At 45.1% G+C, this 71,920-nt stretch overlaps 3 protein-coding genes and 1 non-coding gene across 5 annotated transcripts in view; all 4 read right to left on the reverse strand.

The window, feature by feature from the left end:
• Positions 1–3,677: 3,677 nt before the first annotated feature.
• On the reverse strand, positions 3,678–16,373 carry LOC135903605 (salivary anticoagulant protein P23-like). Its single transcript, XM_065433919.1, has 6 exons — positions 16,283–16,373; positions 13,543–13,623; positions 12,268–12,357; positions 9,013–9,140; positions 6,119–6,298; positions 3,678–4,256 (listed from the first exon to the last, which is right to left on the reverse strand). Exons 2-6 carry the CDS (start codon positions 13,583–13,585, stop codon positions 3,948–3,950), a joined length of 750 nt encoding a protein of 249 aa, XP_065289991.1. The 5' UTR covers positions 13,586–13,623; positions 16,283–16,373; the 3' UTR covers positions 3,678–3,947.
• A 3,800-nt stretch (positions 16,374–20,173) lies between these two features.
• TRNAL-CAA (transfer RNA leucine (anticodon CAA)) lies at positions 20,174–20,246 on the reverse strand. The gene has a single exon. It is a non-coding gene; the product is annotated as a tRNA-Leu (tRNA).
• A 9,266-nt stretch (positions 20,247–29,512) lies between these two features.
• LOC135903604 (salivary anticoagulant protein P23-like) lies at positions 29,513–46,327 on the reverse strand. The gene is made up of 5 exons (XM_065433918.1): positions 46,262–46,327; positions 43,143–43,205; positions 38,204–38,322; positions 33,332–33,514; positions 29,513–30,058 (listed from the first exon to the last, which is right to left on the reverse strand). Exons 2-5 carry the CDS (start codon positions 43,183–43,185, stop codon positions 29,750–29,752), a joined length of 654 nt encoding a protein of 217 aa, XP_065289990.1. The 5' UTR covers positions 43,186–43,205; positions 46,262–46,327; the 3' UTR covers positions 29,513–29,749.
• A 19,175-nt stretch (positions 46,328–65,502) lies between these two features.
• The window catches only part of LOC135903602 (salivary anticoagulant protein P23-like), a 7,570-nt gene continuing 1,152 nt past the window's right edge, over positions 65,503–71,920 (reverse strand). The window contains exons 3-5 of one of the 2 annotated variants that reach the window (XM_070536696.1): positions 70,784–70,910; positions 69,776–69,958; positions 65,503–66,148 (exon numbers count right to left, since the gene is read on the reverse strand). In XM_070536696.1, coding sequence (XP_070392797.1) covers positions 65,840–66,148; positions 69,776–69,916 — 450 coding nt within the window. In that variant the 5' untranslated portion in view covers positions 69,917–69,958; positions 70,784–70,910 and the 3' untranslated portion in view covers positions 65,503–65,839. The remainder of the gene's footprint in view (positions 66,149–69,775; positions 69,959–70,783; positions 70,911–71,920) is intronic. The other variant, XM_070536702.1, reaches the window with a different exon arrangement.

The following is a 71,920-nucleotide window of genomic DNA, read 5'->3' on the forward strand; positions in this document are numbered from 1 at the left end:
GAAGACATGAAGACTGTTGCCCAGCTGTGTGTTTTGATTGATATTTTCATCGAGCCTTAGCAGTTGAAGCAGTTTTCCACGACGATTCAGTCAATTGGTGGATGATGCGTGTGAAGCTTTTCAGCTTTTTGGAAGCCAGCCACTCTGGGTCTTGACTGAAGCAAAGTATGAGTAACTAATCATAGTAAAGTACAATCTGTCGCCAGGTTTCAGAACGAAGACACCAAGCCACAATTTCAAGAAGGTCGCGAACAGTTATGGGGTGCCTGTAGTGTTTTCGACCTCAAACAAACTGGCTGGCCTGTGCCCCCGAGTCACGGTGTGTGGTGTGCAAACGTGCAAAGTCAAGCATGCAAAACGCTACGTGTAAAAGTGTTCCACTGTTGTGGTTTACGAGATACCGCTAAGTTGCGGGAAAACCTACGTCAGGTAGACTGGCCGTTGTGTGAACGACCGTATGAGGGAATACGCAAACAATTCATAAAAGGGTATGAGCGCCCATCTTTCTGCGCATTGCAGATCATGCTGTTGTTAGCCAGGTTTTTGTGAGGTGAGAATCCTAGGTAGGAGTAAAGATAAAACCACGCTGGAACTTCTAGAGGCATATCACATTCATACCAGGGGTCAAGCATGTGTTAGTCAAACATTTGTTTCGTTATATGATGCAGATATGAATTTTTTGGGTTTGACGCAAGCATGATGACCTGTCACTGCTGTTGAGCGTGTGCCCGGTATATATGTAGCAAGCTTTGTGCCTAATAAATTGTTGTGAGTGTAGCACCGTCATGATACAGTAGCCGCTTTATTTGACCGTTTGTCTCTCTTCTGTCCCTTAGAATCTTGCTTTTACGGTTTTTGCGCTTTCATGTTGTTCAGCAAACACCAACTCGCCCATTAAAAAGCTATTGTCCAGGAATATCAGAGGTGAAGTGCAGTACACTAGGTGGCCGAAGAGCCGAATTCCAAAAGCGTCTTCGGGAAATTAGGTAAAACTGACAGAGCGTACGTTGCGAACATCCGACTACTCACGTGTGCGCTCGCAGCGCTCTGTAATTGAAAGTGTGAATAGTCAACCAGCAGTCATAAGAAAACGTGAGAGAGACAGAGGCGGATTTAACAGATTTAACAGAAAAACAGATTTAATGGAAAGGATGGAAACAAGAAAAAAAGACGGAGAGCGAGAAAGGGCGATAAATAAATCAAGAGGGCAAATATGTCTGATATAACACAAAGGGGTGCCTATTTGAGGCTATTTGAGGTCTATTTTTGCCTGACGACAAAAACGTACAGGAGCAAATATGCGCCACAGGATGAGGCACGCGGGTGCAGCAAAAAAAATTAATAAAAATAAAAAACACCGGGATCGACTTGGCATATCGTAATGGAATGCCGAGATGTTGACCCAGCGAGACCCGTAGGGAGTGTCCATCTTCCAGAGGCGTTGCGATTCAAACAAGACAGGAGGATTAACTGGTCAGCAGTCGAGATAACTAAGACAAACTTAGAGTACTGGCAGAAGAAAAAGCAAAGAAGAGATTGATAGAACTGGAGGCGTTGCCAGGTGTAGGTAATCGTGCAGTATTATGATCGATAGAGGGTTTAAATGTTAAAGTTAAGATCTCTATCAGATAGGCAACGCGCTATATATACTGATAGATATAGTGAAACCTGCATAAATCAAGCAGGCTAGTCGACTGTTCATTCCCGCTCCGTTTCAAGCAGGACGCCAGTAAACGTCATCACCGTTTTCACGCGTTTGCTCACCTTCGAACACAAGGGCAGAAGACGACAAAGTGGCATGGGGTGAGCCCACCGAGTGCTTCAAAGAGATGGCTTTGGAACGCAAGGAGCGTGTGTGCGAGCGTGGTACAGAGAGCTGTAATAACTGTACTTTGAAGTGTTTGCTTTTTGCTTGCAGACGTGGTTGTGGCTGCTTTGGTCGCCATGTAAATAACTTTCGCACGTGTGTTTTATATTCATAATCAATACGAAAAAGATTACTCGCCATCCCGGCCCTGTAAAAGTGGATGTCCAGCGAAGCTGTTGCAAAGCAACCACTGCAACTGATGAGGGAGTTATGCAATGCTTTATTAAAGCGGTAGCCTTAGATGGCTCCTGGGTCGAAAATTTAACCGTCAGAAAATTCAGTGGCCACAAAATTCAATACAGCAAAAATTGGGTGTCGAACCCTTGATTTCAATGAATGTATGCGCTGTTCGCTTCACTTTGCTGAGCGCTTGTAGCCTCTGCCTTACGGGGGTATGAGCCATTGCATTTTTTTGTTTGCTTACAGAGGTACGAGCCCTTTTGTTTTTGCTTGCTTGCGGAGCTATGAGCCATTGCTGATGATAAGAGATGCACCTTTTTAGCTTGTTATTTACTGTTTTTACTGTTTTACTGTTTGTTATTTAGCTGTTATTTACTGAAGCATATGCTGTTGTGTACGTTGTTTGCGTGATTCTAATGAATGTCTGCACTGTTCACTACCCTTCGCTGAGTGCTTGTAGCACGTGCATTTCGAGTATGATGAGCCATCGCATTTTTTGCTTGCTTAGGGGGCTGTGAGCCATTGCTGCTGATGATAATTTTTGTTCACTAATGGACACGAAAAATGTCGAGTACCGAGAGGCTAACTGCTTCACTATAAAAAAAACTTAGTTAGCTTCGTTTAAGGCTTCACAACGTGTACGTCAAAGCTGCCATCACGACTAAAACCACCAGGAAACAAAAAAGTAAAAGGTGAAGGTGTCAGTGCGAAAAGTGCGACAATTGAAAAATATTTACCTCTCCGATTAACCATAAATGGTAGCGCGCTTATAATTAGAGGAGATATGTGGGCGGGGGATGAATCTGTCGTGTAGCCAGAGTTAGAAATGTGAAGTTAGGTGCGTTGTGATAAATGATCAAATTTTGGTGAAGTGATTGCTCGGGCTTCTACCCAGCGTTTAACGCCTCTCAGGAGAAGGTTCGGAAGAGATGGTGTGATAATTCTTTAGCAGGGTCGCATTTATACTCAAGTTTTTCAAGGTGCACTGCCTAATTTCGTGTTTTCAGCACAAGCATGGTAATATTCACTCGTAGCATTACTACCAGAGCCCGTGCTTAAGAGAGAAGAAGAAATGAAAGAAAGGAAGGAAAGGCAGTGATATTAATCAGGAGAAAAATCCACTTTGCTGCCATATCCTGTTTGGTGAACAACAGTGATTGTATGCATGTGTTCTGTTCTTCTCTCTCTATTTCCTTCTTATCATTCAAGGCCTCCCTCGCGAACCCCTACTAAAATGATGTATTGTGCTTTACGGCTGTTTATTATACTGTATCTGTCCCGGGCGACACATCATGTCAGATAAAACAACCTTTCACTGGTTTCCAACTTTCCACATCGAACACCGAAATTCCTCTCATTCTTTTCTTAATTTACACGCAATAAAAGAAGGCAGGCTCTTTTATGGCCAGCTATATATCCTGAGACATGATATGTATTACGTAAGAGAAATCAATAAAAAAATCTCAACAGGCTCTAGACACAAATACAAATCACAAACACTAAATAATGTCACATATAGCGCAAGAAAAACTATGAATGTCACTATACTGGCATAAGCACCAGCATCATTGTCCTGCCTCTGAGACAATCACACATCGCACAGACGGTGGGAATTCTCAATCTAGAGAGATTGTAGTTGCACCGGCTTTATTTCTGTTTATTTCATTTCACGTGCAAGCTCAGCAAAGATACATGTGGCACACAATAACAATGCGTTCATTGCACTCTACAATTTTTTTCTTCTTTTGCATTAACTGTATTTGTGCTCTCGCTTCGTAGCAAAATTCTGCATCCCCAACCATGTGAAGAAAATTTTGTACGCTCGCTCCTACGTAGCGTTCAAAAAGCCTCGTGTAGCGTCGCCAGGTCACTCTTCTTCTCCACCGTGTGCGGACCGCCACTAGGACAGAACAAAGTTCATGCGGGCGACCGCGTGGTTAAGGAGCGTCTGATAATTGCCGTATATGTTCATGTACAACTCTTCTCTGAGAAAGTTAGCGATGTACGACTTGAAGTTGCTCATCCGGACTTCGTTCAAATCGAGGTTCGATCCGGGCCTGACGTCGAAGTTGACGCTTTCCACGAACAGAGTGCGCACGAATCCCGGTCGGTTCGGAGCCGCGGTGACCTCGAGCCGGCCGGTCGTGTTGTAGACGAGGGCTTCGACGTCCACGGATTTCACTATGCCCAGCAGGTTGTCTCCCTTGGTCTGCAAACGTGCGATAAGAAAAAAACTGATTAACTTGCTGATCAAATTATTGATTTCTTCAACGGACACATTCGGAGTATTAGGATGCCTATCAACCAGTTTTTTTTTTGTTTTCTTGAGATTTCTCAGTTGTTCGGGTTTAGTTTTTGCGTATGGGATAGCCAGCCCTTCGGTGATCTCAATTTTAAAGACTACCATTGAGACGGTCATAGACTTATAATGAAATGTGCCACCTATGCCTTGGCTGGCAACAGGGTGACTGGCTGAAAGAACGACAGTGACAACGACGATAGGACCTTACTAATTTGAGCGCAGGACTGACGACCACGAAGGAAGGGACGCATGAGCAAGAGGTCATGTTAACAACTGCATTTTCTAAATGGAGAAAATAGACGTATTTATATTTGCGCTCAAACGCAGCACAACATGTACTTTGAACATTCCTTGTTATATACAGTATCCGCGAAGAGATGCTTAGGATTGTCAATTTACGCACTGACCAACCTGACAACTATAGGTGACGGCGCACTGCCAATTTTTAGATATCTCTCCAACAGTATTAGGGCTCATGAAACGGACCTATTCGCTTTTATTCAACGTCTTCCTTTTATTGTTAGCTGTGTTGGCAACCCGTACGAAACAAGTAAAGAAAAAAAACAGTCTGCTGAGTTTATTCCTTGATCCCATTTTTCTTTTTCGGTTCTCGCATTTGTTTATGACCACGAAGTATCATTATCATGGATAGCATCATTATCACCATTACCAGCACCCTTTTTATGAGTAGTACGAGGCGAATGGAGAGGTATCCAGTTATACCTGAGTGGCGCCAGCCGACACCATCTTTGGTTTCTTAATTTCGTCATGCCGCTTCACTGTTGGCCTCAGCAAAATACTCACTAGTAAAGTGCCAACTTGAATTTTTCCACACATTTCCTTTCAAGTACAGACCCCCCCTTCCCCCGCACCCCCGAACCCGACAGCCGAATGCACGTAGTTTGCTTTCGTAGACGACGGCGACGTGTTGAAGGCCCTTAACGTTGTGAAATAACAGCTATAAATCACGAATAAGCTCGAGGGCAAAAACATCGCTGAAACAGCAACATGTTACCTATGTCGTCGGACAGGGGCCATAGGAATGGAAGTTGATGCGACCGAATAGCTAGCACCGGGACATGAGTTCCGATAACGAAGTCTTCAGCGCCTTTACAAACGTCATAATGATGTGAGTATTGAGGACGTATTGTCACAAAAAGAGAACGCCACGTGAATGTTAATTGTGCATAATTATAGCAAATGACATCACGTGCATAGTCATTGAAGCCAATACGTAAGAAAAGTGAAAAAAAAATGAGTTGAGCTCTCATAGCACAAAATAAAGTAAAAGTTTCATGCTTATGAGTAATTACTTACACGTGGTCGGCATCCTGTTTTGTTTAGTCATTTCATTTCCTGACCTAGCTACTCCTAGTTATCCTGCTATTACGCATATGCGCGAAGTGCTTTGCAAGAAGAAATAATTTTGGCAGGATGTATCACCACTGTTTCCCTTCACTTTTTTGCAATATTGCTGTAAAGAACATGGACTACCGTACTTTGGACCATTGCCACGGATATGAAGTTGGCATTACGAGAGTCGTATTGTTCCTTAAAACTGTGATAATACGCAAGGTAACACAACTTGAGTCATAAGAAAAAGAAAAAAACGACTGATGACGACGCTTTACTCGATTTAGAAGTACAAGAAAAGTAAAAAAGAAACGAATATGCAAATTTTTACTATACGTCACCAGATCATTTCTTGCAATATTGGCATTCATTCTCGACATAAAATAAAGAGAATAAATTCGACATTCATATCATACCACTGTGACAAGTTCAGCGAGGATCCCATCGAAGCTGAGTGTGCAGCTGACGCTCGTGTTCCCGGCCACCAGAGTGGGGATGCAGTCGCCGACGCGGATTACAGCCGTGTCGAAGTTCCTGAGCCCACCTCGCGTCACGTTCACTTTCAGGTCACGATTAGTGATGGACGTCTTGTACACCTGAAAGCGCATTAACAGTTGCTTTATTACTGATTCCCGCGTACGTCTTCCGTAGAAGTGCCACTTTATAAATACTTGTTAAGTGGTTACGGGTTGTTTTGAGCGACAGTCACCTGTCTTTCTATTTCATGTTGGGACTATGATTACCTTCTCTACCAAGTTAAATGTCAATTTCAGAAACACTAAAACCATACTCTGTCCAACACGTTAACTCAATGGCAGCTCGGAATTCTCCAACTTCGTTACTCCATATCCCCTTCTGCTGTCCTCTTCGCTATCTTCTTTCTGTTGAAAACCTTTCTTTCATTCTTACAAACCTGATCATCTCTAATGCACAATACGTGCGGCCAGCTGACATGCCGGTGTCATGCTCAATGCGCCAATATTCGTCAATTAACCCCACATAACCAGTGTTAGATTCTGTCCATTCTTAAGAGAGAGACCACCTGAAAGAGTGGGGCGTTCCCGGCTTCTACTCTGACGTGTAGCAGTTTTAAGAGGAAGCTTTAGCTCGGGCCCAACTCCGACGCAGCCTATTCAAATACATGGAAAATGCAAAAACGTTTTTCTGAGATAACCCCTGGACCGATTTGAACGAAATTCGTTGTATTTGAGAGAGAAAGTTAAATTTTAGTGACTTTTGGAAGCGGAATTTAGAATTAGGGTTTGACTTTTATGAAAAGGATATTCAAAAACTTGAAAGTTAAAAAGCAATAGATGCACGAAGTTTATACATTAATAGCTCTGCATCAAGAACAGATATCGCGGTTCAGTAAACGGCATCCATTAGATCATTCGAAGCGGACAAATTCGATTTGTCAATTTATATCTTACATGAATTTGTTGCGTCGTGTACAAGGGTTCTGCAAAAGCTGGATTTCCATATCACTCCATCTTTTTAGGTTGTTAGATGTTATGTTATGTTACATGTTATGTTACATTACATGTTACGTTATGTTACAGATATTTTACATGTAACATAACAATTTTGTCCGCTTTAGATGTACTATCAGATGCAATTCGCAGAATTGTGATATCATTTTCGCTTGCTGAGTTAGACAGTTGTAAACTTGATAGTTTCGTTGTGTGAAAATTTTCAATTTTCGCCAATTTTTAATAAAACATTAATGACCTAAATCAAAAATCCAAAAGAAACAGTCAGTAGATTTTAAGCTTTTTTTTTTAAATGCAACAAACCTCGTCAAATTTGGCGCAGTGGTTGCCGAGAAAAACGAATTCTCCTTATACATGTATTTAGATAGGAGCACCCGAGCTAAAGCTTTATGCGCGGCATCCCATCCTGAACCCCTCCGGCAACACCTATAACACGCGTTCTAGCCAAGGCCACTCTCTTTATGTCAAGTAAAGTGACTTCACCTAGATTGCACTCTAACCCACGCTGCCTTCTATTTCTCAAAAGGCATTTAACTAGGCTTGGGTGCTGCAAATAGACAAGCGCAGGGCGTTGATCGTGCGGATACGATTCTGTCTCGATATTCGGCGAGAAAACCGCTGAAGGTCCGCGCGTTCTTCCTCTTTGAGAGCAGCAACTCGCTCCGACAGCCAGATGGCGTCACACGTGCGGTGCTTCCGCGCCACAGGCATGCCGGCGGAGGTGTACGAATTGCCAGAACAAGAACTCGAGGAACAGCAACTGGGCCGCAATGACTTGAAGACAGAGTATATTCGTGGTGCAGAAGGTTAGCGGAGTAAAAAAGAAATGGAGAGAACGAAAACCAACTCGCCACTAACTTTATTTAGTGGAAAAGTGCGCACATATTGAATGATTCGATGCGCAGATACAACGAGAGCAAAGTAAAATAAACCTATTTCTAAAAAATTCTATTTCTATTTCTATTTCTAAAAATAAAAATTAGTTGTGAGTTGGCGCACTTTCTCTTCGTGTATTCTTTTGTCCGCTAACTTTTTCATCGACAGCTATGAACCAACCAGCCCAAAACCTTACTTTGCTAAACGCGATGATTCCAGTGAAACGCGAAGCACACCAGAAATACTCTAGAAATTCGCCGCATGGTAAAAAAAGAAGAAAAAAATGATATGGGTCGAGGCCTTAGGGGGCGGAGCTCGTTACGGAAGAGGAGTAGCTGGGCCCTTGACTCCGACGTGGGAGAAGGCAAGAGAAGGCATGTCGCTTACGGGCGGTGCTCATCATAGCGCCTGTTGCATGCATATAGGGCAGCTGACCCCCTGCACAGTTTCTTTCCGACATTTCATGAGCTTCCGTCTCGGATACAAGTAGACGCGTTGAAAAAATTATCTGGCAGAACAATCTGTGAATGGCCATTACACTTTCTATAATGTATAACTAAAACTTCCGACGGGCCTCATGAATGTTCCCTTTTTGATTTTCATTTCTTCCGCTGTCTCCTTCAACGTTGAAATTTCAGTTCGAGATTTTTTATTAGCACCCAAGTAAAGGATTTTTTTTCAACTACTGGCCAGCTTAGCTGTTGTCGCGCCAAATCGATTTCGAGCAATGCTTTCCCCCTGTTAATAATCTGTTTCATTTTCCCGGACATGGACTTTAATAGATTGCGGATATTTCGGGAGCTGTTTTAGCAACAAGACTGAGTCGCATTTCAATCGGGCCCATCCGTGCGTTTAGTGGAGTTGACATCATCGGCTATAAACGAGCGCATTGCGTACAGATGGGCAGCTGAGAGTGCACGTATATACAGACGCTTATAACATGCCTTGAAATCGTAGGGAGGCAACGGAGCTGCCGGAAACAAGCCAGGCGTTTCCCTGATGAGTACAGGCATCCTCTGCAGCAGGACAACGTCGATGAAATCATTTGCTTGGCTGGCACTGCTTGAACCTCCTGGGCGAAAAAAAAATGGACGCGTAACATTTGAGATGGTAAAGTTTGCGATTCGTGATGGATAATCGTCTGAATAAGAACTAGAGCGACGGGGCGTGTAACGCTAAATTTGTCCTCACTCACGTAAGTCTATACTCTGTCACTTGCCTGAATTTTTCGTATTCATACAACAATAACTACAGAGTGAGTGATTCGGGTAAACTTGTACAGAGATGCGCCTAAACGTGTAGAAGAAGGCAACGCATTTTATCTCTTGTGCGTGACATCTGACTGCATGCGGCATACGCGTTTCACTTGGCTTTTTCACTGCGGCAGAGGTTAAACACTCCGAACTCGGTTTGCTGAGACCGCACGGGGCTTTCAAATGCACAATCATCGTTAGGCCATTTACTAATGATTACTTTCACCCACACTAGATTAAAGAAAAAACACTTTGTACACCATCTACCACTACCGGGATTCGACCGCGCACCAGAGGAACAATGCGCAGTACGGAGATAACAGCTCTTAACACCGAGCAACTGCGCATACTTATTTTTATTTCACAATAGTTATTACAGGCCACAAAAACTTTTTTGTAGGCAGCATCCACAGAGAAACGGGCTAATGTGTTTCTTCCACTTGCAAGGCCAACACAAGCACAATACAAAGAGTTCCAGGTAAGTTTTGATTCATCCCACAGGGATACCCTGCTCATGCAAAAGTCAGGCTTTGCGTAACATACTGAAATGGTGGTGAAGATAAACACCTTCCAAATATAAAAATAACACTGTGGACTAAGCTCAGTTTGATCATATAGATCATTTAGCTGCACCATCTCTTGACTGAAGTAAGTCACTGAGCAAGTTACTGGTTAGGCAGCATAACATGCGCGTATTCCCCAGTGAGGTATCGCACATGATTCGCGCTATGTTATCTGTGCAGAGTTTTACGCGCCACACCGACTGGCAGAGTGGCAGCATCCGTGCTTCTAAAAAATTACTTCGCAAGAATAAAAATCCAGCGCGGACAGTTCTGAACATTGAACCGTCCGCCATGCGCTAGGCTCAGCGTTACAGTTGTTGACTTTTGATTTATATATATTTATTCATGTATTTATATATTTATTACTGGACAGTATTTCCGTAGCTTCCACAGATCAGAGGCTGCAGCAGGGAATACTGTAGCTCACGAAGACATCGTGCGCTTTTCAAAGAGCAAGTAGCTCCTGGTACAAGTGCAGCGTCGGCTGTGATAGCTTGCTGCTTTTGCGCTAAGGCCGATAAATCTCAGAAGTCGCCTAATACTGTTCAATCGCCGTGTGTAAGGCACGTTTAAAGAAACTGGTTGATCCCTAATTCAGAAGGCATTGTCATAGCTACGGTTGAGCGTTTCCGTTTTCTTTTTTTATCATAAAAGCACCCTCTCTTTTCTGTTTTTCATCTTAATTTTAAAGAGTATACTCTCTCAGCGTTTACACTTCAAACAGGCAACCTAAGGTGGTGAAATGTGGTGGTACTTAATATTGGCCAATCAATGAAATGCGGCTACCAAGAGAGAACAAGCAACCAAACTTTCAAAGAGAGCGCACGGGAGGTATTCACGAAGCTTTTGCTGCAGGGCTTGAGTCGTGTCAGCCCCAATAACAGCGACCTTGCCGATCCTCTTGTAGATCAAAAAGCCACGGGACATTTCCAACTTCATGTTTGGGTCAATGATACGTACGTTAAACCAGAGTGTTGTGAGTGCAAGTACCCCATGTTGCCTGAAACGTTCCTTGCGACACTGTCGCTCCACTTTTGTGTCACAACATTACAGTACGACTGAAATGTCATGGCGAGTTCGGACCATCTTTTTTTTTTCTCCACAAGGTCTATCTAGCATGTTGGCAATCTCATTGTGGTAGCCTCCATCCTCCTGAGCCCACAGCTACGAAATCTGTCCTAGCAGCGTCATGAGCAAGGAGCAGAGAGAGCAAATGATAAATAAAACTTAGGGAGTTTAACCAGGACTAAGCCCGGTTGGCTACCCTTCACTGGGGAAAGGGAAAAGGGCAGCAAGGAGCAAACATCGCACACACGTGTGTCCTCCGACTCTAGCTTTCTCAAGATTGTCCTAACCGAGTCCTACATTTCCCTCACAAATTTCGTCTTAATAAGAGGGTCATGCTTTACTCTACTGCCTCCAATCAGAGCCTAAAGCCTCTTGCATTGCTCGCCTTTCGCGACACCAATTTTTACGAAGATACGAATGGGGCGCCAGTAGTCAAGAACATCCCACAGCGACTCGCAGAAAGAATAACCATCTGGTCAGGCAAACAGCGGTCGAGAATATTCAACTTAGCTTCTCGTGTACCAGGTCGTTGAAGAATCTGAACTTTTTCGGTTAAAACAGAGTTGGGCGAATTAAATTGGGCAGAATTCTATCGGCTTCTTTTCGGTTTAAACGGAAAACTGCTGAACCCTAGTCATAGCGTGAAAGTGAACCGCGTATTCTAGAAAGCAGTGGCAGCTTCGTTGCGTATACACGAGTCCATAAATGCGCACAGTCTTTTATTAACTACAGTTTCGCTTGGAGGGTAGACAATAGCAGCGATAACAAGTGCGTCAGGCCTGTGTTGCTACGCAGTGTAACCAGCACCCCGGAGGCTACCGGGTGCCATTGGCACAGGCGTCACATGTTCAAAGGTGAGCAGAAGCTCGCAAACAGCTTGAGCCGGCTCGGCGCCTTCCAAGCACTGTTGCCTACAGGCGTCGACTAAGACCCCAAGACTCTCATAAGCACTAACATCCTTACTATCCTTATGTGTGTCCAGGCTGCCGGCCATGTTGTATACGAAATTATTCCGCGATAGAGAAAATGATACGTGAATATCCTTATTGCAACAAATGTGCATCTTCAAGAACACAATTCTTAAATAGAGCGAACATTTCTGTGCCTATTGTTTCTAATCATTAGGCAGGCGCAAAAAAGGCAAAGTATCGCCATCTCGCCGATGTAAGTGATAACGATTGTGTGACGTACACACATGGGACAGATTTTCGGTGGAGTCTGGAATAAGGCACTTCCGAGTTCAAAAGGAGTGAAGGTGGTGCTGCCAAAGACTGTGGGCCTAATAATCCGTATGCATTTGTATGCGATAACTTGCCTTTAGGGGGTGATGTGTCTCTCTCCAACAGTCCTAGGAAATCTTGCACAGTTTCTTGGTATCTGTTCCTGTCGTCAGCCTCTGCGTGACCTATACATGTCCATGTGGTTGGTCAGCCAGTATGAGCTTTTAAATATTCCTAATCTGCAGCACATTTTCAGTGCACCAAATTGCAAGGCCACCGACATACAAGTTTGGAGCAAAAGAAAACTACAGCTTCAATAAACCGTTGTGGTTGCTTCTCTTTATTGTAGACATAAACATTTCAGGTACAAATAAAAAAAACATTAAATGTACCTGCATGCTTGTTTGGAAAAATATATTCTTCTGTATACCTATATGAGTTAAAATGTTCAGCGGCTCTCTAACTTTGACCCATAGCGGATTCTTGGCATGTTTTCTTGTGTTTCATTAAAAACACGCGTTGAAGGCCGGGCGCTGCGTTCAATGTCTACAAATAAGGGCGAACTGCAACGATATTACGCTATGATGCAACAGATGAAGGCAGTCGAAGTCTGGTCGAAGTCTGGCATTTGATATGTCTGGTTGTGCATGAGAAGTTGTTGTCGTTTTTGTTACAATCTCAGGTCACGCACAGAACGCTATAGTTCCACCGAGAGCCCATGGACCGCAAATGCCTTGGCAGAGGTCTTTCTTGCCCTTGCGATAGAATATTCTCGTGAGCAGCAAACCTATAAAGCGATTCGCGCGGACCTTAAGTTTCAGAAGCCTCACACGAATTGAATCAAATTTACCGTTACTCACAAAAAATTATGAAGGAAGCAGCCCTAATGGCGCTCATGAAACACGTACTAACTTCTAGTATACGTCACTTAGAATTCAGTCGTGGGCTTTACTGTTGGGAACCATCAATTTAACGAAAGCATTCGCGTTCGTACATGATCATCTTTGAGTACATCGGTTGTCGATGCGCTAAGTGTTCTACACATTTAACGAGACAAACAGAAAGCGTCCTAGTATTTTCTTCTGCACAAAATGTTTGCTCCATACAAATGGGTACATCGATGTTTCTCTTTTTTTTGTGAGCGCAGGTTGAACTTCTTTTTCTTTACGTGCGTCAAATAGTCGTGATAAAACGAGAGTTCCCATTTCTACAGCCACTTGCCCCGAATAAAACCATTCATTAGCCGTCAAAGAGAGCAAATATAGGTTTTGTGCAGAAGCGCATCGCACTGAGGAATGGGCCCAAGAAGGCCTGCAGCGGGCAAAACAGTTTTACGCCGATAAGAAAAAAAAAAGATTTCTAACACTCACCGAAGTACGCAATGACACACAGCAGCGCAAGAAAATGCTTCATTATTTTGTCGTTGTTTTTATTTTTTTCGTAGTCCTTTACTGAAAAGAGAGGAAAATAAATACATAGTTTTCAGATGAAGAGTCGTTAGCACTACAGTGTATGAGCGCAAAAGTTCTGGTTTCCCGCTGTGTTTTCTGATTCCTATATTAAAATGGTAATTCATGGCAGGAAAAGGAACAAACATGCCAAGCGACTTCGCATGAGCGCTTCCTTACCTTCTAGTGGTTCACTAAAATCAAAGAATTTGACCCGCAAAGAGCTACCTCAAGGCCCAGATATGAGTCCTTACGGATTTAAAAAATCACGCGGATTCTTTTGCTCACTGCTGTTTTCTTGCCGTTTTCCACGATTATGTATATTTAGGATATCATAGAATCTAACAAGAGTTCGCTCGTTCTTTTTTTTTTCAATTACGACACTTAATTACGTCTTCCCAGATTACCATGCTTCAATAGAACAAATTTATCGCTATTCTGAGAGAGAACAGACTGAAACTGAGGCAACCTTGACCGAGACTTTTTGTTTGCTACAAGGGGTAGCAGATTTGGTAACGCGCCACATCTCTTGGCAGAAAACATCTCCTAAGCGTCCATTGAACATGACTCCTTTAGATGTACTTTCCACTCGACGTTTCCGCTTTCAGATAGCTCCTTTATTCTTTGTTTTATGACACAACCGGTATAATCTTCTTTCTTTAGAACGAAGAAAGTCACTGATAAACGGGCAAGACCGAGTAACGTGACGAAACTGCTTATGTCGGATAACATTCGCCGTAAGGTTTTGACATCGCTACAGCGCAATTTCATTAATGCTATTGAAAAAAAATATCTGTCACGGAAAACGCTATTGCTAACGTGAGGGAGATGCAGCGCATATACTATATTTATGCACCTGCTGGCACAAGTTTTTTTGGAATGCGGGCGCTGTAAACATGTTCAAATATTACGCGGCACAGGCACGTCACTTGCAATCAGAAGCAGGCACTGCGGTTACGTGTGGCCATCGGCCATGTCATGCTCAACACGCCTGCTGTCGTCTTGTCATCGACGCTGGCAGCATTGGGCTCGGTCACACCTTGAAAGCGAGACTTTCGAATACTCTGATTACAGATAGGTTTTCCATAATAGAGTACAGCGTATAATTCACTTATCCGCCTTGTGCGAGATAGTTAAGGTGTGCGTTGCCTGACAGTTTATGACCCATTCCTTCACGCTGGGCAAGTTGCAAGAGAACAGAATGATTTAGCGTAGTGGAATTCTGCCAATGTACTGTCGTCAGGTGCCGTGTGCAATGAAGCAATTGCTCACGTGGAAGGGAATGGTAGCAACTATGGCGTGTCGCAGATTGGTCCGGTAAGTTCGCAGTCATCTAATCGTTTTGTTTAGCAAAGGCACTCGTCTCCGCAAGCGCATCTAACTGTTCAGCAACCTTGCCCGCTTTTGGTGGTTGTAGCGTATGCGCATTGGGCTGACTTGTAACGCCTGGATATCGCCCGGACAAGAAAGCAGCTATCAAACGCTCACGACCACATGCCTGCCAGCAACATGTATCATCGAATGATCACACAGCAGCTACTTCGTTGCGGTAATAGAGCGAACTGTGTGTCCAGGGTATGTGACAGGTCCTTATGACGCATCGATCTATGTTCCAGCTTTCATTATAGCCCACGTTCCGCAAAAACCTTGGCATGTACCACTCATTTTTCCAAATGACAAGAACGAAGCGGGTTTCAGAAAGTTGGTTCTTGGCTATCGACTATAAGTGAATGCTTAATATTACACTAAAACAAGAATTCGGCCGCAGAACTCGCAGACAAAGGCGAGGGCTCGCTCGATCGTGATACCATAGTGATGCAGCCACGGCTTCCCGCGGCGAGCTTACTCTCTACTAGCAACAGCTTGTGAACACTAGAACTTCTAGCCCTATTCAACCTCTTCCGCTGCATAGCCGTCACCACCATGTTAGTTCTCCGCGTTATTCGTGCGAGATAAGGCCAGCCATCTAGTGGTCGCTATTCGGCGCTTCACGTCTGGTCAATCTTAGCGAGGTTAGTGGCGAAGTACCTCTAGTTTCGTCGGCTTTGGCAATTACACGCTGCGGCACTGCCAGCCGAACACCACTATAATTGACACCATTTCTCCTGCTTTGAACATATTGTAGCGCATGAGAAACGAACACATAAAAAAACCAAGGAACATACCAATGCATTTGTAAGGATTGTGGTGAAAATTGACGAAGGTCGTGACATTGCGTACTAGGCCTCATGCACTTTTCTTTGAACCTACAGATGCTAAAGGACGCATCAGCGCAAGGACACTAGAGAGTTATAATACGCATATATATATATATATATATATATATATATATATATATATATATATATATATATATATATATATATATATATATATATATATATATATATATATATATATATATATAATGTTTCTAGCACGCGCATGAAGTTGTAACACTCAATCATGATCTGTAACTTGTCAAGCCGTGAATCCCAGTCAATAATTGAACTTCGGGTCTCCTACTCAGCGGCCATAGGGCCCGCTTGTCTTATCCGCCCCAGCGGATGTTTGCCGAACTCTAATTGATTCTCGACACGCACGCACTCTCACCCATGGATACAACGCGAGCGGGACATGAGTACGCAAAACATGCAAGACATGAAGGGGCAAACGAACTCACGCAACCAAACCAAGGCCTCTGCCGACTCTTGCAGTCTGTCGCTGATATAGTACTGACGGACCGAGAGACAGACGTGTGCAACTCCGTGACGTCACCCGCTTTTCTCTCCTTTTTTCGCTTTCAGAGCCTTTATCTCGATCGCGCGTTTTCCCGCCTGGAGCGTCGGGTTTCTTCCAAAGAGCCTGGTGAAGAAGACCAAGGCCACGACGCTGCGATCTAAGCGTCGCACACTTTATTTTTCTACAACCACACTTAAATGAGCCACTGTTTAGCTCGTCGCTTACTTTCAATTCATGCAACGTCCCCGGTCCATGCAAGAGACAAATACACCGCGCTGAAGTAAGTATGCATAAGGGGCGCTCTCTGTGACTCCTGCAACAAATCACCGTTGGCTGCTTCTCTTTAGGTTTGGGAAAGTGAGTCTGAAAAGTATTCTACGGCGTTATAAATGTGCATGCTGACGAAGCATTTTTTTTCTCAACTGCGTTATAAACATGGAGGTATCAAAACTGACTACCGAAGCGCTTTGGAGCGCTTCTATAGTCGCACAAATAGCTTCGCTGTAGAAAGATTATGCTGTGTAACGAGAACTCCAGTTAAGGAGTGTGCAGCTCACGCGGTAATAGTGCAATAGTAGTGCAACGACAACTTCATGCAATGCAACGAAAATAGCAAAGATAGCGAGCGGAAAAATAAGTGTCAGCGCAGAAGCAAAACTAACACGTAATACGCGACTTGTGCAAGAGTGTTAGCTTTGTGAGCTATAAGCGCAATCTGTGCTTGTAAAAACCTGTTCATCTGCCATCTTTACTCGCTTTTCGTATTTAACTTTGTTCACTGCGTTAGTTTATTAGGTCATTTCTTACGAACTTAAAGCGTCGGACTTTCTTCTTCTTAAGCATTCCAATCTGTCATCACACACCCCCTATTTGTTGTCACTGCAGCCAGCCGCCATGGTTGAGCAAAACAAAGATAATCTCGGTAGAACTGGACCGAGAAAGCAATACTGTCCGATAGCCAGATTCCTCACTCCATTCATATTTGTTCAGCCTTTCGCAGCTTTTTCTTAAACTTGTGAATTTGCGAAACGTGACAGAGGAAGATGGCTGTAGTTGGTACAAAGATACATAATTGAATACAAAGATCTGTAGTATAACGTAAATCGAGATGTGTGGCATAGCGCGGACAACGTGTTTTGTAACACTACCTCATTGGCTATTTCGAGAACATGAAAGAAAACATTGCAAGGATACGACAGAAAGGCTGATTCCTTGAGTCAACGAAATACGATTTCCATTTCCAGACTCAATTGAAAAAGTCGAGATAACAAGCTGACGCTTTGAAAATTTTCTAATGAAGGTTCAAAATTAGACAGCAAATAAATATCCGTCTAGCGTACAGTCAGACACACTGCAGAAGGTTTGAAAACTGAGTGGCGACTTGGGCGAACTGGTTACGCATTCAGAACTAGTTTTTTTCGCTGTGTCCGTGTCAGAAATTGGTATTTGTAACAGAACAGCGCGGTTTTCACGGGGACAAGCAGGGAGAAGCGACACGACGAGTGCCAACTCGCCCTAACATCTGTTTTAACGAGAAATAGGTAGGCAGGGGTAATTGGAGATCGCTGGGCAAGGCCTTTGTCCTGCAGTGATGATGATGATGATGATGATGATGATGACCGTATCTGTCAGCTCAAAAAGACATTCCGCATTGAAATCGTATGGAGTTCGTATATTACGAGAATACCTCGTCGCTCGGTTGTGCGCTGTTCTGGGGCCGAGTCGATAACCCTGCGAAATTGGTCGCTAATTCAAAAAAGTCTCAAAAATTTCTCGTCCTATGCACACCATGCGCCAAAGAACAAAATTACGGAAGGCCGTTCAAATGAACGTTTTAGGGAAAATATTAGGCCCTGCTTTGTTGTTGTTGTGGTTATTATTATTATTATTATTATTATTATTATTATTATTATTATTATTATTATTATTATTATTATTATTATTATTATTATTATTATTATTATTATTATTATTATTATTATTATTATTATAGAATTTTGATCCTCGAACGCTCAAGTTATAGATGTCTCTCCTTCTGGCATCTACCTTGTGCTCCCTGATAAGTGTAACTTTATAACTAATTGTAATTGTATGTTTTTTGACCGCAATTGTACGCAACTGTTTTTTATACAGGCTCGGTATTGAATGAAACAAGTTTAAATCTTTAGAAACGAACACACTGTGGTATAGGGCTGCTAATGCGTTGTTTTAGATCATTTTTATTTTTGTTGCTCTTTTCGGGTTTTTTATTTGCAAGCCATAGCGAGGAGCCTTACGTCCATGCTTGCGCGAGCGAATGCTGTTGGTGCGTAGCGAAGCATGAACGGAACATGCTGAGTGATAACTTTTCTTTACCGAACTTCTTGCGTAGGTTCCACAGCGCTGACTGCTATGTATGGAACGGAATAAAAGATAACTGCCTCTGTGTCCGCTTTGAGGCAGAACTCCTCCAGTGGCATTAATGAATCCTCTCGCTTTGCTATCAAGCGTGGTGAACAAGTTGATTTATATGATTTCTTGTCCACCACCGATTGGTCACAGCTCACAGAAAACAGCAGTGTCGATGACCAAGTAGATCAATTTACGAACATTGTGTTGAGGAGTATGTGCCAATACAATCGCCAGTACAGTCCTAAGCGCTCTAAATATCCCCAATGGTTTTCATCTCATTTTATAAGTGCCCTAACGCAGAAAGGTCGCGCTCACCGTACATCCAGAAGTCCTGTGCCTAGTGAGCAGAGAGAAGAAGGCCGCTTTTTCAATCTCTCTGCAAACGCCTATATGTTCCTTAGTGCCTCAAACTCAATTGAAAGTCAAGGCAACACGATGGCGTGTTACAAATTTTCTACTGAGGGTTCAAAATTACAAAGCAAAAAAATATCCGTCTACTGTACAGTCAGACATACTGCAGAAGGTTTGAAAATTGAGCGGCGATTTGAGCGAGCTAGTTGTGCATTGCGAAATAGCTTTTTTGCATTTGCATTCTCGCATATTGCATTCTTGAACAGGAACGCCTCCGATGGGCCGGCGGAATTTTGGAATAAATCCGCAAGCGCTCTAGTAAACGTGGCGAGTGCGTTCGCCTGCTTGACTATAGAGGAGTAGAAGTCCAGGCAGTCACAGATTGCTTTGCTGCCCATTTCTCGTTCTTATACAAAGCTGCAGGTCTCAACGCTGGAATCAGTTGGCAGCACGCGACGGTTCCTACATATAATGCTGTGTTGTTTGATGAAAAGCTCATCAGCAAATGCCTTAAGCGCTTGAAGCCTTCCCTATCCTGCGTCTCTGATGGAATATCCTCCGCAATTCTAAAGGCTTACGGTAGTATATTTTCCGCAGTATTGACATACATATTTAGTAACTCTCTGAATGCTTCCACTTTCGCTCACGTGTGAAAAACTTCAAATTTGTTTCCTCTATTTAAATCTGGCTGTAAAACCGATGTCCCAAATAATCGTCCGATTTCTCTTCTCTGTGCCCCATCTAAGATTTTTGAGCTTGCTCTTCACAAGATATTGTTACAGTGAAGATCACTCATTCCGAATCAGCATGGATTTTTCACCGGCCGCTCCACTAGCGGAAATCTCGCAAGTTTCATGACACAGATCTCCGAGCCGGTACTTCAAAGGAAAAGGGGCAAGTTGGCACTGTTTACTGATGTAATAAACGAGAGGAAAGGGGGTTAACCGAGGGGCCCAATTTTTATTAGTCATATCATAAGAAGCCAATAAACACTGACACCGAGGACAACATAGGGGAAATTATTTGTGCTTAATAAATGAAATAAAGAAAGGATAAATGAATGGAAATGAAAGTGGATGAAAAAACAACTTGCCGCAGGTGGGGAACGATCCCACAACCTTCGCATTTTGCGTGCGATGCTCTACCACTTGAGCTACCGCGGCGCCGTTTTCCCATCCACTTGCGTGGGTGTTTATTTTTCCTAGTAGAATTCTGGGAGTGCTAGCTATCGCCACCACTCACTGACCTTGGCGGCGGACGTGGAACATCCTTTCTGCCATGGGCGTCGCGAGAACGTGATCTTTTTGGGTGAAGACAATCGGTAAATAAACCCACACTTGCTACCTGAAGGCATCAATGTTGCGGGATTTGAGACCCTCGTTATTTAATAAACGAGAAGAAAGGGGGTTAACCGAGGAGCCCGATTTTTTATTAGTCATATCGTAAGAAGCCAACAAACACTGACACCGGGGACCACATAGGGGAAATTATTTGTGCTTAATAAATGCAGTAAAAAACGATAAATTAATGGAAATGAAACGAGATGAAAAAACAACTTGCCGCAGGTTCGCGTGCGATACTCTACCACTTGCTGTGGGATCGTTCCCCACCTGCGGCGAGTTGTTTTTTCATCCACTTTCATTTCCATTAACTTATCGTTTCTTTATTTGCCCCTATCTCGGCGGGGTCTCCGCCCACGAGAGCGGGGCATCGGATCTGCTGGATCGGGACCCTACAACAGAAATGCAGCAACAGGAATCCCAATGGGCGTAGGGTGATCGCCTGACCACGTTCAGAGACCTCACCCAACACTACAAACTCAAAAGACGCACATTCCCGCCACCACACGATAAATTAACAGGAATGAGGCCGTAACCTTAAGCTTGATCCAGACACACACCGCTGTCATATATCACTGCTACCCGGGCTTATATCCAACAGATGCCTGTAAAGCTTGCGGACCGAGAGCAACGCTGCGACACATGCTGTGGGAATGCGCCGGCAACCAAGGTAATGAAAACAACTCCGTTTGCGACGCGTCCGTGATCGCGGCCGTTGCCACAGTACGGGAATTCTCGAGCTCGCTTCTTCCCGACGCTGCCCCGGCTGCGGGAGCCACCGGGGACCTCCTCCATCGGCGTCGTCGCCGCTGGGAGGCGGCTCACAAAAGTTCAAAGTTGGCAGACCAGCTCTGGGATGACCGGCAAGCCGAAGATAGGACCGTTCCGTTATATAAACAAGAATTCGGCTGAAACGTTCATTTCGTTATTCGGAACTCTTCTTTCCTTCTATAGGCCGATGGCATCAAAATTTTAAAGAAAATTGAGACTGTTGATGACTGTCGCACCCTGCAGTCGGACCTGCGTTCCTTTTCTAAGGGGTGAAAAAAAAACCTCTTCTTGAATGCAGCTAGGACCAAACTGGCGACTTTCACACGCAAAACAGTAAGCATTTCTTTTTCTTCTTCTGGAGATTTTATACCGTCGTACAAGGTACAAATCATTGATCTCGGTGTACTTTTCGATGCAACCACACACTTTTCTGCTCACACTAAACGCGTTGCTATGCGGGGTATGCGCTTTCTTGACTCTGTTTGCAGACTATCGAGGGAGTTCGTCTCCTACACAATTCCACAAGTCGTGCACAACGGTCTTCCTCAACTTCAATATGCGTCGGTCGTCTGGAATGACTTTTCCAGATCCAACAGGGACATTATAGATCGGGTCCAGAAAACGCTTCAACGCATATATCACCACCACTTTGCAAACAGTGAAATTGGACCTTGTTATGACACTGTTCGATTATTGTCATTGCCCTTCGCTCCTGACGTAATCGCGCTGACCTTCTGTTTCTCTTCAAACTCCTTCAGGATATCCTCACCTGTCCCGACCACCTCAGTTGTATCATTTTAGATTACCTTTAAATACACTTCCTTACAACATTTTCTAAACTCCATTTTTGTGCAAGCTATTGTTTAAGCTGACGGTGATGGAGCAGTTTCTTAACTTGCTTCCCAGGCTTCATCAGTCGTATTGCTTTAACAGCGGGCATTTAGCGGCCGTAAATCGTGTGAGCTACTACGTAAAAACTATGTATCATTACCGATGCGATGTCATTGTTGGAATCGACGTAGTCATTGGTTTAAACGTTCAATTCCCGAACCGCCTGAATGACGGCCTATTCCCTATTTTAGGTATGACCAATGTTTGATGCTGAGTATCATTCTTGGCATGTACGCCTCCTTTGTGCCGCTCACGCGGTTTTTTACGAGCTTGCCAATGAAGAATTGCACGCAAACACACCGCCATCGTGTGAAGAACCGTCTATTTGCGGTGCCACATAGCGTAATCCTCGTCCAGTTCGTTCTGGCCTCTGCGATAAGTATATCCACAGAAGCCACAGCTCTCAGAGTCTCTGTGTAGTGCAATACCTTACAGTATTTCCCCAGTGCTGCTATCGTGCGACAGCTCAGGCCTGTGGTTTATATCACACAGTCGGCGATCGTCGAAAATCTGATCCGCGGGTCAAGCGCGTCGGCTTTTATAGAGCAGTCGTCGAATGTTCCAGACTAATCGTTCGGACCCGCGTGCCTTCCACGAAGTTCTACGCCATTCGCGTTACGCGATGAAATCAGATAACACAAGGTTCGGCGACAACAGACAGCCGGGTAGAAGCATTGATAACTTTCCAGAAACGTCGCATACATGCAGGCGCGTCCCTCGCTGTGCGATTACAATTGTTAAGCGGCGAAACGTGGTCGCGCGATAAACATAAGCACACGTGTCAATATCATGGGCCATCACACCATCCCATTAGGCTGGCATCGAATGGTCTTGCGTTCCACCTAAATATATAGGTGTTCCGCTGCATGCCTACAGATTAAGTGTACCTTACTGGAGACATGCAGCGTGTTCCAGCCCTTGATCGCTACATGCATAGCTTTGTCCAGCACTGCCTTTCAATATTGGGCAGAGAAGAAGCCAACAACGTGTTTCTAGCGAACACAATTTCCTATTTCTCTAAGGTTCTTCATCACGCGAGGTTTCACATTCAATGTTTCACAGAATTTCTTTCAAAATTTATGTGGGTTCCCGATTTTTAACCTACAAGACGCGGAGATATTTTGAAGCGTAGCATTATGTATTTGGTCAGTCCAAAAATTGCATGTGAAGCCAGAAAACCCCTTTCTCGACACAAAGCGAGAATGGGCACTTTAGGCCCATTGTGTGAGCGGTTGATAGCTGCCATCCGGAATACAGTGACGAACGACCTACTCTCCGCGATAACAAAAGGCGCACCGGCGCAAAACATTGTACGAGTCCTTCCGCCTTTCGACGTTCCCCATGGGCAATGTGTACGAAGTAGGCGTCAGACCTAGGACGGAAATGCGTCAGCCTATGCTATAAAAGGGCTACGGCACGCAGTATACGATGCCCTGGTAAACACCCGACTAGCGAGGATGGAAGGTGTCTAAAGGGGACCCAAAGCGAGAGAACGCGCGACTCGGGCATTAATCACGCATGCACGCGCTGCCACCCCCCTCCGCTGCTTATGAGGTCATTAACGCTTTGGTTACGCCAAGCCGGCCATCGCGCAAACAAATTAAGTGAAACCTCCATGCATGAATAGGAACTGCCGAAGGTTATGCGTATCATTATATGGTGCCAGGCGTGGTGCGGAGTGCACATATTCGGCAGTGTGAATATGTGCATCTCTCTAATCGTACTCCTCACGCATGTATAACGCATAGTACATCACCAAAGCCCCCACACATATCGTTTTCACGCATAACACATTCTGCACCACGCCGACCGCGATATACAGCTACGCTCATCTTACACAGTTCCCGTTGAGGGAGGTTTCACTTCTTTTCGACTAGTTATTTGTTGGAGGCTAGGTTTGCTTCATTTTTATGTGCAATTAATGACGCGGTTCCTTATTTTTTAAACATTTGTAATATTTGTTCTGTCTTAAAAATTTTTTTACGAGAAATCGACATTGGCACTGTTCCCACCGATATTTTGTTGATCGATATATGTCATTAAAACACAACATGGTGGCTTGCAAAATTCAAGATGAACTCTCAGCAATACCATTTTTTTACAAAGTACACACTGAATCGTTACCAGTTACAACACTGCTTCGGAAAAGGATAGTTTAGTATGGGTCATTGACCGTCGCTTTTGTAACTATGCAATGGGCCTGAAACTTTTGAGCACTGCTGTATTGTCTGTAAATATTAGATTTTGTTTTGAATGTTCTCCATAAAGGTCTCAAAAAAGAGTTGTTTCTAAGGTTTCACAGTATCCGCTATCTTGTATCTTGCCGAGGACTTACTAATTCATAGTTCTCGCTTATAGGCGCGCAGACTATGAGAAACTCGTATGTCAGACCGAAATGCAGAAAGAATTGTTTCTTCAAAACCACATTTCACTCAAATGATAAAGCACCTGAATGGCTTTTACAATAAAAATGAATGTCAGCCGGAGTTGTATACTTTTTATTTGGTGTTTAGCCTGCGCTTTCTAGTTTTTAGCATGACGTTTCTATAACGTTTCCTTCCTATGTACTGCTTGTTTTCCTGTCATTGGTTATGACCATCTCGCACTCAAAATACTGTAAATAGTAGCTGTACATACACCGTTTTATTCAGTGTAATAAATAATTTGAAAAAAAAAATCACACGATAGCGCAATGGGAAGTCCACCTACGCTGAAATGAACATTGCTGCGCTGACATGGGTTTGAATTCACGTGGTGGCCGTCGTAGACAAGGTGTTTTTCTTTTTTCCTTCGTGAGTAAGCGCTGGTGAAGCGCGGGGAGATGAGGCGCCCTGACGACGAAAATTTGCTTCGAGTACGCCAACGGTCCTCATTGGCACGACGGTATGAACGAAAGGACCGACGAGCAGGCAAGACAAGCCTAGTTTCAAGAACTTAGCTGCTGCCGCTGCGGTAAAATCTAGGCACCGAAAAGCATCTGAGTTTACCGGCCTCCTCAATGAGATTAAACATTGTTGATATCGCTTTCACGTAGCAAGTCTTCACACCGGAGGTCGATTGCCGCTGTTACACTCAAATCGCAAGTTCTTTTTTACTACGCAGTGTGTGGCCATTTGATTGTTTCAAGAGCACTATAGCCACCACAGACCTCAAGTCGTGTCATTGGAGCGGTCTCAGGGGCCGTGACCTTCAAGAAAGAGAAAGGCTTGGCATTATCTGACGGCAAAACACAGTCTCTGCCATCCACACTCTCATTACGCTGGGCCTATCGGTATAGATTGAGCTGGATGTCTCGGGGGAGTATGTGCCCGGCATGTATGGTAGCTGCGTGTGCGTGACGGAAGTAATTATAGCATATGCGGAGTTCCTGTTTCCTTTTGTTGTCGCGACTCGTAAACCCTCCTTTTGGCTCAGAGCTCTTGTTTTTCTTTTTCTTGCATGAAGTGTTTTTTCTCCTTCGTGCCTGCAATCTTTTGCCGCAAGTCTGGTGTGTTCGTAGCGAGGAATCGATTTCTTTTTCATTTTTATTATCGAGTGGGTGCGTTGATAGCTTGCTTTACACTAAGTGACACATTTGCTCACTGCAGAGAGAGCGAACAAGTTTAGGTTTAACGAGTCGCATACAGTACGCCAGCTAAATGTGGTTTCACATGTCAAGCGATTGGTAAAAAGATGTGAAGGCTCGCGCGCCTCTCTTGCAGATTATTTTTACATATAGATAGCAGTGATCTCTGGCTTCAATATGTAACTTATTATTGCAGCCACTGGTGCACCACGGTCACGTGGGCATGTATTTCAGACACATTAGAGCATTTCTAGCTTTTTCTCGATTCTTTCGATGCAAGAGCAGTCCTTGCAAACCACTTTCGTGAAAAGCTTCTCTCGTGAAACGAAGGGAATATGTGACCCGGGCCTCGAACCGGTATTGAACCGAAAACCGGGATACACATATTGTCTTGATTGAAACGGAACTGAACCAGAACGTTATGATTTGTTAAACTCCGAAGCTCAACTATGCTGCCGCAGTTGTAAACACAAACGAACTTCGCGCGATTTCAAAAGGGTGCCGGTAGAGGACGATTTTCAGTGTGTCGCGTCGTAAGAAAAGCGCCGTAATATTAAACTCGTGGAAGCTTGAATTTGATCACCGCCATATAGTTTCCCGTTAAGAAGCGCCTTCAAGCTGTGCAGTGGCTTTTGGTCACACTGGTATTTAAGCTTAAGTAGGTGAGATGGAAAAGACCTAATGCTTTTAAGCTGCGTTTCATCAACGTCTATTTGAAAAGGAAGGCTTCTTTGCCTGTTATGCCTGCTATCTGGAATTGGTGTTGAAAATTTTTCCGTTATAATAAGATGGTTGACATAAAAACTGTTACAGCACAAACACATGCAACCACAAAGTATGAAGGACAGGACACAACGCATGTGTTTGCGCTGTAACAGTTTTTATGTCAAGTATGCACCAACTCGCCCAGAAAGAAGTTTTAATAAAATGGTGTGACCTCCATGATTGGTACATGGACATCGTTCGGAAGAAATGGGAGAATGAAAGGAAAATTTGACAGGGCAAGGTAAAATTGTGCGAAAAAAAGGCTTCGCTCAGGAGTACTCTAGGAGAGTGTCCTGGAGTGAGGGAAGCGGCAGCTCCCCTCGAGGCCTTGCCCATTGCTGAAAACTTGTAAGGCGAATCGGTGCAGACAGCTTGATTATATTCTTGAATATGTGCTAGGTAAACACCGCTCATGTCCACGCAAGATGGACGACGTCGACTTGCTTTCCGGTGCTGTCCCTGAAGAGCGATTTCGCGATGTATCTAATCATACGATAACTAAAAATCTTTTTAAAAGGGTGCCAGCCTCGTAGGTATCACAGCCAAGCCCGTTCTGGATCTTCGTCAGCACATTTTGGCCACTTGTACATATTTTCGTTAAACATGATCCGGATCTTCTGGCAGATTGTTTTCCAGTGACTCCTTGATTAAGCTACCATTGTGTTTTTACAATTTGTTAATATTGCTGCTGTAGCCATATCATAAAATTATTCGTAATCTTATTGCTCGATTTCATTTGCAAAGAACCCTGGTGCTGACATGCGTGTCAGTATGATGCTTTTTTATAGGCTTTCGTGCTGAAGTATACGAAAACTGAACATCGACAAAAAAAGGAAAGCTCCATGTGTGAACATCCATCCTTTGCCTAATGAAACAAGAAATGGCGACAAAAATCTGCTTGATGTTATGTTGGCTTCTATGAATTTTCAAAGCACACTGATATTTCAGTGGAAGAAGAAGAACGCGTGATAATCAATTTCTTTGACCTCTTATCGACATTTAACCTATGCCTTTCTTGAGCAGCTATGTGCCACGAGATGCTATGGCTTATAATTAAGAAATTCGGATGGATTAATTAGTGCCAATGAGCGCACCTTTGTTCTGCGTAATAAAAAATAAATCATGACATAAAACCCTAAACTACAATGGGGGCTCTTAGCGCACATGCCTCTTAACATTGGTAACGGCTTATTTCAGTTGCTTAAACTTGCTATATTTGTACTACCTATTCTTGGCCCTTTGTGTATGTGCCCACTCTCAGCCACGCCTTCAAAAATGGGCATGCGTCTGTGACACAGTAGGTATAAATGCTTAACTATATTTGCGTGGTACTACTCTGTGCCCACACGCCTCTCTTCCCCGCACTTTCCTTGGCGAACATTTTACATAGCCTTACTCCTCGCGACAACGCTTGTACCACGTTTAAAAAAAAACTGTGCACATCAAATTTAGTTGTAAAGTCCCTATCGAGCAGCTTCTTTGGTCTTTCGCTTCAAAGAGATTCCAATATAACTTTTTCTAGATCCACCGCAGCCTTAAAAAGCACGCATACCTTTCTTTTTTGTATTCTTATGCAGCTCAGGAGCACGGTTGAATTCATCTACAAAATTAGTTTACGCTATTTTCATGTAAATATTTTTCGGTTATACAAGCGAACATGGACTGGTTAGAATTGTCAAACCGTCTTAAACAGTTATTTTTTTTTCCGCTCCGGAGTTGAACAAAAAAAAAACCCTGAAAGCCAAAAATTGGAGCTTGACACTCTGTGTATGATTGCCTGCGTTTCGGCTTACTTTTCTTAGGTACCCACGATATATATCATAAACACAGAATAAACGTCCAAAAAACTAACTGAATTTGTCATTGACACTTAGGTCACATTTGCATGTGCCATGTGAGCACATTTTGCCTTTGTACATTTCGTTTCATCCGTTGATTTGTCGTCACTGACTTTCACGCAAGGAGAAAGCTTGTAGCCGGCGTTGAATAAGATACGAAAAGCTCCTTTAATACAAAACACACCACTCAAATCCATTCTATGCGGCAGAAGTACTTTTTCTTTGCTGTGAAGTGAAAACACTGTTGTTCATGCATCATTTCTGTCAGTACATAACACCTGGTCAGTTGCAGCAACCACGGCCACAAGAGCTCCTTCCGAGTTCCTTGTTTGGTCGTTGGGAACAAGCATATTAATGTTCTGGAACTATTTATAGCTTGCAGCAATGTTCGCTTCCACATGCTGCATGAACAAGCATGTGTTTAACGCGATCCTGTACGGTGCACTGAGCGAAATTACTTCCTGCTAAAATTCAGTACTTCAACAATCTTCCCCCAACATGCAATGTCCCATAAGCCATAAATAACATAATTTATACATATGCGGCCACTTCTTGCCTCACAGTGCTTCTACCAACGATGCGTCCTGCTCAGGTATAAAGGCACTCTTGGACTGTGCCGCATACTTGGACCAAAAGGGAACAGCACTATAGCATGTTTTGTAAAATTAAGACATTTCTAACATTGTTTTTTATTCCAAGATACGTAATGACCGTGTTAACAGACTTGGGCGTGCACGTCTAAAGGTACTTTTGCTTAACTGTTCTGATACTAGCATTACAGGCCTGTGACAGGCATCGGTGACAGGCCTGCCACTTGGCTTCCACGTAAAGCTTGTGATTTCGCGATTGGTGGCGTTCTTCGTAACACATATCCACTCACGGCATCTGCTCTCATTTCAGCCAAACGCACGGCCTATATAATCTCACAGAACAATATAATTTGACCAATATATGAGACTGCCTACATTTCTCGTTGAAAACAAGTGCACAGATTTTCTACGCACTGCATGCATCAAAGTCAGCGCTTTAGCATTTCATGCCACGACGTTTCAGAGAACGTGAAGTAGCCGAGGCACGCAATATCTTGCTTTAGCTAGATCGTACTCTATGAATATAGGACACGTGAGAGCCGTACGTCAAAAAACGTTTAGAGAAAAGTTTTTATTATTTTGGGAACATAGAAACACAGCGTCACTTTTGTTATTCTAGCACATACACAAAAATGGGCTGGTAATTTTAATGCTACATGTAGCTTTATCTCGCAAGCAATGAATTGGGCTTGACTTTCATAAGAAAACTCTAATCAGTATAGTAAATGCGACAGGGCAAAATTCCTCGAAAGTGAAAAAAGAGACAGCCCCAAAAGTTCCATAATTGATGCAAACAGCATGATTAATTACGAGGGACAGCGGGACTGCCCGCTTCGTGGCACGACTCATTCAAGGCCGACCGCTTCTGTCGCTGTAACAGTCTGGCTCATCACACTCAAAGTCAGGTTAGAGCCTGGGGAACGGCACAGACTCTACAGCACGGCTCAGCAGGTCTTTGTAATCGTACTGAAAAATGTCCATTAGCTCCTTTTTGACCCTGTCATTTATCGCTTCCTTGAACTTCCAGCTGCGGTGCACGTTAAGGCTCAGGTTGCTGTCGTAAGTCACGTCGAGACGGATGTCATGGATGAGGAAGGTGCGCAGAGTCCCGTCCCCACCGGGAGGAGCGCTGGCTTCAAAGTGAGCCGTGGTGTTTCTAACGGCTACGTTCACCCAAGCGATCGTCCAAGCAGCGGCCAGGGGGTCGTCTTTCACCTGCGTTTAGTATGACAAAGTTATTACCTTGGCCAGTAGGTGTGTTATTCAATGTATATGTTTACACCCGACCTTGCTCGAGGTAAGGAAGTCGAGAATGCAAGTTGCACCGTAAAAATTGCGGTTAGCATCAGTGTGCTTACTTCGCGGGACGGGGATAAACAGCGCTCAGACGGGACGAACTGATGACTCCAGTCTAGGCACTAAACAAACAACCACTGGTTTATTGTCGGGAATACAATATATTTACAAAACACAGGCTCAGCGTAGAAGACCAACAAAACCAGATTATCTGCGCAGGAATAGGATTGAAATAATCATGTCACGTGCGTGCACCAGTACTCGCATACATCACGTCACGTCACGTGGATACAGACCTTTTTAGTGAGTTCGCATGCTCTCTCAGCTGACCGGTCGTTCAAAACGGTCAGTACCCAGTCATTCAGTTGTGCACTGCAACGAATGCGGCTACCACCCTGTTTTGGACAAATGCATAATATTACGTATATATAAAGAGCAAAGAGCACGTGAGATTTCCGAAGCGTTTTGTATCCACTCGCATGGAAACTCCTGTGTCAGTCTACCCTCTGTTTCCCTGCATAGCTGCGAGATTAACTATTTGTTAAAAACGTGACAGCCTGCTTTCACGACGCCCGTGACGGGATGAATTCGATCGTATCCCTGCGCAGATATTGTTTTTGTTGGTCTTCTGCAATGAGACTGTGTTTGTTATATATTACATTCCCCGCAACAAACCAGTGGTTGTTAGTTCAGCGCCTATTCTGTCGTGTTCGCTTCGTCCCGTCCAAGCGCTGTTTGTTCCCGTCATAATGACGCACCAACCAACTCAGTCCAGCACACTCCTTCACTTCGCGGGATAATTACGTGAGGGCGTTCAAGCGGCTTGTCAATGATAGACTGCGAAAGTAGTGCCTCGGTCAAGAATCACTCTAGAATCGATGCTACCCTATGCGGTCTTGGCCCCGTATTCACAACAGACTCTTTATGCTGGAACCGTTGTCAAGAGCAGGTACACCCGCGAGCAGAAGTATTCGTAATTAACACGCATAAATGGACACTGTTAGATATGGCGCCGTTTGCTGAGGCTACTTTTCCCAGACCTAGTTCCCCAGACCACATCGAATCGCAGCACAGCTAATTGAGGAATGCAGAAGCAGGAAAGCACATTCCAGAGGAGCGCACGAGCCAACAAGTTCACGTGCCAACAAGGTCGTACGCCGCCGGGATTAGAAGGGGTCCTCGGACAATAGAGCTCAATCGTCCCCCTTCGCCTTTCAAGAAGAAATTTGCTACCGCTGCGGGGCCGTAGCACCGGGAGCAGGTGGGTCCTCGCACAATGGAGGATGAGCGCCCCACTTCGCCTCCTTGGAAGAAGCGCATTGCAACTCTGCGAGGCAAGAGCGCAGGGGGATCAAGTGATCAAGCAAGGGGGCCCAAGCGGCGACTCTCTTCGTCGGGTATGACACCATCGCACGGGCGCCTACCATTGGCTGAAAGTGGCGTCATCTGAGCGGACTCTCCCATTGGTCGAACATGACGCGACTTCCAGTGCTCGAAGGGTTTATAAGAAGCGTTCCAGAGAAACCAGGGCATTCCCTGATTCCCTGATTCACCTCTCTCGAACTTCTTGCAGCGGGCCGCAGCGTCCGAGTTGCTGCCGGCCCGTAATGACTGTACGACTGTTAAATGACTCTCACCTACCTGTATATAATGTAAAATAAATACTCTCAAGTTGGGTTTTCTTCCCGGAGTCCGTCCCCCAACCCCTACAACACTGACGAGTGCACTAGAAAATTCATAATGCCCAGTTTGGACTGTAACTTTACTTTGAAGTTGCATTCACAGACAGAGGAGAAAATTATTTTATCGCGCAATCCATGGCCCGTATACTCTTGCTCATGGGTGTACATGCCAGTTTCGTTGTTGTACATATATTATTAGCGATTGTGGCCGACCAACGACAAGTGGCTTTTACGAACGAAAAGCTGCATCAGTTCGTCTCGTGGTCTTCCGCTTCGATCCACCAGCTATATCATGTACCCGAGTCTGTGAACGCCGTAAGTAAGCGAATTGATTAAATTGGCAGTATTGTTTTCGTGACGCCTCTCCGGTATTCCTTGATTATTGTCTTTATATCTTATACTTGCCCTATGCAGGGCGTCCCACTTGACTTTATCAAAATATTAAATATATGCAAATGCCACGTATTTGGACGGAACAAAGGTAATGTTGTTTGCCGTCGCTTGGATATATTAAAATTATTGTTTTTATTCTACCCTAATCAGGTTTTTAGCCTTAATTAATTAATCAACTTCTCAAATATTATAATTAGACAAAAAGTGCCAATGAGAAAATTGTAGAGCGACATGAAAAACTCCAGATACAGCTTTCTGTTGCTCAATACGTGCTACATAGAAGTGTTTTCCGTGCGCGAAAGAAACCCGCAAATGCACGGAAAATTGCAGCGCAACTGGCCGGTCAAGGCGCTTTGCGTTTATTCGCGGGTTTCTTCCACGTTCGGTAAAACACATTTATGTAGCGCGTATTGAGCAGATGCAGAAAGCTGTATCGGGAGTTTTTCATGCTTCGCTACAATTTTCTCATTGGCACTTTGTTTCTAGTTATAATATTTCGGAAGTTAATTAATTCATTATGACTAGTGATGTAAATAAGTAAAATGAAAAAGATCTGAGAATCTCCAAGCAACGGCATACAACATTACTTTGGTTCTGTCCAGCTACGTGGCATTCACATATTCCTAAAGTTTGGCTAAAGTTACGTGGCGCACTCTGTATACAGAAACACAAGAAAAGAAAAAAAATACGAACATGCACTAAATTGCCTCTTTCAACTTCCCTTTAAAATCTGTTTTCCCGTTCACTTGCAGCGCCTACTCGAATGCTCTGGAGTGAATTCACTTTCATCGCAGGAATTGGGAACAAGTATTGTTAAATCTCGAGGACCGTGCTCCGCTCTGAGGACCCGGCAACGCAGACCATCGCGACCAGCCGGGCTGCCACTGTTATGGACCTACGGAACATAAACACTTGAGTGGAGTACGGTCGTGCGGGGGCCCAGGGGCCTGCGTGCTCCGAACACCTTTGTTTGAATAAAGTTTTAACAGCAACTCCGTTCTCGGGGCCGGTGTAATCCAGCACACAGCAATGTCGAGGAAGAACTTCGAACTAATAAACATGTTTCCGAGATCTCTAAAGCAGTGGCACGGCAACGCTCTAGATGCCAGCGACGTACAAACGCAGTGAAGGTTACGTTGAGTCCCTGCACGGTGAGGTAGCAATAGATGATGGTCTGTCCTTCATAATCTTCGGGCGCCTGGCAGTCACTCAGCCGCTGCAGGGCGTCATCGAGGCGATCGATCGTGCCACGTGTCATGTTCACCTCCATGTCACGGTTGATGGTGTGGTCCCTTGACACCTGCCGGCAGAATGCCTCATTTATAATACCCACCAACACTTTCGCGTGCCCTTTGCTCACTCGCTCTCACGTGCACGCACCCTTGTCGGCACTCACTCACGTATCTCCTTGAAGCCATTTCTACTCACAAACTCTCAACGCGCGTTCATAGTCCAGAACGGAACTACCCACCGCAGTGGCTTAGCAGGTATACGGCATTGCGCTGCTAAGCACAAAGTCGCGGAATCAAACCCGGCCGCACCCGCCGGGGTTGCTCAGTGGCTATGGTGTTGGGCTGCTGAGCACGAGGTCGCGGGATCGAATCCCGGCCTCGGCGGCCGCATTTCGATGGGGGCGAAATGCGAAAACACCCGTGTACTTAGATTTAGGTGCACGTTAAAGAACCCCAGGTGGTCGAAATTTCCGGAGTCCTCCACTACGGCGTGCCTCATAATCAAAAAGTGGTTTTGGCACGTAAAACCCCATAATTTAATTTTTTTTTAAACCCGGCCGAGGCAGCCACATTTTGACCGAGATGAAATGCAAAACAAAAAGAAGAAACGCCAGTGTCCTATGCATTACGGACACGTTAAAGATCCCCTGGCCGTCAAACTTAAGGCGGGATACCCCACTAGGGGTTGTTTCATAATCAAATCGTGCTTTTGGTCCCACAGTTTCATTCCACAACCCCAGAATTCAATCACTCGTTACAATGCCACTCACGAGCACTCCCACTCACGCTCCGCTCACATTTGCTCCTATTCACCGGCACTCACTCATATACTACTCATGTCTCCTCACACTCTTCAGTCTCTCGCGTCCATGCTCACTTTAACCGGAATCTCACTTCTGTTCAAACGCAAGCACACTCAAAGTCATTGGTTCTCAGTGTTCTTCATACTGAAGTTCACTTACCCCTTTCGTCGATCACTAACTCTGTACCTCACACTTGTGAATCACGACTTTTTCTGTCGGCTATGTTGCTCTAGAAACCCGCACATGTGTCACATGCCAGAAATAATATCAACGTCACCCTGACACGTGAGACGCAGTTTGGCAATGCACTGGCCATTGTGGTACGTCGGCCTAGCTGAATGTTCGTACTCGTTGCAGAGCTATGGGGTGCGAAAAAAGTGTGGAGTGAGGCAAAGAAGCCATACGTTAGATTGACGCGGCGTGGATGCAAGAAACACCAGCATCGTTAGGTGCTCCTTCAGAAGCCGCCTGTGCTTGCGCCGCTCGTTACAACACACACATATGGAAACGGTTTATATGCGTAGCCAGCTGCACTACCGTTGCGGATATGCTGTTTAACTCCTTCGTTCTCCGTATAATTAGGCAATGAAACAGCAATGGTCACAAAATATCTTCACTGCAATAAATGTATATATGCCTTCAAGTGCATCATGTTTATTAACTAAAATAGCTTTCTAAACGTGTTTGCCTATTCGTTTTCACTGACAGTCATCGTCAATGGTTCCTGCATAAGTTTTTCAGTAACATTAATCTTTGCCCTCAAGCGCACAAGTAGGAGACAAGAAGGAGACGCCTCTGTTTTCTTCTTGTGCCTTCATAAGCGCGTGTTTTTTTTTCAAACTAAGCTTGCATTGGCTCACAAGTTTCGGTGGCGTTGTCGTGGTCACGCAAATGAACCAAGTCGCTCCCAGAGCAAAGCAAATACGGGAAAGGGTGGTTTTATGAGTTCACAGCTGCACCGGCGCCGGAGCGTGAGACGTTAGCAAGAATCCCAGCTCACGCCACGCGCTCAACCAATCAGAGCCGTTTCACTTCCGCCGGGAGGGAAAGGGCAGGACAGCGTTTCAAGCGCGTTGCGCCGTCTTCGTTTCCGTTCAGTTCAGTCTCGGAAAAGGGGTGGGACGGCCAAGTGTTGTGCGTTCCCCCCAAGGAGCAGGTAGCCTTCGACGAGCGGCGGCAAGAACTCTCCCGTGGAAGGACTCGCCATCGGCGCACCGATCCAGCGGTTAGAGCTGCCCGAGCCCAGACAATCCGACAGCAACGAAAAGAAGATCCCAAGCTGAGCAAGCGGGAGCCTGAAGCAATGCGGCACCGTTACCTGTTGGTTACTTAACCGTGATGACGGTCACGGGCAAAGAGGACAAGCTTCGCTTAAACCCATTTCCCGGTAGGGGAAAGGGTTGGTCATTTCATTTGAATAAGTATGCTGAAATCCTACCGCAAGAGTAGTGTCCGACGTCACTAAATAGGAAGAAGCTTTAGCTCACGAGCTCTTATATAAAAAGATATGGAAACGGAGAAATCGTCTTTCTTGGCATCCGCTGCTCCGTAATTTATAACACTTGTCGCATTAAGAAAAAAGGTTTGGCTTTACAGATGTTCTATATTCCTTGATGCGACATGCGAAAGCATCAAATGGCCCGTTGAGCGAAAAGCGAAATTTTCCGTTCCTGTTATATTCGACAACTTCAGAAGTGTAATGAACAAGCCAGATCAACTTAATGTGCGTTATATTTCCCAGCAACGCAAAGTTCTTAGTTGTGGCTGAAACGCAGCGTCGTGCGGAAGTATGCAATGCAGTGATTTTCGGTGTTGGAAAAAAATGCTGACATATACCGCATCATAGGGAAGCATGTCGTGGTGGTGGCATATTAATAGCTGAATCGCAGAGCATGCCGTTTCTACGCATTGATGTCGTCTTGAAGTTACAATTAGAATGACTGTGCGTGAACTGAAGAAGCACGATAATTGTAGTGGGGAGCACGCCCTATACCGCTTCTCAAATTCTGCTTCAGCGTTTGTTGGCCATGGCGCTGTAAGTCATGTTAATCGCATTTATTCTGCCTGTCTTATGATTTTGTTGGAGCACTTTACTGCGGTATTTCGTGGAGTGAGCCTTTTCCTGTCATGCACCCATTTTCTTGTAAATGCAGAAAAGAAAGTTGTTATATCAGAACACTTGGTTTACGTTACACAGACAGATATACTTACATTACGTAGCCAAATACAATACTGGTCAATGATCCAATACTGTGGAATCAGTTTCTTTCAGCACTAACGAAAATTTCTATTCTCTATACTTATCTTCCCTTACCAAGTGACCATGCGGTGTTGTAAGTTGACCTCAACATGACATTTCCATCTAACTTTGTGAAATCAAAGCTCATTCCTTATTGCAAGAACGCTGAATTCAACGTCACAGCTCTGTCACAACTGTACAGCTACTCTGACACGTATTTGAATGAGTCTGACATGAGTGATGTCGCAGCAGACGGGATTTAATGCGTAACTATTTTTATGCCTACCCAACGAGCGAAAACGTCCGTCCGTCCGTCTGTCTGTCACGTAAGGCGATCGCCTTCAATATAGGGCCCGCAACAGCGAGCCAATTGACCTTCGTCCTGCCTCTCGCTTCAACGTGAACTCAGCGGCAAAAACACAGCGTGCACGAATCTATCAGCACTACCGCACTGTGTGCCCATGGCAGATCGCTTTCAAGGTGGTCGCCCGCGCAGCTGTGCCATACGCAGCCGCCGCATGATTACGGTTGGTCACGGTTGATAATGGTTCGACGCGGATGGGTAAGGAGCTACAGAGCGATAAGGGCTGATAATGATCGGAACGTCGTCAGCGCATCTGGCGCCGTCACCTGCAGTAGTCTGTTTGCCTCATCAATTCACTTCGCTCCGCCATCCGCAGCAGTTCGTGTCGCCGCGGCACTCTCGTTTATACTAGTCAGATGAGAGAGAGAGAGAGAAAATAATGCAGAGAAAGGCAGGGAGGTTAACCAGAGGTAGTTCCGGTTGGCTACCCTGCGCTGGGGGAAGGGCTAAGAGGGATAAAAAGAGAAACAGCGTAGAAGGGTGAGATAGAAAGAAAGGGAGACAAGCACAACTTTCAAAGCATTGGTAATAGACCCGGGCAGCGTGGAGGTGAGCAAGTGGCGCAATGCTTACGCATACTTAGACAACACGCAAAAGAGTTACTGCTTGACCTTTTTCGGTGGCAAAGTAAATAAATTAGGCAGCAAACGTGTCATATAAGCCTATAAGGTGGAATGACCGAATGCCTTGGTGTAACACTACAAAACGGCTTTTTAATAAAAAAACAAGGGTCGCCATCTTTGTAAGGCGTTGCTGCAACACACGAGTGATCATTCGGAAGTGCTCTACGCTGCCAAGGTGGGATATGACGCTGCAGTCACCAAGAGAAATAGCAGAGAAGCAACGTTTTTGTGCCATTTATGGCTATAAGTGGTGATTGCGACTGCTTGCCCCTGTTGTATTGAAACAGTCTAAAGCCCGACGTACAACTCTTGTTGGTACGTGAAAATCAGAGTGCCTCTTGTGCACCTCTCCTCGGTACGACTTCGTGCGCCTGTCTCTCCGGACAACTTAAAATCAGCTGTATTCGAGTCAGTTATCTAAGTGGTTGATACTCGGACCATGGTCACATCTGCTGCTGCCGCAAAATGCTCTTCAAGCGCTCATTCAGTTCTTGAAGTGCACCGGCCTGAGGGACCGTTTACAACCAACCAGTGCATTCTCCCCATTTCTTACCATCAGTGCAGAGGAGCAAACCGGTCATTCGTCTCGTTGACTTCCCTGCTTTTATCCTATTTGCTTGCTCTCTTTCTAAGTCACAGCCAATCCGCGAGACGTGCAGTGCAAATTAAATTACTCGCTTCCGTCTGTTCTGTAAAACACTGTCCTAGAGTAGCACTCGTGCAAGTACCTTGAAACTGAAGTCTCCGATGACCGCAAGCTGTGGCGATCCCCTCACTAGGAGTGGCATCTTTTCCCTTAAAATGGTGTCCACATAAGTGTTGGCATCAATGACGCCAGTCGACGACGCTGAAATGGGATGAAAAAAAAGAAAGAAACGTCGCTTAATATAGTTTTAAATATTTTTCGAAACGTCATTTCCTGACCAAGGAAGAAATTAGGCTTGTTTTTCATCCCGATTTAAGATGATACTTGTCCTATGTGAGCGTGGCGCAACTTTGTAGATGTTGTAGGGGCTCCCCATTGCTCGCGTTCACGTCACTTTTAGTGCAATGAACATCCGCGTCGTCGTACACCATATAAATAACAGCGTCAGCGCCGCCGGCCGGGTGTCCTTTCAAAGCACACTTCAGCGCAAGGACAAAAAGAAAGCATATTGGGTGGAGATGATATTGACCACAATATTAAAATGGGTGTGTAGTGCATGTTCGCAACGGCACACCCAACCACACCGCACCACGCCATCCTGTGCACTGGTCCACATGGGCGCAATAGTTTCCTGTCACAGACAGAACCTCATTGCAAGTCTCGTTACGGACAAACAATTCGTGGTGCGCCGGACGCTGCTGGTTTGGGCGCTGGCGCAAGTTACCGGCGTTGCCGTCGTGATACACACTGGGGGCTCATGGACCACTGGCGTTGAAAAGAGCACAGGTAACTTTGTCTCAGTGCCAAAAGATGACAATCATCTGTATAGTGTCCCCTATCTGCCTTTCGAAACATCGGTATTGGAAATGACAAATAAAACTTCAGCGTACTAAAATTTATAGCTTGACTGATATTGTGAACAAATACTAGGAAGAACTCGGAAGCAATATTTTTTGTCAGCCGTTTCGGAATAACTTTCTTTTATGAGGTTTTACGTGCTGAAATCGCTTTCTGATTATGAGACACGCCGTAGTGGAGGACTCCGGAAATTTTGACCCCCTGGGGTTTTTCAACGTGCTCTTAAATCTAAGTACACGGGCGTTTTCGCATTTCGCCCCCACCGAAATGCGGCCGCCGTGGCTGGGATTCGATCCCGCGACCTCGTGTTCAGCAGCCCAACACCATAGCCACTGACAAACCACGGCGGATGTTTCTGAGAAACTGGAGTATGGAATGCGGTCCTGTAAAAATTGGAGGACGCTTAAGCTTCGCATTCAAGAGTGGAACACGACAGCATTCCCATCGACCCGCCAAGGGGTGTAAGACAATGCGCTACGGCGCAGGGATCACTTACGAGGCGCCCCGCATCGGACTTTGCGGCCACCTATCACACGGAGAGCGTCGAGCAACGCAGCGTTCGGCGCGGCAACGAAACGTGCGCCTGAGCAAACGGTACGAACCAAAGAACTCGGTGTCTCGGAGGGGGAAACGATCTACGCCAGCCAAACGTCGTGATCGGCACGGGCAGAGAGATAGATAGGTAGTAATCTAAAGAAAGGAATGGCACTTGATTCTGCAACCCACGTGGGAGCACGGCGAAGCGTCGTCACGGGAGAGGGAGTCGGGGCAACGACGCGCCTGGCACCGGTCCGCGCACAGCGCGCCACCTGTCGCGGCGGCGCCGTACATTGAGAGGAGGGGGTCTTCTGTGTTTGCCGCAAGATGGCTCTGCGTGTGCGGTAAGCGCAGAAGAAATGTAGCGGAAACGTACTTCGCTACTCATGTAAATGCGACTTCTGTAAGTTACATGCTCATAATTACCGATATACACCGCAGTATAACTTTCTACGGCACGTTTTTAAGGCAACACCGCGTTCACTAGAAGAGCGTTTGTACCGCTTTCAAGCATCGAACTCGTGGCTGAGTGGTAGCGTCTCCGTCTCACACTCCGGAGACCCTGGTTCGATTCCCACCTAGTTGCGAAGTTGCTTTTTATTTATGAAGTGCCTGCCGTGATTTATCGCTCACGGTCAACGCCGCGGACACCGACACCGACGCCGACGACACCGGCTTTTCTGCGACACGAGCTCCTTAACGCTATCGCGTTAAAAAATGGTAGGGGGATCTGGTTTTGTTCTCCCAACTTGCCCTGATGTTCTCGTTCAGTGCCCGGATGACGGCTCCGGCTTTTGGCTCAAGGTAACTTGAAGGTCGCCGACAACGGGAGCTAGAAGCATTCCATGCTTTAAATGTTTGCTAGACCTAATACTAGTGAATATAGAACTTAAGGTTAAGGAAGTTAAGGAATCGTGCGCCAAAAAAAAAATCTCTCCTATGAACATTTATATGGGGGCGGGTGCATTATCATGATAGAGCATCGGGCGCAATTCTTCACAAGCCTTCGAGCTTTTCCTACTCAATTTCAAGCGTTTCAGTGATTCAAACTATTAGATAACATGCTTCATTAACGGTCTTTTTTGTTGCAGATAAAAAATATACTGAGTGACAGCTTCGGAACTTTCATTTTTCATCTTCGGAAAAACATGTCGTGCTTTCTTTGGTCGTGGGTAAATTGTTCCGCCTGTTTCTCCCGAATTTTTCATGGCACGTTGCCCGTCCCAGAAGCACCTTGCTCGTTTACAGTCGCGTATGTTTTTGTTCATTTGAAAAATGCCGCAGCACAAATTTCGCTGCGCGGTGGCGCTTACCCATAGATCTCGGTTAGTACCGCATGGAGTGCAGTTTTTGAGATGTCAAGCTCTTCAGATACTTCTCCAGAAGTCAGAGGATGGTTGTTTATTTGCCCTTAGCTTATGGCTCACACCATAAAAGAACATTATAGGGCGATGCTCATACTGACTACTGGTGGTTGGACAAGGTTTGAATGGAACGCCATGAATACAAATAAAATAATTGGGGAAGAATCAAAGCAATAAAAAATAATAGAGAGGATTAGCAATAGACCTTAATAACTTATTTGAAACACTTATAAACTCTAACATCTGAGCAAGCATCCCTGTGATATTGCTCAAAAGAGTAATGTCCAAGAAAAAGAATTTCAGGTGTTTAAAAATTCCTTCCTTGTTTGTCTATATGTTCTAAAATGTTTTCCATTGCATTTCTTAATCAATGAAATAATAAGAAAAAAATGATCAAGGACCTCATCTCGAAAGAATGGGCACAGTAGGGAGCGGGCCAGTCAAGCCCTGTGTCGATAACAGTTTAATGAAGGTATCCAACACCCTAACCGAGAGAAAGGTACTTCAATTTTACCAGTTTTAAAGAAATTTCTACGCCAAGGAAATTATAGGTGTTGATACTGTGTAAAATTAGCTATGGCTTAGTCAAAAAAGTAAAGCGCGATAACAAATGTCCTTAATCTAGCTGCACTAATGCATGTTGAAGCTGTAACGAATCATCTTGTCCACTTCCTCCACAGGGGAAGTACTTTTTGAAATAGATGATCTTCTTTAGCACGTTTCCACCACTCTTGTGTTGAAATCTTCGCTAAAGCTGAAGTTCGAAAACTTATTTTTAGAATTTTATATTTCACCGTATGAGACTTTCCTAATTTCACACACAATTTCACGCAAAACAAGCTAATCCTCTAACTCGCTCATTTCAACGTGCAGGGAAAATCCAGTTGTTGACATCCGTTCATACAAACGTGCGTAACAAGAGAGCAAATGCTTGTAAACTTCTAACGGGGAAGGATGAGATTACTACTTCAATCAACGCTGTCTTGACTAAGCAACAAAAGCTTGAAGAGGATGTAGCAAGATTACACGAGCGTTTGAGTGGCTTAGAAGTTAAGGTGACCTGCTTTGGCGCATTCGAGGAAAACGTGAGTGTCTTTAAGACGACTGTGGCTGAACTGGAACAAAATGTTTCAAGGCTATTAAAGAAAGTGGGTGAACTAGAAAATTGAGGTCGAAGAAATAAATTGATTATTTATGGCATTGAAGAACAAAGCACTGGAATTTCTGGTAGTCTTGCCATGAAGATAAAGGAATATGTTTTTCTTGAGAAGTTTCATCCCGATGAGCAAAACGAGAACAAGGTGAACGAAGGAGCCAACGTTTCGACAAGTGGACTTGTCTTCTTCAAGACAACATATGCTTTCCTCGCCACAGTATATATAGGTGGGGTTCTTCTAAAGGGGAGAGGGTATAAGGCGGGTGGGTGGAGTAGCGAGCGAAAGCGTGTTAGCGTGTCGAATTGAGAATAAAGGGACGCTGTGCACGAGGCCAAGGGCCCCACCGCCTGTCAATGATGTGTCAATGCCCGCGCCGTTGACGTGCCGGCTAACACGCGGGCATTGACACATCATTGACAGACGGTGGGGCCCTTGGCCTCGTGCACAGCGTCCCTTTATATATATATAGGGTATTGTGAGGGATCACATTTCTGAACAATTTTATGCTATGGAAAAGTGTTGCTGAAGCCTTTGCCGAAATGTATTCCATTTCTCTCTGAATGTGTTACTGTACAATTATGTATACCCACCTGCTATGGCCTTGTGTTCAAGACCGCAGCATTTATAAATAAATAAATAACGACAGATCTCTCAGACAACTTCAGATGTTGGCAAATTTCCCTGACAGTGAATACGCTGGCTGCATTGACAGGTTAGTAAAAAGAGCAATTGAAACATATTGTAAACACACACACACACACACACACACACACACACACACACACACACACACACACACACACACACACGCGCACACATGCACGCACGCACACATTCGTGTGCTTCGCACAACGCACGGGAGAATTTTTCGGCGCACGTTTTGCGACACCGCGCATCCTGCAAATATTATTGCATTGGTTATATTTCTGTAGGGCTGCTGAGACGTAATAAAATACCGCTGAAGCACTTGGGGCATTGTAGTTTACATTTGCCTTAAGTGTCTAGCCTATAACTGAACGTGAATAATTTGAACGTGCAAGATTTTTTGCTTGCAATAAAAGTCGTGTGAAAGAATGAACAACATGCAGATGCTTCATAAACTCACCACAACTGACAGATGCCAACACCAAAATGCAAAACTTCAGCATGATGTCTGTAAGTATCCTTCCTGAAAAAAATATATATATCAGTCGTATTTCTTGCCCTTTAGCAGTTGATTTTATTGCGCAACAAGGATGGTGCCTTGACAGTAATGTTGTTCTACTGATTTATGAAGATGCAAACTAGATAGCATAAGACTCGCGTAGAGGGTGACACTTCTCATTAAAACCGAGCCTTGCTAAAAAAATGAAAAACTCTTACGGCGCTGCAGAATCACCAACCCAATTTCCAACGAACCTTTCTTCTTTCGAGCAGTCACAAAGAAAGGTGCAGTTTCATCTGAAAGACGAAGCATCGATTCTGATAGCAAATTAGTAGGCAGCTACACGAAGTAAGGACATTAGATTTATCTGCCGTAGGATTGTAAACATTCGTTCGCTAACTAAATTAACAAACATGATGTCACGCGTGGGCAAGCAAACATGAACACATCTTACTAGATGACCGGGCACACTCGCTGTCAAAACGGTGGAAAGAGAAAACGCGGCAGCCGCAGCGAGCGAACTGACCTTCGCGTTGCGCCTCGCTTCAACGTGAACTAAGCGGCGAGAACAGAGCGCACACGAAGCTATAAGCCTCGGTGCACCTCGACTCTCTACTCAACGCAGATCGCTTTCAAGATAGGGCCCCCGCGGCGGCAGGAATAGAATGCCCCCCTTCCCTCCCCTCCCCTCGCTGCCTTGCGCGCGACGGAAGACGGCGCCTTCCTCCCCACTTTCCTCCCTTGGGCGCGCGAGATTGAGCAGCCATTTCTCGCCTCACCCTCGCACGCTTTCGTTCACTCTTATAACATACAGCACGCGTCAACGATGTTATCGCCCTTGGGCTTTATACGGAACATCACGCCGACAGCAGAAATGCGCCTGAATTTTTCATGCTATTCTTATCGCAATAAACTAAAAAAGAACTTCAGTTGTTTGTGATTAAATCATATACATTAAAGCAATCGCCGTATATGACTGGTCCATTTGAAACCTTGTCCTCATGCAACGTTTTCGGGCAAGTGGTAAGGAAATTTTATAAAAGCCGTAAGTCATCCGCGCTCATTTTATTTCGCCAGAAGATTGATCATATTGTCCCCCCCCCCGGCCCTCTTACGCTAAATGTGATCGCTGTCGCGTTCATAGTTCTCCCAGGACAGCAGGATAAGTTCTGTGTTGTTCGTAAAAGACTCTCTGGATCACTTACGTACGTAATTTACAGCAAAAGCCGCAACTAGCCCACACACTTTGAACTTCTCTTACATTACCCCTAAGCTGCCCCTATTTGAAATACATATGAATAAGCTGCCTTGCTTCATTCCCCGAGGACACCGGGGGAACCTACTACGAACCTCGTACACGATGAATAAAAAAAGACGGTTCAGAAGCTCTTTGAAACAATTCTATTTAGGCGTGGAAGGCTAAAGTTTCGCTACGCGTTGTCCCTAACATGGCACCCGTTTTCACCGAATATCAAGTTGGTACAACGTAAAGCAGCCTCGAGACACGGGCAAACGTCGCATAATATGTCAATATAAAGTTTTTCGAACGCTCCACAAATAAATGTTTCACAAAGGTTGCATTTAATCCACACATATTTAACTATGGACACAAATTTCCCATTGGGTTCCCTCGTATTCGCTAAATTTGATCTTGGTGCATTTGCAGTTATGCCAGGGCCGTGGGCAAATTCTTGCGCCACTCGTAAAACACAATAATAGCATTTTGGAGCATTTGCATACGTAACCTCCGACAAAGCCTGCATTAATCCATGCATTTAGAACTTTGCCAACACATCACCCTTAACGTGCCCCTTATTTTCACCCATTTTGAGCAATCTGCAATGTTTAGTCTAGCAAGGTCACCTGGAAAATAACTATGAACCTCACATAACGCATAGAAAGTGGTAAAGCATGAGTATTCAGTTTTATTTTCAAAGCATGTAATTAGCTTGCACAATTTAAACTTTCCGTAAGCGTCACCCATATAATTTCCTCTATTGCGCTTAAATATGACATCACTGCATTTTTGGTCTCTCATGAAAACAGGTAAACCTCGCAAACGTTTCATATAACGCCCTTAAACGGGCTGAAAACAAGAATATGACAATTTCCATTTAACCCCTTATTAGCTCAAGCACTTCGAAAATCGCCTGTATATTGCCCCGTATATTTTCTCCATTTCCTCAAAATGTTAACTTTGTGAGTATTATATGGTATGGTAAAACTTTGCTCCATTTTTTTCTGAAAACCATGAAAACAGGCATAAAACGTTTTTGTGTCTACGTTTCGCGCTGTTAACACTAGAAAGGAAAACCTACATGCCCAAGCTGATATTCTATAGAAACGTACTTTTGCCGCATAAGCACGCTTCTGTCCGGCAGTCCAACGGCAGCCAATGTCGACACGCATAAAAAACGGTCAAGCTCTGTCATAGTGCTAACGTTAAAGCAGGTTATTTATTTCTTAATGATTTGTTCTGAGTTGTAAGTGAATAGAGACATAGTCTGACAATGTGACGTTGCAGCGTGATATCGCGTTACTTAGTGGTACATACTCGAAAGCGACAATGAAGTGAAACTGTGTATAAAACCGTTCCTGGGCAGTGAACACATTTGGCCGGGAATTTAATTTGCTTCCTTCGCGACGGAATGGGTCTCCTATTGACGAAAGTTTCCAGAATTACCGGCGTAGCTTAGCTCCGATGAGAAAGCATAACGCGGCGTATGCAGGGATCAGCAGGACTTCACGTTTTCTACTACTCGAAACCGGTAAATGTGGCACGGAGGGCCCTGTTGACCGGTGTTAAGCAGCGCCGCCTGGGCAGTGCAGCACGCCCACGTCGCAATAATAGCTTGGCAGTAAAAGTAAAAGCTGGGCCGGTTTGAATGCACTTTGGTTGAAGGGCTTCGAGATAGACTTGCTTCAATATAGGCAAGTTCAGGCTTTTCGCTAAAATATTCTCTGCAAATTTAGCTCTAACCATGGGTGTTCAATGATGTCCACAAGCTTGTTCATTATCGGAATGAATTTTAGGTTATACATGTGACTGCGCATGAAACATTAAAAAGAATAAAGCTCACCTTCCAGCCACTAGTACCAAGACGTCTCGTTCGGCAAAACCACGCTCAACGGACACAGAGCTCTCGCCAGGAGGCTTTTCCTTTCTTTTACAACCTTCGCCCTCTCCATGGGTATCAAATAGTGCGTATTACCGCAGCAGCGGCTCATTGCGTAGAGCTCAAGGTTTGGCTGCGGAGGGGGCGTGGTTAGATGTACGTCGTACGGGCACGAGCAGTCCCCCGGTCTGGCGCCTGGCTTTTTAAGGTGGCGTTGTTTGGGAGAGGTTCGCACAGACTGCTACCAGAATGCACACTCCCACAGCTGCACTTGTAGCTGTGCAAGTGTAGCTGTGCCACAGCCAAACTTGTTGTGCAACAGCCATACGCAGCTCTCTAAAGGATGCCTGCCGGTGCCATGCCGGTGATTCCCCAACAAGTTGCTATCTTTCACAAATGGTGAGGTCCCGTATTGACCAAGAGTTCGGCCAGGAGCACGCTTGCACCTATCTTACTGGTGGACACCCACCCCAAAGCAAAGGCGAATGCTCTCCCCAGCATTCCGCCTGTGGTTGGACGAGGGACGCTCAAGTAGCTTTAAATCTTTAAAGTGGCTTTTTCGAGATAAGAACCTCCCCAAGCAGACCATCGTGCTGGGGTACACCTGCACTCAATAGAAAATGCGGTATGTTCCCATTGGCACGGAGATTCGAACCCTGCACTTCCTATATACTAGGCGAATGCGCGACCCCTAAGCCACCGATGTGGTGCTATTTAGCATTTCTCGCGTAGTTTTGCGAGCTTTCATAAGAAATCACATTTAGTAGTTTAATTATATTCCACAACAAACTCGTATTTGAACTGTGTGAAAAAAAGGCTGGCATGGCCACCAATGTAAAATGGAGATTTCTTTTTTAAGGTAGACAATCGCATATTATGAATCATGGCAACAGTCACCAAGGGCGCTCTAAAACATAATACCCGGCTTACAGTCTCAGTTTTGCATGAAGCTGGAAGTCGAATTCATGACACATTGGACATTTCGTACCGGCGCGTCAAACTGGACGGTCTCTTTCCTTTATAGGCTTTCTTTTTCTAGCACTATAATGCATTCAACAAAGCTACGCATAAGAGAACAAATACACCTAGTGGATTTTAAGAAAAATTTCCTGATATTAATCTCGCGCGGCACAGGCTGATCTAGAAAGGGAGATCCTGGAAGCCGGCATACGGCCATGAGATCGCCGTTCTGAAATAATGACGATGGTATGACCACAGCGTGAGGACGGCGGCATGAAGACAGTGAGATGACGCAGATGGCACAACGACAATGGCAGGACGACCAAGGTATGACGAAAACCGGATGACGAAGCTGGAATGAGGATGACGGAAAGAACACGATGGCATGACGAAGATGGTATGACAGCCAATGCATGACCATGACTTCTTGACAATTAGCCAATGAAGACCACGACCTGACAATGACGGCACAATCACGACTGAAGGACTACAGCATGACTGTGATGGAAGGACGAAAAATGACGTTGATGGAACAGCGAATGTGGTACGGTGACAGCGGTATGACGACAACAAGATCATTTTTTTTTTCTGAAGTGATGGCAATGGCAAGACAACAGCGTGACGACGACGGTGTAACAGCTGTATGACGATGGCTGTGTGACGGTGACGTCAGGATATGAGTCGCATGGCGAAGTTAGAATAACAACGATGCAACAGCCGTGACGTCATCACAACCACACAGTGACGATGGCATGTCAACGCTATGAGCACAAAGAATGACAATGAGGTCATGATACCTGTACTGCAATAATCGCGTCACGACGACGGTATGAAGGGAATAGGATGACGAAGCTCGAGTGATGACGATGCAATGACCGCGAGCACGTACCTAGTGGTCCAAGCTATTGGACAACTTGTGTCCCTGGGTTGGCGTAAATGCGCGACTACGGCTGCATGGCGAAAGTCGAATGACGAAGATGCATCGACCGCGACGGCATCACATTCGCGAACACATAACTAAAGGCCCAAGCTGGTAGACAGCTTGGGTCACTGGGTCGCTGTAAGAGTACGAATACACAGATAGCAATTGACCATAATTTCGTGACTACAACACGCCTCCGTCCTTCTTTTGTTCGGTGATTTATTCAGAGATGCAGAAGTAACCGTATAGAACTTCTGCATTTTTGAAAGGTTTGTCCTAAACCTGTGCTACTCCATCAGATATGAAACTCTTCTTTTATTATCGGCACTTTTTCTGACACAAGGCCATCACTTGGAATGTAGCTCTTTAGGGGTCCAAACTGAGCGTGCATTCAGCCCCCTCCACCCACCCCACCACCCTCTGTTCTTTAACTGTTCCGATGACGGTAACCTCTACTCCAGATCTGCGCCTGTTACGCAGCCAGTCGGGCGATTGAGTAACACCGTTACAATCAACGTGTAGCCATTTCGTGTTTCAAGACCTGCCGGTAAATGTGTTTGCATATCAATAACTATATATTTATTATGCTAAAGGTAGGCTTCCAAAAAAAATAGAGGAGGTGCAGTGGTCCCCATAGACATAAACTCATGCCACTACAGTAGATCTAAGCCCATGACCTTCAGAAAGAAAAGCGCTTCGCATTACCCGATAATAAAACAGAACTACAAACAACAAGGTCATTACAGCGGGCCTATTGGTAGGAATGCTGGATGTCCTAGGCGAGCGCGAGTCTAGCATAAATCGCAGGCGCGTGCGTGGGACGGAAGTCATTAGAACATTTACGGAGTTCCTGTTTCCTTTTGTTATCATCCTTGTTAAACCCACCCCGTGGCTAAAAGCTCCTGTTCTCCTCTTTCTTTCTATGAATGTTGCGCCTTATTTCCTGCCTGCTATCTTTCGTTGCAGTTCTGGTGTGTTTGCGCTGATGAAGCGCTTTGTTATTCTTTTTTTCTGTTGCAAATAGGACGCCGAATGGTTCCTTTCTTAGAAGCGATACTGCTTCTCACTGCAGACAGTCCAAAGAAACTTGGCCGTCATGTGTCTCATGCAGTAAACGACCCAACTGAGGTGTCGCATCTCAGACCCGAGATAGAGATGTGAAAGTACACTGGCATTCGTTAGGGATTATTTTTGCATGCAGGCTGCATAAGGCTCAGACTTCAGTGTGCAACTCATTGAAGCAGTCGGTGGCGCTTTATATTTTTGTGGGCGTCAATTTCTAAAGCTTGCCTACTCTTATAGCTTCGTCTTGAATTTTCCGCAACAGATTAACGCTAATCTTCTGCAAACTCACTCAGTAGGGCTCCCTGCAAACCACCCTCGTGAAGCGAACGTCTCGTGAAATCGAGATGATGTATGGCTGCTTGACTTACTCTGATAATGGTGATCTCCCGGTGGTGATGTATGCCTTAAACGAACAATAAACCTTGTGAGAGTAACGAGAGAGAGAGAGAGAAGTCATAAGGGAAAGGCAGGGAGGTTAACCAAGCTGAGCCCTGTAGGCTGCCCTGCACTGGGGCAGGGGGAAAGGGGATTGAAAGAAGAGAATGAAGTAAGAAGTTCACAGTTTTCACTGTTATGCACGCAAGCGTTCATCACTGAGTCAGTCACAGATGGTCATACAGGCTGGTACATTTCAAGAAACGCACCAGCGCATTTGTGGCATTTCGCATAACAGACGCACGAGGCCACGGGCCAAAGATCTACTCTGTGAAAGGACGGTCGTCTAACTTCTCCAAAGCTGTACGAAGGACACACTTCTCGTATGCGTACGTAGGGCAGTCACACAGGACATGTTCGTTGGTTTCTTCGACACCAAATCTGCTGCAATTGGGAGTTTCCGCCATTTCAGTTAAGAATGACTAGGCATTTGTGAAAGAAACTCCTACTTGCAAGCGGCACAGTAGCGTTTCTTCGCGATGGTTATAACCAAGTAAAAGTTTCTATGTCATAAGCGGGTCCGTGGCATATAGGTGCTGGTTGGTGGACTCCAGTGTGTTCCACTTCCTTACAGTAATAATATGGGCAAGACCGTTGAAGTGCCACGCTGCATCCGTTCTCGACAATGGTATCGAGGTTCTTTCATATACATCATGTCTCGCACGGGCAGCTTTGTAGGCACTTGCATTGCCAGTAATGCTGCAGTGCCCGGGTAGCCACTGAAATACAATGTCGTTGCCTCCGTCCACCGCTTGATGGTAGCGTAATAGTATCTCTGCTACAAATTGTTCGTGTAGGCTGCGGCACAGAGCTCATATCATATTGCAGGGATGTCTTTGAATCTCTTAATATAAACCAGTTATTTGGTGATTGCTGCTGCACATATAGCACTGCGCTACGGAGAGCGGAAATTTCGGATCCTGTCGGTGTTGTGACGGGGCTTATCTTGAACTTCTTGCAAATTGACATTGACGGAAAGACTACCGCACCAGCAGAGCTGGTTAGAGTCGAAGAGCCATTTGTATAAACGTGAACTCGATTGGAGTATGAATCATGCAGTACATGTAGAGCGGCTTGATTCAGGGAACAAGTTGGGAAGTCGGACTTCTTTCCAGCTCCTGGGATGGAAAGCCGCACTTGTGGCTGTCGGAGATACCTCAAAGGACAAGGTGATCTTGCTGCGCGCATGAAATCGGACGGATGAGAGGATCCATAGGAGGCTACAATGATCGAAAAAGTTGCATCTGGTCTACTTTCTGAGAGGGAAGCAAGACATTCTGGCTGGAGTCGAAAAAGGTGACGAAGATGATTTATAAGGGTGTCTATGACGATATGTGTACTGATGGGATGTTCCTTGGCGATGGCAATTGTTGCGGATGTTGAAGCGCATCGCGGTAGCATTGTAAGGCGGCAGGTGGTTTTCTCGCATAAGCCATGTATTTGGCTTGCTCTCTATGATTAAACTGGGCATAAGTAAAAAAAGCTAGAACTAGTGTCCTCATAAAAAAATAAGCCGTAAGTTTCAGATAAAAGACCAACACCCCATGATTACGCAGGATAGCGGGACCGCTCCCTTCGTGTCATGACTAAGCCAAGGCCGGTTCTTTCATTCTAACCATCTCGCGTGTCTTACTCAAAGTCTTGGGGACCGTGATCCGATGGGTCCTTGGGAAACCTGACCGACCCTACAGCATGGCTCAAGAGATCCTTGTAGTCGAAGTCAAGAATGCTTATTAGCTCCTTCTTCACTTTGGCAGAGATCTCGTCCTTGAATTTCTGGTTGCAGCCCTCGTTCACATTCACGCTGCTTTCGTCCCTAACGTGGACTTGAAATATCCCGTTGTGGAGCGTTAAGAAAGTCCCGTCCCGACCGGTATAAGTACCAGCTTCGAAGAAAGACGCTGTGTTTTTTACAGCTACATTGACGCAGATGGTCTCCCGAATGGTTAACAGAGTGTCTACGTTTGCCTTCCTTTAGTGCGACAACGTGGTCAGCTTGGCCAATCGGCGGTGCTATACAAAGTAAGGTTCACATATGATGTTGCTCAAGGTACGAAAGTTGAAGGTATCAGTGGTACAGTAAAAATTGCTGCTATCATCAGTGTGTTTACTTCGCGGATAGTAATCTGAGGGCGCCCGGGCTGCTTGATTATTCCAGACTGAGAAATAAGCTCATCGGGTAATTAATAATTAAGAATCAAACCAACCCTATGCGGGCTAAGGCCCATATCCACAAAAAGCATCTTACGTTAGAACTATTGTCTAGAGCAGGCACATGCCAGTCTCGATGTTGGTCATTATTTTAACAATGGCGGCCAAGCGATGACAAGTAGCCTATACGAACGAAAAGCCGTATCAGCTCGTGTCCTGGTTTTTCGTACCATCCGTCCACTCTCTCATGTAAACGATTCCGTTACCCTCATAGGTAAGCAAACTGATTAAATTACCAATTTCGATTTAAAAGCGCCGCTCCAAGATCACCTGATTATTTTTTTTCTTTTTTTTGTGCCAGAAGTACGGGAACACGAAAAGGAAGAAGAGTTCTCTTTAAATCTGCTTAACCTTAACATGCAGCGTCTACTCGACTGCTCTGGAGTGGACACCCTTGACGGCAGGAACTGATGACAATTGTTTCTAAATCTCGAGGCCAGCTCTGTTTTCGAGGCAGGTGTCATCCAGCACGCGGCAATGTAGAGGAATAGTTTCGAGCTGATATCCCCTTGTAAATAAGTTTCTCAGATTTCACAAGCAGTGGCCACAAACTGTTAGAGATCCGAGCAACATACCAACGCAGTGCGGGCGAGCTGGAGTCCCTGCACGGGGAGGGAGCAGAAGATGGTGATATTTCCGTTATAAAAGTCTGCCGCACGGCAATCACTTCGCCGGTGCACGACATGACCGAGGCCACGGATCTCACCACGTGTCATGCTCACCTCCAGGCCACAGTTGGTGATGCGGTTATTCGACACCTGCGGGGCATTAAGTTGGCAGAATACCTCATTCCTAATCATTCACCAATACTTTCGCGTGCCGTCTGTTCACTCACACACACTTGAACTAGCATTCGTCGGCACTCACTTGGGCCCTTACTTGCGCCGACTTCTACTCAGCGAAACTCACTCACATCCCCTCACACTGGCCGAAATTCCCCAACGTTTATATTCACGTCCAGTAAAACTCAATGGCTACTCCGCTTACTCATACTCGAGTTTATTTACAGCCGCCGTCACTCATTCACGCCCGTGAAATGAGTGTTGAGCCGGCATCAGTCAGGATACTTGCGTTAGATATGTCGCGCAATGCTGCGTGGTACGTTGCACAAGACCGCATTTCGATGAGGGCAAAATACGAAAACACCCGTGTACTTAGATTAATGCGCACGTTAAAGAACCCCAGATGGTCGAAATTTCCGGAGTCCTCCACTGCGGCGTGCCTCATAATAAGAAAGTGGTCAAACCCCATAATTTAATTTTTAATTACGTTGCACAAGAAATGTCTATATCTAAGACATCTCAGAAATGATCTCACCTTCGTGCTCTGACGTGGAACGCTGCTGTTCAAGAGCACAAGATCCTACTCAATCAACGTGGCAGACTGGTTTAGTCGGTAATCCATACTTTTTGCCAAGTGGCAATTGGGGCCAAGGAAGCGATACCTAAGAATGAGGCCGCGAGGCCGCAAGGCAGTGGCCGTAACGTTACGTTCTCTTTCGCAACATCATGCGTAAGTTCTGACGAAGATACTCTCAGAAGACATCGACAAGAATCTTTTGGTTCCAGTTTAAATTGAATAGCTTCATTTGGCTGTTTCGCCCGCTTTCGTGGCGGTTGAGTATTGGTGGTCAGGCTTTCACCACTAACACAAAGACACCAATGAAAAGGGTGCGTGCTGTCGTGAAGCCGAGTTGCCAAGGCGCAGGTGCTTTCATGCGAGACTTTCGGGGCGTTTGAAGGCTTTATTCTCCATCTCGCAGGTGATTTGCAGCACTGCGGAAGCTGCAGGACTCCTTAGCCAATAGGAAGGCCGAATGTCACTCGAGATGTCCTTATTCTCACCGCGCCTTCTGCTTAGCGGCTGGTGAATTCGTGGTAGACGGCGCGCATGCGCAAAATTCCTAACATGTCACGCTGCGCTGTAACGTATCTTGTGTCACGCAAAACAAAACACGGTCATCTTCCCACTAATCTTGATCAGACAGTGACGCGTCCGAAAGTATTATCCGCTGCGCAAGTCTTATGTGCGCCTCGTACCTTCGCCAGCACTGGAAAGGATTTGTGACATGGTATATATATGAAGTGGTCGACTGCTTGGTGAGAACATCACTCCTTTCTCCCGTCACCCTCTCCCTCGGCGACAACTTTAGGAGAGGGGGCGGCAGTTCGAATTGAATTCTGGGGCTTTGCGTGCGACAACCACGATTTGATTAGGAGACACGCCGTAGTGAGGGACTCGGGATTAATTTTGACCACCTGTGAATCTTTAACTTGTCCAAAAATGCGCGGGACACGGGTGTTCTTGCATGTCACTGCCATCAATATGTGGCCGCCGCGGCCGGGACATGATCCTGCGACCTTGTGCTTGGCAGCGCAACACCCTAGCCGCTAAGCCACCGCGGCGGGTTAGTGCCAACAAGTCAAGCCAGTAAGCCTTGTGACAGGCGGAAGAAGAAAAAGAAGGAGCTGCATAATAAGTGATTGGTCGGACTGACCGCTTTTTCCTATATCCTTACATAACCATACATTTATTTGTCATCTTCGAAGTAGTCTCTATTTTGAGTAGGTAAACTAAGTCCAGCATTTTTTTTTATGAAAGAAACGCTGTCGTTGTTACCAGTTTCATTGAAATTTAATTATTTCAACAGTAATTTAAAAGGTCCGTGAATTTTGTGAATTAGCTACAGTGACAGATAAGTCAAAAGACAGGCTGAAATGCATTCCCAGGGATAAACACATTCGTATGCTTGGCGCAGCGTACTTGAAGTATTTTTCGGCGCTCATTCTGTGACCGACAGGCGCTCAAATTGTTTTCTTTTTATTTTATGCTGCTCACATTAAAAGTCTAACAAAAGATAGAAAGCATGCAGATGCTCCAGGAACTGCTGAGAGGTGCTAGTAATACAAAGCAGAACTTCAGCATCATGCTTGTAAATATCCTTTCTGAAAAAGAATGTCTCAAAATATTGCATGAAATTGCGCCGAAATGCCTTCCCCCCAGGCCTATATTGCAAGTTTGTCATTATAAAATTAGAACGCCATGAATTTGCAGGTCACTTTCAAAAATACTAACTGTTCATCATCGGTCATCCCTCTTCAATGGTTTAGTAGGCAAGGTATAAGTGGCCTCCTAACTGATTTATTCCCATAAATATTGTGATTTTATGTAAGCAATCCCAATAAATAATATGTTTTTAGTTAATCAAAATTTAACCTTTTCATGTTCGTCGTGTAATAAATACTTTACCGCTTACAATATGTCTTTATACATTTACTGGAATTCACTATCACTGGTAACAACTGACCGGTCATATTTCTTGCCATTTAACAGTTGATTTCATTACGCTATAATAGTGTTTATTTAATGGTAAACTCAGTTTACTGTTTGATGATGATACAGGCGAGCTTGCATCATAATTGCGGAATGTGCGACACTTTCCATGAACATATTGTCTTGCCAAAAATGTGAGAACTGTACTACCTTGCATGCATTGTCCTTCAACTGGCTTCGAAATAGGCAAATGCACTTCTCGCTACACTTTTCTTAACAAAAGTAGCTAACAGCGTATGATTTCTCATGTCCATGAACTTTTACACTATGGAAATGGATTGTAGGTCATGAGAGTGACCAAGAGTAAAACATCGTATAGTATGGAGCTCACCTTCCCGCCATTTGTACCGAGAGGTCTCGTTCAACTAAATAAGGCACCACCTACAGGCGCACTAAGCTCTCGTCAGTAGAATTTTCCTCTCGCTGGCAACCTCTGTCCCCTCCTCCGATAAGCAGATAGTATGCTTTACCGCAGTCGTGGCCCAGTGCATTGGGCACATGGCTCGGCTGTACAGAGGGTGCGGTTAATGTCACGCAACCGGACCCCTACCGGCGTTAAGACGAGTCCAAGCAGCCGCCCGGCCTGGTGTACGACTTTCCAAGGTGCGTTTCTTGGGAGAGGTTTGCACAACTCGACCGCTATACTTGTGCTTGAATCGAAACATCACACAACTGCCAAAAGCACTCCTGCCGATCTCATGCCGGCCGTTTCCCAAGTCGGCGTCCTTTCCAATGAGCTAAGTTCCCGTATAAACCAAGCAAATGGCTTGGAGTGTTCTTGTGCCTATCTTGCTGGAAGTCGCTCGGCGAACACTGACGTCTGCCTCCCACAGCCATGCCGGATGCTCTGCCAGTATGCCGTTCGGGGTGGGACAAGGGTGCCAAGAGGCGTAGAAATATCTTTATGGCGCCCTTTCAAGATGAGAACCGACACAAGTAGCCGAGCGCCAGGCCGGAGAACATAGCTAGAATATACCCATTAAAAAAAAAAAACGGAGGAGCACCGGTGGCACCAGGATTGGAACTGAGTATCTCTTGCATATGAGGCGGATGTTCTACCACTAAGCGACCACTGCGGTATTATTAGTCATGTGGTATTTCTGTGGTAGTTTGATGAGCCTTCACAAGCAATCAGATTTAGTAGTTTAGTTATAATCTATACGTAACTCGCTTTCGAACGTATATAGAAGAAAAGGCTGGCCGGACCTCGATGGCGAAGTGAATATTTGTTCTTTAAGAAAATCCAGACAATTCGCAATTGTAAATCGTATCAAGAATCTCCAAAGGCGCTCTATGAGATAATCCCTCGCGTGCCTTTCTCAGTTTGGCATGAACTTGGCAGTCATAATCAGGATAGATCATAGCTTTCGTGCCCGTGCGACAAAAAGGCAGTAACCCTGCCTTCATTTTCTTTTCTGGTGGCATAATGCACCCAACAAAGCTACGCATAGAGAACACCTACGTATATGACTCTTACGCAGCACTGGCGGATCTAGAGATATTCATATATTCGCTATCGCAAATATATGAGTACCCAAGGCGCATTTCTGCCATCGTCGTGATGTTCCGTATAAAGTCCAACTAACATCGTCGCCGCACGCCGTATGCAGTATGTGCGAGTGAAAGCATGCGAGGGGGAGCCGATAGGGGGGGAGGAAGGGTGCCATCTTCCATCGCGCACGAGTCGCCAGGTGTTAAGAGGGGGGAGAGGGGGGCGTTCATCTCCGCCGGCTGCGTATGAAGCGGCCGCGATTGTGCTGTCTTGAAAGCTAACTGCGATGAGTACAAAGTCCAGGAGCGCGGAGGGCTCAAAGCTTCGTGTGCTCTGTGTTCTCGACGCTTAGTTCGCGTTGAAGCGAGAGGCAGTACGAACGTCAAATCCTTCGCTGCTCCGGCCACGCTACCTCAATCCAGGATTTTGACAGCGAATTTCCGTGATCATTGAGTGATATGTGTTCATGTTCACTTGTGCGCGCGTGACACCATGCTTGTTAGTTTAGCTAGTAAGCCAATCATCACAAGTTTATATGACCGATAATGCTATTACCCTTAATTCGTATAAATGGCTACCAGTTTGCTACCTAAATCGATGCTTCGCCTATCAGGTGAAACTGCAACCTTTTTCATTTATAATATTTCCTTGCTACCATGCTAATAGTCATAGTAGCTTCTGATATAACGATAGGTGACTCAGAAGTGATGTCCCTTAACGCGCAATCTGGTGAACCTGTTCCACGTCATTTGTGTGCCATTGTTAAAGCAATGTTTTCACGCAGTCACTTTCAGCCGCAACACCACGTTGCATACCGCCCTCTACCACCAGGTAACATTTATTTTCCACTGGATCCTGTTATTACAGCGGAGCCCACTCTCCCATACATTTTTCAATGTCCTTGCCTCAAAGCTCCTGCACCCTCTATGAGGAGGCAAAGCAAACCATTAAGGCATGTGCTGACACCTGGCATAGCAGGAGGAAAGCTAAGAAAACGCCCAAAATCATAGTGTTTCATGAGATAATTACTAAACGAAACTCTGGCTCTAGTCTCTACGGGAGCGCCAATTTGGGCGGTTCAGTCAGCATGGTTATGGCAAGTACATGCGTTTGCCTTAACTTTGTCCTTCTTGCTTTAAACGTCTGTTTGGCTTTGTGAATTCGTCATTTTCAGCTAGGTACTGTGTAATAAATAATTAAATAAACATTATTAAAATCGTCCGCCCACAGAATTCGAGCAGAGGACCTCTAGCACAGAAGCCCGGCATTGAAACCATTACGCCACCGCCGCTTTTTTTTTTTCGGTATTACCTTCATCGACACACTACGCAAATACGTACAAAGCAAGTCGCATGCATCGATAAGCGGCATAGAACGCCGTCATGTATTTCTTATGGGGCGCCACCATATTGAGCTGCTTGGCGCGTTACAATTTGGACACCTCGACAGCTTCAGCCGCTATTAGTTGCGATTGTGCGTGTTCTCAGAGTATATTACAGGCGCGGAAGAGAGACGCCCCAAAATAAGTAAACTTTTACACTCAGTGGTGTACTGTGTCTTTTTTACAACTCCGCTGGTGGCCCACATCAACAGAGTGGAATGGCTGCGAATGTTTTTTAACGCACATGAACAAGTTACCTATTTACATATCGTCACATGTTTGTTTTCTGGCAGACGGCTGCGTTATTTATCGCAAATTAACTGACACTTCTGATGTCCCGTGCCTTCAGGGTGACGTACATAACGGCCATTATTGTTGTCACATTTGGCAAATAGGGCTCAACGTTGCTAAATGCGAAGCTATGCGAGTTTCCAGCTCTAAGAGCACCTTTCGAAGATAAGTATACTGAGTGGTTTTCGACTGCAGTCGTTAGCGATGTACCGTTAACTTGGCTGCCACATAACTAGCAACCTCTCCTAGATACAACAAACTCCTTTTCCGTCATTCTTGCTACTATTCTCCCTATTCTCCCCATATGAATACAGCCAGCACCATTTTCTTCACCCTGTAGAGACTACCACCATAAGGTCAACATTTCCTCGTATAACAGCAACACTTGCTCACAGTAATTGTTTCCGCAAACATTCTATAAATGGAATAATGTATACGCATCAATAATTAGCATTTGTGGCCCCTTCTATTTGTAAATGCACTGAATAACGTTCTTTCTGTTGTTCCATAAGTAGTTTATTGTTTGTTGTTTTTAATTATGCCCCTTTTATATTTTCACAATATTCTTGCGCATTTATTTATGTAATGTATTTTTGCCATTTTATTTTATGGCCTACTGCTCCTAAAACATTTGTTTCTATCTGTGTGCTCTATTTGTATTCTTTTGTATATTGTTTTTTATAATGTGCTGATCATCATAATCATTGTCATCACCATAATTTATTTTACCCTATTAAAGGGCCGGCCCCTTCACAGAGCATTACAAATGGGGGGACAGGAAAAACAAGGACGTGCCATAAAACAAATGCAATAATTAACTTAAAATTTAATTATGGGGTTTCACGCGCCAAAACCACTTTCTGATTTTGAGGCACGCCGTAGTGGAGGACTCCGGAAATTTAGACCACCTGAGGTTCTTTATCGTGCACCTAAATCTAAGTACACGGGTGTTTTCGCCCCCACCGAAATGCGGCCGCCATGGCCGGGATTCGATCCCGCGACCTCGTGCTCAGCAGCCCAACACCATAGCCACTGAGCAACCACGGCGGGTCAATAATTAACTTAAGAGCAGCTGTTCTTCAAGGAAGTGAATACGAAGCCAGTACAACAAAGAAGAAGATGAATAAAGGGAAAATCAGACATCCATCCCTTCGTAGCAATTGCTACAAAGGGAACCCAACGGGTTCCTCGAAAGAAAAGCCTCATAGGTGAAGAAAAATTCGTCCTGGTCCGGGACTCGAACCCGGGACCACCGCCTTTCCGGGGCAGCCGCTCTACCATCTGAGCTAACCAGGCGGCTAGCAGATGGCAGGGCGAAGTCGAATTTGTCGACAACACGAAGCAAAGGCAAGAGTTTGACGTATCCACCCTTTGTAGCAATTGCTACGAACGAGTGGATGTCTGATTTTCCCTTTGTTCCTTACTTCTCTCCACCTTGCGGGTTTCCGCAGAGCTACTACGTCAAAGAACAAGATATTTATCGCTAATCATGTGCATATTAATAGTAGTATTGGGAAATTAAAGCACGCAGGAAGAGTCATTTCTATAGGAACAGCTCATGCCAAAGAGAAGGAGCTAAAAAGGATTAGCAAATGTACAAGAAGAAAACAATGATGAAAGTAATTAACGGATTTACCGTCAACCATACAGTGAAATAAAAGGCACGTACAATAAAAAACAAAATTACTATTGTTATTTTTATCCGACAGTGTATGCATCTGTAACAGTATCAGCAAAAATATCCTAGAAAACGTACAATACCTAGATCAAACGTTACACATGTACCTTCAGGGAATAAAGAAAATAAACCATGAGCTTTTGCTGCTCAGCGCCCAGCCATTTCATGTTTCAAGGACAGTACAGCCGTCAAAGAAATCAACTCCTATCACTACAGTGGTCCTGAGCCCATGAAATTCAAGAATAAAAATGCTTGGCATGGCCCGATACGAAAACTCAATTTCTGTCATCCACGCGCTCATTAAAACGGGCCTCTTTGGTAGAAGAGCTGGGTGTCGCTGGAGAGTGTGCGTCCGGTATGAATATTGTGGGCACTTGCGTGTGAAGGAAGTCATTATAGCATATACGGCGTCCCGCGGTTTCCTTTTGTTATCCGTCGCTCCTAAGCACTCTATTTGGCTCAGATTTCTGTTTATTTCTACGAACGCTACTTCTTGCTTCGTGCCCGCAATCTTTCGTCGTAGTTCTAGGGTGTTCGCACTGATGATACGCTAATTATTTATGTCGGATTTTTTTTTTCGTATCGTGATGACGACGTTGAATGTTTGCTTTTCGTGAACAGGCACATCTGCTCGCTGCAGATAGAGAAAAACAATTTTAGCTTCCCTGTGTAACCCTGCTAAATTCAATTTCGCATATGCAGGCGCTGGGTAGAAATGTCAAGGCTCGCTTATACTCATTGGGGATTATTTTTACATAGATGCAACAAAAGTCTCAGGCTTCAGTAGGTCGCATGTTGAAGCTTTCGATGGCGCATCACATTCTTCTAGGCGTGTATTTCAGGAGTACTTCTACTTTCATATCTTTGTCTTGAATCTCACGCATCAACTTACCACTAAGCTTTTGCTGACGCCTTTGCAAGGGCCATCCTTGGTGCTTGCAGACCACTGTCGTGATGCGAACGTTTCGTGAAACGAGGAGCATATACGACTGCCTGAGTTTATGCTTACTGTGCCTTCGTGTCCACAATATATCTCTTAAGCGCAGACTAAACATTTAAAGAGTAACTGAATCTGTTAATGGCGCTTACGTCGGCTTTGCACGTGCTTTGTGAGCATTACCTGCCAATGTGCATTTTGTTGCGTCTGCCGTTTCTCCGGGATCTGGGTACTGCGCGCAATGAGAAATCTTGTAGTGGCGTCGAATAAGATACGCACACTTACTTTCGTACACTAATACGAATAATAAAACCAGCGCGTGCAGCAGGAGTACTTTCGATGCAAATTGAGAATATTGTTCTTGGTACAACGTTTAATTCTTTCAATCCTTGGTGTTTAGTGTATTGCAACGCCTATGGACATTTAAGATTTCTCCGAGTGACATGTTAGGTGATTCGGAAGAAGCATACAAGACATTGTAGCACCTCTTATAGGAATATTACCTTTCCCATGACGCATGAGCAAACGTGTCGTCAAGGGTTCCTCTTCCATGCCCTGAGAAAAATTACGGCCTGCTCAAATTCAGCAATTCTAGAGGCATGTGCGTCCAGCATGCCTCCGTCCAGCATGCCCATCTGTCATGAACAGGGTGATGTACATTTCCGACCACTTATTGCCTCGCAGGCTTCCTGCCCTGAACACTTCATATTTGGGTCCAATGCATTAGTTTGGGCTGTGAGACATGCTTGGACCCTAGGGAAACAGCATTGCAATGTTCTGCACAGGTAAGTCTCCGCGAGGTTAGAATCAAGCTCAAAAATGGCGCAAAAAAGATTTATGTGGACAACAAGGACAGGACAGAATATCCGCCTGTTCTGTCCTTTTTCCACGTTGTATTCCTTGTGCCATTCTTGAGCTTTAATCATGAGCCAACTAGTACAGAGGCACGTTTAAGTCGACGAGGTTAAAATCGCACTAAGTTTACTTTCAGCGAGTTCATAGACTGTATGGATCGATGAAAGGGCCAAAAGATGAATATGGTGTACAGTAGATTCTGGACAGAAATTTTGCTTATATGGGAAGATACTGCGAAGTGTATAAATTTTATTTGACTACTTTTACCTTGGAGCAGCCTTAACATAACACTTTCTCTTTAAACTTTATCGAACAATCTCCACGCCGTTTGCTTTTAAACTGACAGACGAGGACATTGTACACCGTTCTGCTGAACTACGCCCTTTATCCCCTGCAAACTTAAAGACTACGCTACAAACTTAGGGATAAAACAATCATTCAGTGTCCCTTGGGACGACATATAAACCACGGTCAGTTAGGGACCTTGAAAGGACAGCTTTCATTGCAGTCCAATACTTTTCACTAGTAGAGATATGTGTTCAAAATACAAGGAACGATTGTGTGCAGTGATTGGCCTTCGTTGTTAATGTATCGTTGTTTTTGTTTTTCGTTTTCCTTTAGAACCTCTCGCATGTGTAAGTATTCGCGTGTTTTAATGTTCCATTTTCATTGTTATTTTATTCATTTTAAAGAAACTTTACTTTTTGCGTATAAGTGAAATGATGTAGTCAGGTGCGTACTGCTTCCGACATCTGCAGATACACTATTTATTTACTTATATTAAAATGACACAAAACAAAATTTTATTTAACCCTACCTAACTAAGGTATCCCCTAAATTTACGTTTGGCCACAAGATTAAAGGGGACCGCGTTAATAGGCGCGAGTATGCAGGTTGCTCAGCATATGAGGTGGGTTCATTGGACTGCTGCTTTATTATAACCAGAGTAACATGCCAGGCATGCCGCAGAGTTCACATCTCCAATTCAGAATAATTATTTGCAGTGTTCTCCACAGCATGCGTCCACTCGCCGTGTCTGTTTTCATTTGCACAAGCAGTAAAATTACGGTTGTGTCTGATATGATATCTTACTGAAGGTTTTCTTTGAGCAGGCAACAAAGAAGTCCGGTGTCATATACCTGAGGACATTATCGCCACTACCGGTGTTGTCTATGATACTGACATGGTTCTACAAAACGCGGACCTGCCATTCCTTATAAAACCTTCTTGCGAAGATGTTGACATTGTGCAAATGGCCGCCTCAGGCAGAGGCGCGGTGTCAAGGTTATAGTTAAGGGGTTCATGCATGCGCGCATATGTCAAGGTCGGCTCCTTCCGGCGCACAGCTCGCCCAATTCATTCCAAAAGCCCTTCATCGCTACAAGTGCTGGTAGGTTGGGCAGGATCACCTACCTAACCTAGCAGCACTTCTGGCAATGAAGAGCTTTTCGAAGGCCTTGAGTAGAGGCTCAGTGGTGTGTACCTAGTGTGCGGAGAACACAAAAGACACTTGCCATGCAATCATATATAAGAGATCGACGTGCCAGGATTCTCATGATCGCAGTTCCAAATTAGGAATAAGTCAGCTATCTTGAAAAAAAAAAGAAATGGTCTGGTAAAATTGGGCCGAAGAACAAGCAACTGAAATTGTCCGGCATCGCCGTCATCGCCCCAAACGGTCATCCAGGCTGACTACGGCTTCTGTGAAGGAGGAGTTTACACACCAGCCAACACTCCCGAATTTTTCGCGTAGTTTGCGAATTTCGGCCCGTTTTACGATTTTGCGAATGTTGCCTCAGGTCTTACGAAATAGTAATTTTGTTTGCGAAAATGTTCACACGTCGGTCATAGTACCTTCCGTATGGAGTCTTCTGATGGAGAAAGATCGAAAAAGTGATAATTGCTTCGAGCAAGTTTATAGCAACGCGTTCTTGAAGCAGGTGAGGCTGGCAACAGCTACGTCACTGAGAAAGTATGTGGAAAGGGATGTAGAACCAACTCGTTACTTGTCGTTATTTAATGTTCCAAGCTTGTTGCTGCTGGGTGTGCTGCTTCTAAACCTTCTGAGCACGTGCTGGTGCTCAGTAAGTTGTGAGCAGTAAGTTGTGAGTTGGTTACACATGATTACAACGAAGGCGCCAAATAAAACAACGGACGAAGGAAGGAGACACGAGACAACCACGTAGGCGCCTACGTGGTTGTCTCGTGTCTCCTTCCTTCGTCCGTTGTTTTATTTGACGCCTTCGTTGTAATAATTCTAAACTTAAATCCTCGTTACTAAACTGTATATGCACCCTTAAAAGACGTGGGCTCAGGAAAGCTTTAAAAACATTTTTGCTACTGCTACGTTTGCTTCTTTCTATTCGAAACGTGGGAGGCCAAGCTAACCCTCGGGGACCTGGAAGACCAACGACAACTCGTCGCCAGGGCCAAGAGGGCAGTCGAAGCCAGAGGGTTCCTGGACTAAGGAGCCTTCCCACCTTAGGGTGATACCCGGCCTTGCTCGGGACACTGTTTCGTTTAATAAACGTTTCTCTCTACTCCTACGTTCCCTCTCCATCCCTCCCCTCCTTTAGGCAGACATGCGTTTACATAATGAGCAACTTCGAACCCTCCAGTGCTGCACGCATTAGAAGTATAGGGCCAAACGGAGGCAGAAGTCGGCAAGGCTAACTATTCAGGAGAATGGTCTGCACTATCGTATGTACCGATTGTCAAGGAGTAGCAGCCTGCTGCTCCTTGCTCTGAAATGAGCTACACTTTCTTATGAGGTATCAGTTGCAGATTGGCAAGTCATAGCTCTACTACGTTAATTAATGGACGTCATCTGGGCACTCCTGAACAACCAGTACACTACGTCTGTACAAGGTGCGATGTATGTACTTGATACACTGGCTGCACTGCTGGCATCCACTGAGTTGCGGAATGCTCCACAAGCTGCCATCATTACCCGCACAGAGAATCCAAAAGTGGCTTCAGCGATTCTCAGCACAGAGGCTCGTGCACTGCCTTCAACTGCCTGGGCGAACGACTAAACATTTCAAGGTGTTCTTAATTTCGCGCATGTCCATTTATAACAGCGCATAAAACGAGATACAAACAGAAAATACGCACAGATGTTTCCCCTAGTTTCACGTCTAGGTTTTAGAGGATTATGAACCAACAAGCCCGGACTTCCGCTCTAGTGAATTTTGCGCATGTGTGATCTCCCTGGTGGTCTTGTACTGCTCTCTCTCTCTCTCTTACTTTATCTTTCCTTTTCCTTCTTGTTTCCCTCCCCCAGTACAGGGTAGCAAACCTGATATTGCGATCCCATAGCCTCCCTGCCTCTATTTGTGTTCGCTCTCTCTCCCTCTGACCAGCATATAAGGCAGCTAGCCCTCAAACATTGCATTTAGATCTCGTTCGCGTGCCTCGCTAGAACCCTACAACAAGCATGATGCCATGGCTGTCGCCATTTCTATTTGAAAACAGGTTATAATAGTTTTCACAGAACAGCATGCCTCAAAGTCGGTCCTTTTAATCAGTGCCACGCCGATCCCGGGAGCACGAAGTGGCCAAGACACGCAACACATCGCTTTATGCAGTTGATGCAGACCGTACCACGCAATTTAAAACAAATGGACCCAAAAGAACCACACGCCGTGAACATTTAAATGTAAGTTTTCTTTATTTTATGAACATATAAACACAGCGTCCTTCTTTCTGTGCTAGCACACAGTACACAAAGGAGGGCTTGCAATTCAAACGCTGCAGGCACTTTTTTTGTAAAAGCCGCAAATCGGGCTTAATTTCTTTGAATAAACTAGACAGTGGTAAAGACGATAGTGAAAGTTCTCGCGCAAAGAAAGGCAAACATTTCGCATACGGGACCAAAAGAGCATGACTTCGCTGGAAGACGAGACTGCTTGCTTCGTGTCATGACTGATTCAAGGCCACTTCCGACACTGTAACGACCTCGCGCGTTGCACTCAAAGTCCGATCAGACCCTGGGGAACGGGACCGACTCCACAGCACGGCGCAGCAGGTCCTTGTAGTCGTTGTAGAAAATGTGTCTTAGCTCGTCCTTGACTCTGGCCGCGATTTCCTCCTTGAACTTCTGACTGCGGGCCGAGTTAAGGCTCAGGTCACTGTCGTACGTCACGTCCAGCCGGATGTCCTCGATGAGGAACGTGCGGAGAGTACCGTCCCGACCGTTAGGAGCGCTGGCTTCGAACTGAGCCATGGTGTCCTTAACGGCTACGTTCACCCAGATGGTCTTCCAAATGGCAACCAGGGTGTCTCCTTTTGCCTGCATTTAGTATGACAAGGTAAGTGGCTAGCCTAACCTGCAATGTTCGTGCAGGCTATGCAAACCACGTGATTAAACACTGCTTGGCTCAAGATATAGAAGTCTAAGGACACGGTGCCACGATAAAATCACGCCTTACAAGATTTTCGAGAGTGCCTTCAATCCACAGAATAGGAATGTACAGCCGCTGAGGCAACCTGACTGCACGAACGCCTTTATGTAACAATAATTTCTCACATAAGAATTATGTATGAAATAAACCCACGCTGTGTGGGCCTGCTTCTTCGCTTTTGCATACGCTACCTCCTTTACGACCACGTAAATAGTTATATTGATGGTTCAGAAACTCTCCAGTGTTCCCCTATAGGCGTGGTTCCGGATCGAAAGCCAGCACCACCAGTTTCAAGACGTGTCACCCGACGACATCGACGAATGCGGAATTTACAGCTCAGCGCGCTGCACTTAGTCTCGTCAGCCAAGAACAACCTCGAAGATGGTCAATAATCAGTGATTCCATGGCAGCACTGCAGTCTTTGCTATCAGCCCTGCGGCGCGGACAACACGAACAACTCGTATTCCAGATTAGACAAATAATCCATATCTTGGCTGAGAAAGGACACCACGTGCCATTTCAGTGGCTTCCAAGTCACTGCGGCGTCTTAGGTAACGAACATGCCGGTAACGCTGCTCGGTCGGTTCCTCAGGCCGGTAAAGAGCAGTTGACACCGTTTTTAATTAACATATTTGATTAATTGCATACACACAATACACAATACTGTTTGTACCCATAGCCTTTGCGGCTAGTTTGGGGTCCAATAAAAAGGCAGACATAAGAAGGAAGGAAGGAAGGAAGGAAGGAAGGAAGGAAGGAAGGAAGGAAGGAAGGAAGGAAGGAAGGAAGGAAGGAAGGAAGGAAGGAAGGAAGGAAGGAAGGAAGGAAGGAAGGAAAACTTTATTTGGTCCTGCAAGTAGTGATAATTAATCACTAACCGGGCCGCTCCCACGTCGTGACCGGAAGGCCAAGCCTCACGGCCACATCGTGAGCCTGCTGGACAGCCCAGAATTGTTCATCCAGGTCCGGGCTGCGAAGTGCAGCCTCCCACCTGGACGCATCCTTGATCGCCGAGTCTTCGATTCTTTCGCAAGACCAGAGCATGTGTTCTAGCGTGGCTAAAGCCCCACAATCTTGGCAATAGGGCTCTGTATACGTCTCTGGATAAAACATGTTCAGTCTCCGTGGGCAAGGATAAGTACCAGTCTGTAGCAAGCGTAATGTAAGTGCCTGAGCCCTGTTTAGTTTAGGATGTGGAAAACTGTAAACCCTGCGATTAAGAAGGTAATACTTCGTGATTTCATTGTATGTGGAAAGGGAGTCTCTATTCTCGGGGAGTACCGCCACGCCATTGCGCGGGGCAGAGCGGAGGGTAAGATCTCGCGCTGCCTCATGAGCGGACTCATTGAGATTCGGAGGGGCTCCCTCGATCATCCCGAGGTGAACAGGGAACCAACATAAGTAGTGTTGAGAGATCTCACATGTCTGCATAATTTTAAAAGCAGCCTTAGCCATCGAGCCCTTCTCAAAGGCCCTAACGGCCGATTTTGAATCGCTATATACAAAAGGCCTGCGCTTGTCAACCACGGCGAGCGCAATAGCCGCTTGCTCCGCGACCTCTGGCCTATCAGTCCAAACGGTAGCAGCGTTAACGAGACTGCCCTCATTGTCCACGACAGCTATGGTAAACACCTTTCTCTCCTCGTCAAAAGAAGCATTGACGAAGCCAACCTTCAGATTCTCATCACGAATGAGTCTCAGTAGGCAAGCTCCCCTTGCCTTTCTTCTACCAACATTTCGCTCCGGATGCATGTTCCTGGGAACAGGCTTGACGTGATACCGATTACGGACCTTCACGGTAATACCGACATGAAGCTGCGAAATCTTCTCCTGAGGAACACCTAACTCTCTCAGAATCTGCCGACCCGTGCTAGTCGTAGAGAGACGCACCATCTGCGTCCTCTCCTGAGCCTCAGCTATCTCATCCAAGGCATTATGAATTCTCAGAACAGCGTACTTATTGTACGAGACAACTTAAACACACGTTATTAGAGCATTTTCATAGGGAAAATACAGGATAAACCAAAGAGTATGTTATGACATCAGGGTATACAAATATAAAAACCCTGTGAGCATTCAGGAAGTTCTTTAAGCATTGTACAAAGTTTTGGCTAGTCTTTACACTGCGTGGGAGCTCATTACATATTATAACACCGCTGAACTCCACTAGTCTCTGTCCATATACATTGTGACATGGTGGTAAGTTAATACTGTTGTCAGTAGCTGCCCTCGTGTTTCGTGCCGGAAAATTAAATATTGTGATAGGTAGCGGATAAATAAAACATATTATTTCATTAACTGCCTCAGCAACATTTACTTTGTACGTTTCACTGAGCGGCAAAACACGAAGCAATTGAAACAGACGTTTCCTTGGATCAGTACGTTTAAAACAGGCAATTATTCATAACACCCGCTTTTGAAGACCGACGACAGGTTCTACATAGGTTTTATACGTACTGGGTTTTATACAGACACATGCCGATAGAAAACGTCGAATGCTAACACGGGATATCCCGTTCTCCCTGTGGAACACCCGAACTTTTCAAGGCAACCGGCTACACCACCTAAACTCTTCTATCCACATTCGCAACCTATCTAGACTTTGCCAAAGTGAGGTTACCCTGCTCTGTCGAATATGACTAGGAATGGCGTTTATGAAGTCTTTTGCATTCCGAATGGTCTGGGCCAATGACACCTTGTGTGATGACTGTGGAAGCGAGGAAACTCTTCAACACGTTCTCTGTGACTGTCCTCATTAAAATTTACAGAGACGATCGCTCGCAATCGTGATAAAGGAATTTAACAGAGGAAACCATTTTAGAATGCTGACATCACAGGCCATCGCAGCGAAGGGCGACAAGGCCACTATTGCAGCTTTTAAACACAACAGACTTGGACAAGCGGCTGTAGCCGTAATTGAAGTTTATTGTGCTACGAGTGCTACTGTGTTGTGCGGTGGTAATATGCGGTGATAGTGACCGACTATGATTACGTATCTCTGCTCCCTGTTTTTCTCTCTCTCAACTTTCCTATCTCTTTACTTTCCCCTCCACTCTCTCCCCAGCGTACGGTAGCAAACCGGACCTTCCCCTCTGGTCAACCTCCCTGCATTTCCGCTTTCTTCTGCCTCTTTCTCTCTCTGCGTCCTTTACCCCGTTTGATGAATATCGCAAGGAAGTGCGTTCGTCAAAACAGCAACTTTGCTTTAATAACGATCCCCAGCGATTCAATTACTAAAATTTTCTAAGCAAGCGCTTGCATCGTGCCACGCGAATGCAATATAGACTGCGCTCCCAACCACACTCCTTCCTTATCGCAATAATTGACAAGGAATATCATTAGATTTCAAAGAAAGCTTCGTTCTTGGGAAGCGGCTATCCAGTGCTCGGCAAAATCGAGGTAAATCTTCGGGTCGAGACTCCCTCGTAAAGACGATTCTCAGGGCCAAAGCGGTCAGGAAAAACAGCTTACACTCACTGTTACGGCCGGCACTGCGGAAGACACAAGCAACTTACCAACGCAGTGAAGGTAATGTTGAGTCCCTGCACGGCAAGGTTGCAGAAGACGACGGTCTCTCCGTCGCGGAGGAAGGGCGCCGGACAGTGTCCCAGCTTCTGCAGAGCGGTGTCCAGGCCACGGATCTCGCCACGCGTCATGTTCACCTTCAGGTCGCGGTTGGTGATCTGGGCCTTGTACACCTGCCGGGCACGTCGCGGGAAGAACGCGTATTGTTCAGACGTGTCAGAAGAGATTCCACCATTGTGTTCTCGCGTGAAACGCCGTGATGCAGTGACACAGGCAAGTTGGCAGATTGGAGCAATTCGCAATCCATTGTTGTTGTGTAACGGAAAGGTGTGTAACGCAAAGGAATACAGCAACTAAAGTAAAGCGACCGTCGCAGCGAACCAACTAAGCTTCCGTGCTTTCTAGTAACCTCGCGCGTAATTTCGGGCGGCTCTCCTCTAATAGGGATTCAACACAAGATTTCTCGTTATAGTTCTTCACATCACTATGGGCAAGAAATGCTTCACGCGAAGACCCAAGTAGGAGATAATGTTTGCGTTCTTGTGCAAGCGTTCTTTCTATCAAAATGAATAGATATTCTAAGCGCTATGCAGAGAATACCGTCAAAATAAAAAGAAAGTAATTCTAAGTTAAGTCATATGCCTACAGAATTGCAGGCATTGATCCCCGAGAAGTTCAGAAATCTTATCTCTCTTCTTTTTTTGTCTCTTTTTTCACTTTGTTTTATCTAAGTCACCATTGTCGTCATTTCTAAGTACATGGCTGCAACTTCTGACCGACTGCGCGTAGCAAATACTCTGAATACTATCTTGCAGCAGCTTGTGCGCTGTTGTTACTCTCCGTCATATCACCTTCGCGGCTGGCTCACCTGCATCAAATAAGTAATGTTTTTTCCTGATTCAGAAGGTACCGGCGAGGCGTGCGGTATAATTTTATACACGTTGTAGCGATTTCAAATGTGAAACATCATCCAAGAGTAACAGCCCTTGCGGGGGTACCTTGAACCTGAAGTCCCCGATGGTCGCGTAGGGGAAAAGCCGCGGCGATCCCTTCACAAATATGGCATCTTTTCCCGGAAAATGGTGTCCACAAAGATGTTTGCATCGATGATGCCCACCGCCGCGGCTGTTCGGGAATACACGACAGAATAAATTATTTTGAACATATAAATTTACAGACTTGACAGTGAAATATACTACATGGAGGACTTTTGCACCAATGGTTAACGAATACAACACGTGTATGCTACTCTGTTAGCGGCGTGAACAGACTCCATAGGAACTCTCCATTGCGGCGTAACATTTATTGGTTTCATTGTCATTTCTTTTTTCTTTATTTATTTTGGTAATAATATTTATTCCTTTATATTTGCTATATAACGTAAATAAATGGAGTAGCCGGTGCACTCTTATAATCAATCTCTGTAGAGGAACTCAAGTATAACACAACATAACAGAAATAAAATTCTGCGACTGCTGACAAAATTTGGCCTATGTTTCTCCACAACTTATAGTTGTCGTATGTGACTGTGGCGGGACATAACAACTCTGGTAGGCGCTCCAGACATGCTTGGTGCTGTGTTCTTGAATTCATATCAGTGTTTCCGTGCACTGAACGGGTGCTTCGCTGTGCGTTCATTCTGTTGAATACCAGCAGTCACAGTGCAAGCTGTGGATGATGTGCCAACTGAGAAAACTTCCTACGCGTACATATTGTCACGGTACGGCGAACATGGCGACAGCGACCACCTTGGCCATTGTGAGGAAGAAGTCGACGACGAAGTTTGACGGCCGACTATCGGCCAACTTCTCTATCTTGTTGTACACTGTAAATGGTCTATTATGATATCTTCATTTACGTCCAATAATATATAAAGGAATAAGTAGTCAGTTGCGGTGGCCTTATGTTTACTACTAAGGTGACACATATGAACATTTGCTGCTGCGAGAGAATTGTTAATGATTCTGTAGACGCCAGCTACGATGAACCGGACAGCAGGGACTATACCTGCCATTTATGCACGCTCATTACTTCACGTGCTGTCTACATAAGTGACGACAATTTCTTGTCCAAGTCAGTGAACAAAGAACCCGTACGCGGTTCCGAAACGTCGGGATAATTAATCTGACTTGGTC

The sequence above is a fragment of the Dermacentor albipictus genome, chromosome 1 (genome assembly GCF_038994185.2).
Source record: "Dermacentor albipictus isolate Rhodes 1998 colony chromosome 1, USDA_Dalb.pri_finalv2, whole genome shotgun sequence".
NCBI lineage: Eukaryota > Metazoa > Arthropoda > Arachnida > Ixodida > Ixodidae > Dermacentor > Dermacentor albipictus.

Bases quoted from the DNA above. Each gene is read 5' to 3' on its own strand.
- LOC135903605 (XM_065433919.1), bottom strand. From the start codon at position 13,585: ATGAAGCATTTTCTTGCGCTGCTGTGTGTCATTGCGTACTTCG. The intron at 9,141-12,267 runs GCAAGTTATCGC...TTTTTCGCCCAG, and splicing joins AGACACATCACCCCCTAAAG to GAGGTTCAAGCAGTGCCAGC. The intron at 6,299-9,012 runs GCATGTTATAAG...ATGCGCTTTCAG, and splicing joins TGCCTCCCTACGATTTCAAG to GTGTACAAGACGTCCATCAC.
- LOC135903604 (XM_065433918.1), bottom strand. From the start codon at position 43,185: ATGCTGAAGTTTTGCATTTTGGTGTTGGCATCTGTCAGTTGTG. The intron at 38,323-43,142 runs GTGAGTTTATGA...ATCCCATTTCAG, and splicing joins GTTGGCATCTGTCAGTTGTG to CGTCGTCGACTGGCGTCATT. The intron at 30,059-33,331 runs GTACGTCGCTGG...TACTAAACGCAG, and splicing joins ACGTAACCTTCACTGCGTTT to GTGAAAGACGACCCCCTGGC.